This window comes from Vicugna pacos, chromosome 3 (assembly GCF_048564905.1).
Source record: "Vicugna pacos chromosome 3, VicPac4, whole genome shotgun sequence".
Taxonomy (NCBI): domain Eukaryota; kingdom Metazoa; phylum Chordata; class Mammalia; order Artiodactyla; family Camelidae; genus Vicugna; species Vicugna pacos.
In genome coordinates, this window is record NC_132989.1 from 88,912,364 (window position 1) to 88,984,452 (window position 72,089).

The 72,089-nt window shown below is 36.1% G+C and overlaps 1 long non-coding RNA gene across 1 annotated transcript; it reads right to left on the reverse strand.

Moving 5' to 3' along the window:
• Positions 1-16,667: 16,667 nt before the first annotated feature.
• On the reverse strand, positions 16,668-30,968 carry LOC140689771 (uncharacterized). The gene is made up of 3 exons (XR_012064862.1): positions 30,863-30,968; positions 21,932-22,071; positions 16,668-16,777 (listed from the first exon to the last, which is right to left on the reverse strand). It is a non-coding gene; the product is annotated as an uncharacterized lncRNA (long non-coding RNA).
• Positions 30,969-72,089: the final 41,121 nt, after the last annotated feature.

Sequence of the window (72,089 nt, forward strand, 5' to 3'; positions counted from 1 at the left end):
GAAAAAAATGTGACAATGAATATATATATATGTTCATGTATAACTGAAAAATTGTGCTCTACACTGGAATTTGACACAACATTGTAAAATGATTATAAATCAATAAAAAATGTTTAAAAAAAGTTACTTTGTTAATATCACAATGCATACTTGAATTATTGGAACAAGGTGATAGGTACTTCCAGCCTAACTTTGACCAATGTTTATGTAAATCCCAAACCACTTCTTCCATGGGAACGTTTTACTTTCTTCTCTCCTCAGACCAGAATATTATAAAGGGTAAGAGCAGAAACTGTGGGCCCAGACAGCTGGATTTAAATCCCACCTCCACTACTTATTTATTAAGAGGCCTCGGGCAAGTTAAACTCAGTTTGCCAATCTATAAAATAGGAATAATAAATTTATCTATTTCAGGAACGTTAAATAAGATATTTCAGCACTACAAATCATAACTGAGTGGACTTGTTTAATAAAGACATGCTCTGTAATTGTTGTTTCTCACAGTTTTTACTGCTAAACTACATAGGAAAATATAAACCACTTCTGACTCTACGTCCTCCTTACTCCTGTCCAATGCAAGTCCCTACCCTCCTCATCAGAATCAATACAGTATGTCAGGTAAAAATGGCACTTCTTCAGAGTAATGCAATCTGCAAATATATTTAATTACTCATAAGTCATGATTCATATCAAAGCTTAATGTGACACTTGCTAGCAGAGAAACTTAATCAATTTATCATTTGAAATGTGTTTATCTTTTGAAATGAAGGGCAGAGTTCATCTTATAAAATACTGAGAAAATTATATTAAGTAATGGGCTTAAGAGCATGTGAAGTCAACAATTGGAACAGGATTGAGTACTCCTGATTCATGGCCCCTTCAACTTTCAAATAATGTTTTGCCTTATGTCTTTAACTTTAACTTCATAAAGATTCTTTGTGGTTTTGTTTTCTGTATAGATATGTAGCCCCAAGTTTGATTATCTAATTAATCTGTAAATGAAACTATAAAGATAATTATATTAATTTAAAGAGGAAGAACCACTTTAATTTCACCAGGTGCTACAAAGCTTTCACAAGGATTGGAAACACCTGGCATTTGGCATCTATTAGGTCAGGATACTCTTCCACATATCCCTTCCTGTCAAAGAGCTTGTATTTTTACTAAATATGTACTTGGCCTTGGATGAATGCAGTTAACTGATCCTAAAATATAGTAATTCAGGTTCTTCAAGAGGTATTTGATGAACATAAAATAAGCATATTTGGAAGTTACCTCATTTTCAGAACTAATGAAATTAATATTGATATTGTTATGGTAACCCCTCTTGGTCAATTGTGCACAGTGTTCTGGGCACTGTATGTCTTAGGTTGGGTTCCTGGGAAGTAGCCTTGAGATGAGGATCCTTCTGCCAGTGATTTATAGAGAAAGGGCTCCTAGATGAATTCATTAAGGGAATGGGGTAAGCAGGGGGGAAAAGTGGAAGGAAGACAATGTGGATGCGATTTAGGCAAGCTCTATGGAGGCTAGGATCAGCCTGATCCTACAGGAGCAGCTTGGAGAGAAGGTTTATGCCTCAGGTGTATCCTGATTTTCTATTTTCTATGAGGGAGCTGGCACCAGTCAGTTGTTGATTAAAGATCTTTGTGAGGCAAATGTAAACTCCCAGGCTTTCCACACTTTTACTCTGCAAGGAAGCCCCAGCAGCCCGTGGGCAGTTCTCCACTGTCGGGGGAGGGGTGCATAAAGAGGATTATCTCTGTTCTTTGTGTGAGCTGAACATTAACATACAAAGCTTAGTTGAAGAAACTGAAGAAATTTGGCAAACTGTTAAAAGTGACACAATAATAAAAGTTAGAGGTTGAATTTGAATAATTTTTAATTCTTCACAATGATAATCTGTCTCAGATTCACAATGAATTTATTCAAGACACTAAAATAAATGTGGTTTTGAAATGCCTCAAACTTTTATAGAGTAGGGGAGAAAGTGGTAATATATGACTTAATACATATTATTCTTGACAAAGCATTTTCAGAGATGCTATATCCAGTTTTTAATACTTCTGAATAAAATAACATCAGATTACTATAGTTAATTGTGTGGAAATTGCCATGAGAAGAATTTCAGAAGAACTTTCTGAAGTTTCAGTATTGGTTTAAGTTAGCAATCACTTTTTTATATGATGTGAAATCATTTACTGAAATATAGTGGGGCCTGGACCTACTATTAGACATTAACTATCTGAGGTTAAAGGGCAAGTGTCCCATTTAAAATAAAAATCTGGGTGGGGTGCTCTTGCTTTAGAGTTTACAACGAATTTTCATGAGCAGTATCTTGCTTGTTTCCCATACTGTTCCTCGGCTGTAGTCATTTTTTTTTTATTATTATTGTTACCTTATACATGAGAAAGTTTAGGATCAAAAAGGTTAAGAAAAATTTTCATGTCACCTAGCTAATTAGATTCATGATCCGAGCCCAGTATTTTGACCCAAGAGCACCATAGGACACTTCTGCATTGTGGACCAATACTGTGAAATGCACTGTATATCTGCTATGTTCAGTATGCCACCTTCACATGCCTAGTATCAGAAATTAACAAATCATCCACATTAAACTGGATGTGTGTGTGTATAGGGGGCGGATTATGGGCCCAGTTAAGGATCTGATGAAAGCCAATGATTCTCTCTCACAAGAAAAATTCCTATATACATCAATTTTCATATATAATTTGAGTTGATTTTGTAACATCTGAATCCCCAGATTGATAACCTTGTTTTAGAAAAGTCTTCAAGTTTTAGTATCTAAGAGTAGGATGAATGTAAGACAAGGGCTTGAGGAGACTTAACCACATGGTCTACATGTGAGAAACCTGGAGTTCAGGACAGAGGGAAGGAGGTATAGAAAGTGGTAGTAAGTTACAAAGTTTCATTATCATGTTCATCTGTGTTCCCAGATGTCTCTGAATATTCTGTCACTCAATTTTGAGGATGAACTGGTCATGATCTACCTACTCCAGGTTAATATCTTGATTTCCCCAATAGGTAGAGTCTCTGTATTCTGATTACAGTCTCTGTAAACACTCCCCTTTACCTCCCCTACTCATCACTAGGACCATAGGTATCAGTTAATGTTCCAGTAAAAAAACAACAGCATGCTCACATGAAAATAACTTCAAGAATTATTTTATTAAAAAACTATTTACAAAGATTTGTGTAGGCTACAGAAGATGTACAGAGAATAATGCGGTAAGTACCCTAAGGCTGATAACAGTGGGACTATTACTGACATATCTTAGCAGAGGGTGGAGTTGTTACTAGAAAATGGAAGCAAAGAGTTGTGTAAAAATAATTGTCCCACTTCTTTTCCAATTTGGATTGCTTTTATTGCTGTGGCTAGGACTCCCAAAACTATGTTGAATAGAAGTGGCAAGTAAGGGGATCCTTATCCTGTTCCTGATCTTAGAGGAAATGCTTTCAGTTTTTCACCATTATGATGTTAGCTGTGGGTTTGTCATATAGGGCCTTTATTATATTGAGGTATTAATCCCTCTATGCAAAGAGGATTGTCCTAAAAATAGCTATGACTTTGGTCCAGGGACACTGTCAGCCTGAGATAATCACTCACAGGATCTAGAGGAATAAATACTTCCCTCTCCTAGACCCCTCTGATTGTTCATGGGCTCCCCATTGTCCAGCCAAACCCAGTATCAAGTGTTAGGGAATCCCCTGCTATGATTCAGTCAGGTCATTCTCCCAACAGAAAGCAACTTAAGCAAACAGAAAATATCCAGCAAAGAAAGCAAGAAAGCATGTACATACACACAGAGAGAAACACACACACCACTCCTCTTACCTCAGTCAAGTCCTGGGTATCATCTAATTGAGGCAGAATTCAAATTGCTCCTCTTTATGAAGTGTTTTCTAATGCTCTGACCCATACCAGATCTAAAGCGGGTCTTATTCTTTGAAAAGGCATGCTACTTTGAGCTAAATCACTACTCTGGCACTTTATCTGTTTTGCACCTTACTTAAGGAATTGTTTGTCTTCAGTTTTATCTTTTTTTAAATTAGTTTAGGAGTGTCTTAAATGGAGAGGCTATATCTGATACAGTTTTGACTCTTTCCCAGCACCTCAATAAATGTTTGAGTGATTAGACTGAAGGCTCTGAGAATTTAGTTTTGCCTATCTTAAAGTGGGGTATAATTACCAGTAATTTTTCTCTTAAAGCATACATCTCATCTTTTTTTTTGCTTTAAGCTTAACAGACTAAAAAGCATTTTATCTAGGTTGTTTGGATACTAATGTTTTCTTCTATGCTGTATGAAAAGACTCTGTAATGCCTTTCAGACAATTTATTCAACCTTTTAATTTTCTCAAGTATGGAAGACATAGCCAGATGCATTCTAATTTTGATTTACTTACTCTACCCAAATAAGATTAACATAATGCTTTTTCATATATTAATTTATTTTTCATTCATGTAATACGTACTTTGAGATGAGATACACATATAGAGTTATGATCAAAGATGGAAACCATTAATTGATTATATAGGGAACAGCGCATTAAGTGAGATCAGAAAGGGAACGTTAACTTCTTGAAGGAGGCATGCAGAAAGGTTTTCTTGATGATTGTGCTGAGGAGTGTGCTGACAGAAGCATTTTGAGGTGGCTTTGACTTAATGCAAGCATCAGGAGGAGTGAACGAGGTGATCTACATCTTTCTGCCTTTGCTGATACCAACTTTTTACTCTTATTATATGCTTATTTACTTTCTGCACCCCAGATCCATAGATTATTAGATTTAGAAGGGATCTGATCAGTGGTAAAAGTGATACCCAGGGAACAGAATTGGCTCAAGAATAAACAGCCAATTCTATTCTAGTTTTGTTTAGAGACCCGATCTTTTGCCTCCCAGACCAGAGTTCATGTTGCCCACACTCTTTTTTTTCTGGAAATATCTAGTTAACCTCAGAAAGCTGATGAGAAGGGTGCTAAAAGCATTTGAAGCTAGAGAGGAATAGAAGGAGTAAATATTTCAGAGCTGACATGAATAAATCTACAGTCCTGCCTGGTTTCTTAATACAAAGTATGATCTGTGCAGATTCCAAAAGCAGTGATTCTGATAGAACTATAAATCACAATAAAAGATTCATTTTTCTACCCTGGAAGTGTGTTTGAAACTTCTTGTAGGTTGAGAATCCGAAATCTAGAGACTATAAATGAAGAGTAAGACTTAGAGTTGAGTGGACAAGCCAAATATTTTTAAGAAGAAATGAAAAAGAACATATAGAGGAGGTGAGACAGAGAAGCATAAAATATGTGACTTAGCATTGCTCTTAGATGGGAAATGAAGTTCCATATATGACAGGGCTTTGCCAAGTGCTGAAACATTGTCTTACTTCCTGAAGTGACTAAAGATAAAAAGTAATGAAATTATTCATTCCATAAAGTCCATACTGTAACTAACTGGAATGATAGGTTAATGTTTATAAAAGTGGGAAAGGAAGCTATATATAATATAGGGATCTATACTTTTTAAAAATTTTCCTTCATTTATAACAGAAAGCAGAGCTCTCTTTTTCATTAAATCATTGGAATAGCTTTTACTGAAAATTGAAATGGCATTTAACAATATCCTAATGCTCTATAATACAGATTTGTAAGGTGAGGGGAATAGTTGATTCAGGAAGCTCTTGTCTTCCTTATAAAATTTTTGACAGTCCATACATTATTCAGATTTCTTAGTTTTTACCTAATGTCCTTTTTTTCTGTTCGAGGATCCACACCAGGATATCACATTACATTTAATCTTCGTATCACCTTGGGATCCTGTTCTTGCTTTTATTATTGCTTAGCATAAAATTCTTCTCTGTTGCTTAAATTATTCTCAAATGTTCTTAACTGGAGTAAGGAAGATAAACATAGATAAAAAGTGTGAAGATCAGGGTGAGAAGAATGAAACTACTTATATTTTATATTTGTATTACATCTGCCTCACTAATTCTGTGCCTTGGCTTTCGCTTCCTGGTATTTTTAATATGAATTGAATTTACAGATTGATTTCAGTTTAGGGATGCATTACCATCTTGAAACATAAGAAATCACATGTTAGGAGGCTGTACGTGTGAGCCAGGAAGTCCCAAATGAGAGCCTCTCGATCTGTGTCATGAAAATGCAACTTAACAACATTCATGCCTTTCACTGAATCTGCCAATTACATTTTAGCCTGTGGGCTCATTTAAAAGCATCACAGGAAAACAGACAGCTCTTGCCAACTTAGCTAACAAGACGGAATTAATAGCACTTTAAAAAAACGTAATTGTAACTCAATGTTCAAAGCAAGGATATGTTAAGGGAACCATAGAATTAAGTGAGGGGGATACTTTAATAGAATTCATTACTTTAGGCACATCTAGAACCAATCTAGTATTGCTTGGAATATGTACAGCTATATTATATGTGTATAATACATACACATAATATATCCATGTATATTTAATGTATACTGTATATGAATGATTTTCCAAGGCTCTGGTGAAGAAGTGAACACAAAGATGAATTAGACATGATCTCCATCTTTAAGGATCTCACAATGTACTAGGAGCACCATACATGTGTTCACAAATAGGACAAGCAACATTGTGAAAGGAAGTTCTGCGTGTGAACTGAGTATGAAAATGGGCATTCCCAATGCTCTGAATTAGGTACTCTGATGAGAAGTCTAGTCCTAAATTCTACCCCAGCCCAGCACTGAGATCAGAAGAATGAGGCAGGATGGAAGAACCAAAAGGCAGCCTGCAAGTAAGGGGTATTTTAAAGTCACAATATATTGCCTGTAAGGAATGAATCTTGCTTCTTTCATAGGTATCAGACCAATAGGTATCTACTAAACATTCTTGATGCCTACAGAGCCTGTTAGCTTCACAATGCAAATGGTAAAACAAACAAACAAACAAACAAACAAAAACCAGTGCTTATGTAGGAGAGCAAAGATATGTTTCTTGGTCTCTTGGTTAGACATATTCCTCATTTTTAGTTGTGGTTGACCTTGTAATAGAACCAATTAGCGAATGAGTGGCCCAGTTAGGAACAGCTCCCATTCCTTTCTGTCGAATGTCTGCTTAAATTTCCCTATTAGACCCTACTAGAGTTGACAACGAAAAGACTCTGAAGAGTAAGTCACAATGTTAGTCTCTTTGCAGTGATAGTGAAATACAGGATTTTAGTATCTTTGAACTCTGAGTTAATGTATATGTACATCTCCTGAAAACAACAAATTTTGGTGAACTCCAGACAGCATTGGACTATGTAAAAAATGCCATATGCCACAGCCTAGGGCAACAGTGGAGCCAGGAAGTGTGTAGAATTACATCAGAGAAGCCTTCTCTCACTGGAGAAAGCACTGATGCTCACCCCATTTGTTTACTTTCTTTACAGCTCATTGAATCTCTGCAGGAAGATGAAGTGAAGTAGGGGTGAAAGCTGAAGCATATTTGCATACAATCTGGGTTGATTTTCTTTATGTAAACATGGCTAACATTGTTGCAGCTTTATTTAAAATAGTTTCTTTTGTAAATGTAAAATAATAGGATTGAAGGCACCGGTCCACCATTGGTTTTTATTTTCATGTAGGAAGGAAAAGAAAACAACCAGAGGATATCTGTTTATTCTTAAGTTCTCACAAAACATAAATTCCACAGAATAAGTGCAGGACAATCAAAGTGCTCAGATATAAATATGAGGTCCATGGAGCTCATTCAGAAAAAACTTCAGCTTAGTATGAAACTGAATGTCAGGATAAGGTTTACCATTAGGAACATTCACTAAAGGATCCTTCCTTCACGTTAGGAACCTTACAGTAAATTCTTCCTACAGTTCATTTCATCTTCCTACAAAACACTTTAATACTATTTTATGAAGCTTGCGTGGCCCTTTAAGAGTACAGAATGGTGTTAATAACCACGACTACTAGTAAGAGAGATAAGATGTCACTGATACAAGGCAGGGGAAGAAGAGTAAGGAAGCAGGTGAGGAATGAATGAACAGGGGAGAAAACGATACTTAACAGTTAGCAGATCCATGATTCAGGTACCAGTCTATAGCACCAATGGCCCATGAAACAAATACTACTCATTTTGGTGCTTAAAACTAAACCCTCACAAGTAATAAGTACACATTAAAACTTCATAGAAAGGATTAATATACTTCTCCCTGGCAAATATTTGTAACAAATCCTTCTGATTTAAGAGTAGGGCTCTAGTGTGAGCTCATGCAAACAATAACAACAGGTAAAATTGGAAAATGACATGAACAGACATCTATAATGTTTTTACTTTTTAATGTAATTTTTCATTCTATTGACAAATATTTAATTGAATAAATAGAAATTTTCTGGGTATGTTGCTCAGCACTGTGAGTGTGGAGGTGACCATGATGGGTTTCTTATTCTTTTTTTTTTTAAGTCTTTTTCTTTTTCTTTTTTTATTGAAGTATAGTCCGTTTATAATGTTTGTTAATTTCTGGTATATAGCATACTGATTCCACTACATATATGGTATTCTCCTTCACATTCTCCCCCATTATGGGCTATTACAAGGCATTAAATATAGTTCCCTGTGTTATACAGTAGGACTTTGTCATTTATCCATTTAATATATAGTAATTACGATCTTTAAATCCCAAGCTCCCAGTCTATCCCGCCACTCCCCTTTCCCCCCTGTAACCACAGTTTTGTTTTCTATGTCTTTGAGTCTGTTTCTGTTTTGTAAATAAGTCTGTTTGTCTTATTTTTTAAAATTCCATATAAATGTGATATCTTATGACATTTTTTTTTCTCTTTCTGGCTTACTTCACTTAGTATTATTATCTCCGGGTCCATCTATGTTGCTGCAAATGGCATCATTTTATTCTTTTTTATGACTGAGTTATATATATATATATATATATATATATATATATATATATACACACACACACAAACACACACATATACATACGTACCGCATCTTCTTTATCCAGTCGTCTGTCAATGAATATTTAGGTTGCTTCCATGTCTTGACTATTATAAATAGTGCTGCTGTGAACATTGGGGTGCATATGTCTTCTTCAATTAGAATTTCCTCCAGATGTATGCCCAGGACTGGTATAGCTGGATCATATGATAAGTCTATTTTTATTTTTAAAGGAATCTCCATACTGTTTTCTGTAATGGCTGCACCAAACTACATAAAGTGAGGTTTCTTATTCTTAAAGAACATCCAGTCACTTTGTTAAAGATACAAATACAAACATGCAGCTTAAAATACAAAGATATTAACAAACCATTGAGAAAAGCCAGGGATGGGTCTTAGTGGAGAGAAGTCATTAAAAGATTTTTCAAGTAATGAAATGGTCAATAATAGGAAAGTGGGTGGATGAGAAGCATATTCCAGGGCAGAGGAGCAACCTAATGAAACACACTGGTTTCAGTGAATGTGGAATTAGTTAGCTGTATTTAATTTTTGCCTCCCTTTCACTCTCCCTTTCTGTCTCTGGATAGCTATAGATAAGAAGAGAAATCTAGCCATGAAAAGAAGACATATTATACATCTAAATATTCATTTCCATTTATAACAAAACCAAATGCTATAGATATTAGAAGGGTTGAATTTTAGAAAAGTGATATTTAAGACCGTTCAGAAATCAGTGTAGAAGCCATTTGGATCATAATTGTGCTATAAATTTCAAAACAGTAAAACTACTGCAGCCTGACAGTGCGTAATAAAATTGCTCACATTTAGTGATATTTTCCAAAACAAAATTTGGATCCTGGAGATTTTTTTGAAAAAAGTTATACAATTAAGGAATTATTTAATATAACTCATGTTTTTTAATTGTTGTTAAAGAGGCAGTGTAACCAATTTTAGAGCTTTGGAGTATGCATGGATATTCCTTCCTAAGAAGTGGTTTCCTGATTCAAAAAGGGGTATATGGAGAATATCTACAAAATTTTGCAAATAATAATATACCTATATATGCATAGGTTACATATTAATAATTTAAACATCATCTTTCTCTGGATACTTTGCTGGCTCACATGACTTAATGGCTTCTTGAAGCTGTGGATAATTACTTCATCCTCCTCCTTAGCTTTCAAATATAATTATCTTAAATAGCACTTATTTCTGGTTGTTGTATACTGTGTTGGAGGATAATGGAAATGCAAGTAGGCTGAAATTTCTGTATGAGATTTTAGGAGACAAAAGGAACTTTTAAAATGTGATTTTGTTATTTTTTGAGGTCAGAACTATTGTTTCCCCCACCCAGAGGTACACCTCTTCAATTTCGTTGTGAAAGCAATAAAAAATACTCTTCAATTCCATTTTCTTTACACTTCTCTTCTACTCCTTCAACTTTTGCAAAAAAGAAAACCACTTATTTTATGTCAATTTTGAATTATATGCTGCAATTCTTACGATGTATATCTCCTCCCATATTATGGGAGGTTTTTTTTTTTAACAATCTTGTGCAATAGGCACTGAAGTTAAACAATGTTCTGATACCTTAAATAATTATTTATTGGTTACCCAATAAAGAAATCTCCCACCACCCTTTTCCTTAGTGATAAAAGAAATTAACATATATCATTATTTTCATGTTTTGTACATCTTGCTGATAAATGTGAAGAACTCATTTCCTAATTATATTACCATCTCCTTTCTAATTTGAATCTGTTCTCTAAAGATGGACACAATTCTGGGTTTTTGAACCTCAACATGTTCAATTTTATTTAGATTTCTTGATGAAAATGTCATGTGTTCCTAGTATAGAAAATTAATCAGGTCTGCATGGGCTTAGAGCCCAAAATAGGAGTCCCTGTCCCCACCTTCCCATTCTGACTTTAACTATTCGTTGGAAAACACTTCCCACCTGCCTAGCTGTTTCTTTAAATTTATGCCTCTAAATTTCTAAATATCATACCTACAATGATATCTTGTTATTATTTTTCAGTTTTAGGTAGTATCTATTGACTTCCAGTATGAAAGATGGGGATATAGTTCTTCTATACTACCATCTCAAAAAATTTCTTTATTTTTTTCATTTTTCCAATGAGTTTTATATCATAGTTTTCGTTAGGTCACAATTCTAAGCTTACCTTACTAACGGTATGTAAATATTATTCACAACCAAACCAGTAGTGTATGATTATTTTGTTCTCTTTCCTAACTCCTTTGGTATTCCAGGAGTTAATAATTGCCTCATCTTTTATTTGCACAATTCTCAATTCACAGAGTCATTAATCACCAAACCCTGAAATAATGTATATCACCTCTTAGTATATGCTGACACATTTGGAAATTAATAAAATACATCCTTTTTTTCCTTAAAGTAATTCCTCCTGAAGCCCTCTGTCCTCTTGATTTGGTCTAGTATAGATGATCTTTGGGTTTGCTGCACAAATGTCATCCTTGAATTTCCTTCGTCTCTCTCATGGGTCAGAGCCCTTGTATCCTGAAGCCAGTGCCTTCTACTTCATTTGGTGTCTTCCGTATTTTGATGGAATGATTGTGATTTCTGACAAAGGCTTCAGGGGAAATAACTTTTTGAGAACTTGCATGTCTAATAGAATACTCATTCGATGCTTATCAGTAAATGGCAGTATGGTTATTTAATGACACTAGTTTGGGAATTCTTTTCCTTCAGAATTGTGAAGTCATTGTTTCATTCACTTCTTTTTTTACTGAAATATACTTATTTACAATATTTTGTTAGTTTCAGGTATACAGCAGAGTGATTCAGTTATACATATATATTTTTTTCAGCTTGGTTTCCAATATAGGTTATTACAAGATATTGAATATAGTTCCCTGTGCTATACAGTAAATCCTTGTTGCTTATCTATTCTATGTATAGTAGTTTGTGTCTGTTAATCCCATACTGACTTCCGATTTCTAATGTTGCAGCTAGAGAAATCCAATGCCACTCTGCTTCTTTATTATTTCTATGGGAATTGATTCTTTTTTCCTTCTGGAAGATTTCATGACCACTTAATTATCTCTAAAATTCTAAAATTTCACTACCTTATAATGAAAAGTGGATTTTTATACTACTAAAAATTATTTTAAAACTGTTTTATATTAACAGAAAAAAAAATTGAAGATAGTATAGGGAGTCCCCATAAACCTCATATCTAGTTTATTATTAATATTTTACATTAGCTTGGTCCATTTGTTTTCACTAATAAATCAATATTGTTACCATCATTATTAACTAAATTTCATGCTTTTTAAATATTTCTGTAGTTTTTAACCTAATGCCATTTTCTGTTCCAGAATCCCATCCAGGGTATTGTATTACCTTTAGTAGTCATATCTCCTTAGGCTCCCCTTGGCTGTCAAAGGTAGACGTTTTGCAGTCTGGTCTCTCAGGTGCAGGTCTTAAAATCTGGGGTGCACAATGTGGGATCCAGTCCCTTTCCTCCTCAGGAAGAAACTCGGGATTTTGAGTTCCTTCTCTATTATGGGTGGTCACACCAGGAGTAGGGGTTATGCTAGATTGTGTCTCAGTCTTTCCTACCCAGTACAATGCGGGTTTTTTTGTTTTGTTTTGTTTTGTTTTCTCATTTACCTAGTGTGTATGAGTTGTTCAGCTAGTTTGGGTTTTTTTCAGGGGAAATTGCTCCATGCGTAGCATAAATGGAGTGTGTCTATGGGGGGAAGTGAGTTCAGTATCTTCCTACATCAGCAGCTTTGTGAACCTAGAATCTGAATTTGAATTTTTTACAGGAAATTCTTTATAGGAGAATACATTTAGAGTTAGGCCCTCCATGGCCTTAAATGTTTTCATTAATTATATAGATTAAAATAGTTTATTTTGAAAACATTCTACATTTTCCTTAAATTATTTAACTTGGAGTTCCACAAATCTATTTTTGCTATTTTTTTTGGTCATTTTATACAATGCTAGAAACATGGCAATAGCTTTTTCATTTCTTTTCTCTTTTTCAGTTTTAGTAGGAAAGTAGGGAAAGGTATTTGATCATCTAATGCAGATAATCTAATCTGCCTCTCCTATAAAGCTGCTCTGCAGCAGCTACCTCTAGTATGTTTGACAGTGGCATCAGTGGCTCTACCTCCAAGACTGAAATTTCCTTTAGCTTCTTCAATTCCAAGAGCCCATTCCTCCCTCTCTCTCCAGTCTCCTTTGTGTCTTCTGTAATCTCATCTCCTCCCATTTTGGTAACCTTATTCTTCTGCTTTAAATCCAGCATTGCTAAGCAACTTTGAATGAAAAAGCATGGTGTCTTCCACTCCTGTGTCACAGAGCTGCTCCCAAATTCTCAAGTCACCTATGAGCAATAGCCTGAAAGTCATTCAAGAGACATGCAGAACGCAACTGATATAGTAAGGTCACTGTATATGTTCAATTTTCCATAGTCCACAGTTTGTAAAATGCACCTATGATTCTTATAAATATTCCATTTAGCTAAATCATATTTACTTCTCTCTAGATATAATAAAATAAAAATAGCTTTCTTTTTAAAGGCAACAAAAATTTAATAATAAAGGTAGTTTCCATGAGCAGAGTTTGAGTCTTTATCAAGATTTTAAGTTGCAAGTGTTAAGTAAATAAACATGCAACCCAAATAATCCCTTATATTATTTTAAATTTAGCTTTTAAGCGGCCAGTCAATACATGTCTTCTAAGTCTTTTTGCTTTCAAATCCTCCTAGTAAGATAGCAACATTACTTTTCTTTGTGGATATTAAAAATTTCAGAAATAGCTTCCCTGAGCCAGCAGTTCTGAGGTGGTTTATTGTAACATACAAGCAAAGACAGAGCCTGGCACAAGGGAAACTAAGAATTAGGATACCTACATTTATTATTTCATTTTACCATCATTTTCTAAGATGAATTAGGGCATAGAATTTTATTCCCTCACAATTCCAGTTTTCTATCAGTAAAATGGGAAAGCTATTAGTGTTTACCAGATGACATTTCTCTTAAATCAGATTTATGAACAGAGAATGAAAAGTATAGCATAAATTCACTATATTTAGACAGATTATTCTAATGTCAGCCTACTCCCAAAATATGCTATGCTCTTATGGAAACTTATTTCTGCCTTGCAGATCAATATATTTTTGTTGGGTAAGAAGTCACATAATTGCACAATTTGTTGGGCACTGTCCAAATGAATTTTATTCTGTAGTCTGTTAGGGTAGTTAAAATATTTTATTAAAAGGGATTCATATCTTTGGGGAACTGTAGCCACTACTTATGAATCTCCTTTATCAAAGGCGACAATATTACAAAGACAACAAACAAACAGAAAGGGAAAGGAACAAACAAAACTAGATTACTTGAGAAAGATGCCTTATCTCAGATCAGTTCCTTATCCAGAAACCTGGAATTGTTTCACAGTTGACAGTCTTATATATGGCACCAACCTGAATCCCAGCTTGCAAATGTGTTGACAGTAATGTAGCAGAACATTACTTTTAAAATATTTAATAAATAATTCTACCCCGCAACAGGAACATTACTGTGAAACGAAGCCCAAATATACCACAGCCTCCCAGGGTCCCTGTGCAAGGAAACTTCCCTACTCTTAACCCCCGATGAGCCTCTCTATAGCAGAGTTCTCTGTGCACCTCTTCTCTGGATCTGCTTCAGTATACCCATGGTGTCGGAGCCAGCCGACAACGAGCAGGTCCAGAAACCTGTGCTGCAGGACTGAGAAAAGAAAGACGATACTAAAAGGTGGGGTTGAGAGGGTCGCACTCTAAGTCTGCAAGACGCAAGACCAAGAATGGACGACGAGTTTATTTTCAGCAGTTAATTTATACAATTTCAACCAGCTAGAGTGTGCATTCCTTCACGTAGGCAAAGGCATTGTCTTCTAAACTTAAGACCACCTGATAGCGTGTAGTAAAATCATTAACTTGTGTATTGTTCCCATAAACCACCATAGGCTTAGATCAGTAACTTGTGTGCTGATTGTATCTTCTTGCCCAAAGGCCATTAGTGTCTTATTAGCATAGGACGTTCCTGAGGTTTTAAGATTCCTTGATGCAAACATCTCAAAGGGGTGGCGGGACAGAGATTGTCTTTGATAGATCAACCTCAAAGCCTGACGCTAGCACTCAAGATTTATTATCCTTTTTGTGCCGGCCGTCCTCAGGTCATGAGTGGCTCCCCACAACTCCCCCTTTATTGTTTAAAAACGCCAGTTCATCTCAAACCTAGTATATCCTGCTAATTTTGAGACCGCCAATGGATGCGATTAAAAGCAAGCATGCGCTGTGTTAAAAATTCCGACAGGCAAGAAAGTAAACAAGGAGCCATACAAATCAAGATCAAAATAATTATCACAATCACTAAAACATGTTTCCACCAATCACTTTTAAACCAATCAAACCACTGTGCTGAAACAAATGGCACAGGGGAATCCATATTTTTTATCTGCTCTTGCATATCTTCCATAGCTTGAGACACATTTCAAGATACATCTGGTATAAGTACACAACATTCTACTTTAATAATAGCACAGGTTCCTCCTTGTGCTGCAGTAAGTATGTCAAGAGCCATCCTATTTTGTAAGACTGCTTTTCTCATAAATTTTTGTTCTGCATTTAACTCTTCTACAGCTTGTTTTACATCAGCCAATGCTTTTTGTGTAAAGTTCGTCAATACATTTACCTTAGTCATAATATCAACAACATTTCCTAGAGATGGGATGAATATGGCAGCAAGGTAATCATACCATTTAAAAGCAGCTCTGCTCCAACGAGTGTGCAAATTAGGCATAGTGGCAGGGACACCTTGTACTGATTTTACAATCCTTCCTGGTGCTATAACAAAACCCAAAGTACATCGTCCCACCCAACCAAGAGGCAGCCATGGCCATACATTAGTTCCACATATCCATTTTGTCCCATTAGGCGCAGCCCATCGATATCCAGTATTTGTCCAATCTGATCTACGCCATTTAAGAGGTTTTCTGCATATAAATGTAACATCTATTGTCCATTTGCAAAGTCTCTGTGATATATACCCCAAATACTTCCAGTCTTTCTTTGTTAAATTTCTTTCATTATACCCGCAAGGTTGCTCTTTTTGTTCCCAGCAAACATCTGCAGGGTTAGTCAATTGTCCAGTCTCTGGGGTGATCCACATATATTCGTCCCATATTTGATAATACTGTCCAATAAGACGTCCAGAAACATCTGCATCTCATTGTTTAGCCTGTTGTGGGGCTTTATCATAAATGTCTATGGCTTCCTCTTCTGTAGCATTAAGATCAAAGAAAAATTCAGAATGCATAACTTTTATAGAGCACCAAACGAGTGCAAATACATTTTGCGGGTGCAGCCCTAAATACCTTTGCTTCTGTTGTAACAGCAACTCACATGTAGCATGAAATTCATGTTTAGTAACAGGCATAACCCACCAAGGCAAACTGCCGACAGACAACGGCATAGCACTGCAAACCCAACAATCAGATGTATTATGGAATTCAGCATAAGATTGAGCCCATGACAAAAATACATTTGCTTGGGCACCAGGAAAAGGCTTAAGAGCAATGGTACATGCCAAACTAACGACCAGAAACATTAATGACATTTGTGGATTTTCAGTTGTTCTCGCTATCTGATTCGCTTGTTGAATCAGTTTGCTGAATCGTCGGCAGGGGTGTTTTCTTTTGGATCTGCAGTTGTTGAAGGTGTTTTATCACCACTCTCCTCCGTCTGGCGTACCAGCCTTTCCGGGAGCCAGCGCGGCGTGTCGGCATCCTGTGGAAAAACACAAACATGGCCTCTGCCCCACATTAGAACTGGATCGGGGCCAGCCCATTGATTAGTAAGTGGATCCTTCCATCTCACCAAAGGGTGGTGAGAGGGTTTTTGGTTCCAAAAACGTTGAGCAGCTGAATTGCCTTTGATGTCATAAGTCAAAAAATTTAAAATAAAAAGGGCATGATGTAAATAGTTTTGTGGAGTAAGGGGATATAATTCCCCCTTCTTTAATTTATGAATCTGATGTTTAAAGGCTTGATGACAACGTTCCACAATTCCTTGCCCTTGAGGATTATAGGCATTTCCAGTTTTATGTTCAATTTTAAGTGTCTGACAAAAGCGTTGAAACATCCAGCTAGTATAGCCGGGACCATTATCAGTTTTAAGTACACGAGGTTTACCCATGACAGCAAAACACTTTAAAAGATGATTAATACAATGTTTGCTCGCTTCTCCAGTTTGTAAAGTAGCATGAATAAACCCTGAGCAAGTGTCAATGCTAAAATGGACAAAAGGAGTGTTACGAAATTCTTTGATATGAGTAACATCCATCTGCCAAAGATGATTGGGTAATAGCCCACGGGGATTTACCCCATAATGAGGCACAGAAAATGCCGTAGGGCAGGTAGGACAGGTTTTTACAATTTGACGAGCAGCCTCACGAGGAATTTTAAATTGCAGCCGCAAGCTATGACTATTTTGATGATGAAGCGCATGAGATTGTTTAGCTTCTTCAAGGGCAGGATAAAGCTGAGTGGCACGATCAACATTAGCATTACCTTCAGAAAGAGGGCCAGGTAAATTAGTATGTGCCCGGAGATGACCAAAATAGCAAGGATGACGGGGACTGCGAATAATAAGCTGCACGTCAAAAAATAAGCGGTTAACATAGGAATTAACAGTGACAATAAAAGGAACAGATTCTAAAATTCGTAAGGCTCGAACAATATATTGACTATCAGAAAAAAGATTACAGGGCACATGCTGAACTGCTATTAAAGCAGCTTGAATGGCTAACAACTCTACTATTTGGGCAGAAGTTTGAGAAGTTTGCCAAGATACAGTTTTGTCTTTTATAAAATAAGCAGCAATACCATTGGATGACCCATCGGTAAATACCGTAGTGGCTGAGGAAAGAGGGGAGAGAACAGTATTTTTTGGGAAAAGAAATGGATGTAACTTCGCAAATTGAATTAACTTATCAGCAGGATAATGGGTAGTAATGCGTCCTGTAAAATGGGCCAGGGCAAGGGCCCAAGAATCATTAAATTGTTGTAATTGAGCTTGTTGCTCTTTAGTATACGGAACTGTAAAATAATGTGGGTCTTTGCCTAAATATAAAGTGGAGGCAGTACGTCCTTCTGCAATTAAGGAACAAATTAAGTCGGGATAAGCAGCCAACGCTTTTGAAGGGGAAACATGCATATGTATCCAATACATAGGGCCATGTTGATAAAGCACTCCAGTTGGCATATGAGGAGTGGGTGAAATTAATAAACCCCATTCTTGAGTATAATCACAATAGGTACATTGCTGATTTTCAGTGGCATATTCTACTTCTCGTAAAGCTAAGGAAGCTTCAGTTGTTAATTTTCTAGGGGAGAGAGGATTGGTATCTCCCTTAAGGATATCAAATAAAGGTTTTAAAGTTCCTGTAGAAAGTTTCAAATAAGGGCGAATCCAATTGATATCGCCAAGAAATTTCTGAAAATCATTTAAAGTTAATAAAGAATCAGTACGTAACTGAATTTTTTGGGTTTGGAAAGTAAATTTATGTAGTCGAAACCCCAAATAAGCATATGGACAAAATTGTTGAATCTTTTCTTCTGCAATTTGAAGGCCAGAAGAATTTAAGGCTATTATCATTTGATCAAATACAGTTAATAAATAGCCCTCCTGAGAATATGCAATTAAAATATCATCCATATAGTGGATTAGATAAACATCTGGATATTTTAAACAAATGGGTTGTAAGGCTTTAGCAACGAATTTTTGACATAAGGTGGGGCTATTAGCCATACCTTGAGGCAAAACCAGCCAATGATATCGTTGCATAGGCTCTTTAAAATTTGTGGAAGGAACACTGAATGCAAATCTTTTGCAATCATCAGGATATAAGGGAATAGTATAAAAACAGTCTTTTAAATCAATAATAATTTTATATGTCCCATCAGGTATGGCCATAGGAGTAGACAGGCCAGGTTGTAGAGCACCCATCAACTCTAAAGTCTCATTTACTTTACGTAAATCTTGTAACAATCTCCATTTTCCAGACTTTTTCTTAATAATAAATATAGGTGAATTCCAAGGTGAATTAGAAGGAGCAATATGCCCGCTGTCCAACTGTTCCTGCACCAATTGCTTTGCAGCAGCAATTTTTTCTTGAGAAAGGGGCCATTGATCGACCCATACAGGTTGATCAGATTTCCATACAGTAGGGTCTGCATGAGTCGCAGGACAGTCAAGGGCCCCCATTAAAAATACCCTAAGCCTGTTCTATCTCTCTTTCCTTTAATTTGTAATGGCTGGGTAATTCCTTGATTATGTCTCCCTAGGCCTTCATTTGGATATAGTCCTTGTGATAATAACTGATGAGAAACAGTGGGGTTAGGGCTATACAGAAATACCCCCATATTAGACATAATGTCTCTTCCCCACAAGTTAACAGGTAAGCCAGGGAGGATATAAGGCTGAAAAACTCCGGAGTGTCCTTCCGTGTCTTTCCAAGAAAGAAAAGCAGAGCTTTGTTCTGGATTGTGCGATTGCCCAATGCCTTGCAGCATAGAAAGAGCAACCTGTTTGGGCCAGTTTTCAGGCCAATAAGTAGCGGCAATCACAGAGATATCTGCTCCAGTATCTAAAATTCCTTTAAATTTCTTCCCCTGAATTTCTAAGGTCAATTCGGGCCTCTGGCTGCCTATTTGCTGTATCCAATAAGCATCAGAAGAGCCAAAACCTGAAGTGCCTTTTTTACGTTCAATTTTGGTTTTTCCCATAGTAAGAGTGGGTAAAACAATTAATTGAGCAATACGTTGCCCTGCAGGAATGGCTGTTATGGTCTGTGGAGAGTGAGCCATTATTTTAATTTCTCCTTCGAAATCAGAATCAATTACTCCCGGAGCAATTAACAATCCTTTCATAGTCATGCTACTGCGTCCTAGCAATAGCCCCACACTGTTGGGAGGTAAGGGCCCATAAATTCCAGTAGGAAGGGCCTGCATTCCCATTTCTGGGGTTAATACTGTGTAGGTGGAGGCACAGAGGTCCAATCCTGCGCTTCCCGGGGTTGCTCTATAGAGGTCGGAAATACTTGTTTGGGAAGAAACGGATTGTGACTGATTTGAGAGGTTGCTTGAATTGCCCCATAACATTGTTTCGGGGCCTGGGGCTGGCCCCTCACCCAGTTTCCCTGGTTCAGAAGTTGTCCATTTATGTCAGTTTTAGACCGACAGTCTTTGGCCCAATGTTTTCCCTTTTTACATTTAGGGCATAAACCTGGGCTCGTAACTAATGTATCTTGGCCCTTTGGTTGTTGTCCCTTTTTAGGGCATTGATTTGCTCGATGCCCCAATTGGCCACAAGCATAACAACTACCAGGGGGTCCAGCAACTCTGGAAGTTCCCTGAAAACTGCGTTTGGGACGGTTTTGTTGAAACAAGACTTCCTTCACAGTTTTCCCTTGCAAGGCAGCAGCTGGGGCTATTCCTTGGACATAAGACGGCCCTATGTCAGCACAAATTCGTATAAAATCAGCTAAATGACTCTTTTTTCTGTAAGGTCTAAGAGCTGCCTGGCAAGCAGAATTAGCATTTTCATAAGCTAGTTGTTTTGCTAAGACCATTCCTGCCTGTTCATCCCCTATAACCTTACCAATAGTTTCCATAAGATGAGCAACAAAATCTTGGTATGGCTCGTCAGGACCCTGTCGAATTTTTGATAAATCTTCTGTTTTGCGTTCGGAATTTGGCAGCCTTTTCCATGCTTTTAATGCTGCTGCATTTATTTGAGGATAGGCCCCAGGTAAATATCCTAGTTGGGAATTAGTGTCATGATATTGTCCTTCTCCAGTCAACTGTTCCATAGTAATTTGAATACCTTGTCTCTGATTAATAGTAGCCATAGCTGCGCAATTTTCATAAAATTCTGATTTCCAGAGTAAAAAATTGCCTCCGGATAAGCAGGCACGAGCTACTTGCTTCCAATCATTTGGAGGCAGATATTGATTTCTTAAACTCTCAATAATGGCCTGAGTAAAAGGAGCAGTTGGTCCATACTGAGCGCAGGCCATTTTTAATTCCTTTAATTGTTTAAAAGGAATGGGTTCATAATATCTTTGTTGTTGAGCATCCTCAAGAACCGGATATACTAAAGAAAATCCAGGAATGTGCTCACCTTCTTTGGTAGCTTGTTGTAAAGCCTTTTGTAAAGGGCTTAAAATGGTAGGCTTATATGCTCCTTCCTCCCGTATAGGAAGTGAATATTCAGGAGGTGGAGAAGAAATAGGAGGCAGAGCCTTATGATTTTCTTTAGAAATATTTTGTCATACACATTCAGTGATGATATCTTTTAGTTTTGTCACATCAAAATTTTTAGTTTCTTCATTTAAAAATATACCCCATGGGTCCTTATCCTGATGATATTGAGCTGCTTGTTCCTCCAAATCTTCCTGGTCTACCGGATCTAATGTTGAGTCAAAAGGACTTTCACCAACATTTACTGCCAGTGGAAGAGAGGGAGGATGTTCATCAGATTCTAATAATGTCTTTTCACAAGCAGGATCAGGCGGAGCAGAAGGTTCAATATTTTCAATTTTAACCGTATCTAACTTTTCTCCCTCAGTTGCCAGATCGAGTCAGTCTCGAATTAATTGTCACAGAGGGAGAACGGTAGCCGGTAATTTATTTGGACCATGAGCCGTACGTATAATAGTCCCTAAGACGAACTCCAACAACCCTCCAAGTTTCCAAATTAACAGTGCCCTGTTCTGGAAACCAAGGGCAAATTTCCTCCACAAAAACAAGGAACTGTTCTAAACGTTGTTTTGTAACCTGAATTCCTCTTTCCTTTAACATAACTCTAAGCATCTGTACAAATAAACCCCTACTATTATTTTGCCCCATACTCTCAAATACACTCCCCGCGGAGACTTACTTTCACTTTAAAATCGAGCGCTCTCCGTTTTTTCCGCGGCGGTCACTGCAGCGAACTCCTCCAGATTTCAGGTCCCTGTTCGGGCGCCACTTGTCGGAGCCAGCCGACAACGAGCAGGTCCAGAAACCTGTGCTGCAGGACTGAGAAAAGAAAGACGACACTAAAAGGTGGGGTTGAGAGGGTCGCACTCTAAGTCTGCAAGACGCAAGACCAAGAATGGACGACGAGTTTATTTTCAGCAGTTAATTTATACAATTTCAACCAGCTAGAGTGTGCATTCCTTCACGTAGGCAAAGGCATTGTCTTCTAAACTTAAGACCACCTGATAGCGTGTAGTAAAATCATTAACTTGTGTATTGTTCCCATAAACCACCATAGGCTTAGATCAGTAACTTGTGTGCTGATTGTATCTTCTTGCCCAAAGGCCATTAGTGTCTTATTAGCATAGGACGTTCCTGAGGTTTTAAGATTCCTTGACGCAAACATCTCAAAGGGGTGGCTGGACAGAGATTGTCTTTGATAGATCAACCTCAAAGCCTGACGCTAGTACTCAAGATTTATTATCCTGTTTTGTGCCGGCCGTCCTCAGGTCATGAGTGGCTCCCCACACATGGGAATCGTCCAACGGTTGAACTATCCAGGGTCCTCTTTTCTGTTGATGTGAATACTTTGACAACTACCTTACTGCTCAGTATGGACTGTCCTCTGCTGGTCCTCTTTAGGCCGCCTTCTCATGTAACAAATGTACCATTGTGATGCCAAATGGCATTACTGGAGGAGGCTATGTATGTGTGGGGACAGGATGTAGGGGTTACGTATACAGGATATATCTCTGTACTTCCTGTTCAATTTTGCTGTGAACCTACAAGTGCTCTAAACATAGTTTATTAACTTAAAAAGGTATAACTCTGGAAGCAGTAGTTATTAATATAATTTTTAACATTTGACTGTTATTTCATGATTTTATTTGTCTGCAGAATACCCACATGAGAAGTCAAGGAAAAACATACACACACATATTACACCGTCATCCTTTGGTATCTGTGGGGAATTGGTTCTAGGATTCCCTGTAGATACTAAAATCTGTAGATGCTCAAGTGCCTTATGTAAATGATATAGTACCGTTGGCCCTTCATATCCCTGGACACAGAAACCGCAGCTATGGAGGGCCAACTGTACACCTTTTTAATATATATATAGAGGACTAAACTGTGTCCACCCAAAATGCATATAATGAAACCCTAACCCTCAATGTGACTGTACCCTGGAGATAAGGGTTTTAAGGAGGTTATTAAGCTTAAGTGAAGTTATAAAGCAGAACCCTAATCCAATAAGATGATTTTCCTTATAAGAGGAAGAAACACCAGAAGAGTGCATGTAAAGAGAAAAGGCCACGTTAGGATTTGGCAAGAAGGCATATGTCTGCCAGCTAGGAAGAGAGGTTTCATCAGAAACCAGTCCTGCCATCACCTTGATTTTAAAGTTCCAGGCTCCAGAATTGTGAGAAAATAAATGTCTGTTCTTTAAGCCATCCAGTCATGGTATTCTATTATGACAGCCCTAAATTAATGCTGTGTGTGTGTATATATATATATATATATCTTCAGCTAAAAGCTGTTTGTTAAAGCAATATAAAGAGATTATACAAAAGAAAGCTAAAGTGTGAGAACAAATTGGAGTCCAAAACCCTGGACAACAATAATGACTAAAGGGACATGATTAAAACCAACAAAGGAGTTGGAAAGCATAAACAAAGCCTCTAAAGAAAGTCATGAGGAAAAGAATTGTAAGTAGGAAGTATGCAAGAGCATGAAGTACTGCAGCCAGTCCTATTAGCACAGCAATGAGAAGTAAGTAAAAGGATCTGCAAGACTAGTAGAGGGGGAACATATACAGTGAGTTTCAGAGAGCGGATTGAGGGGGTGGAGAGTGTAAACACAAATTACTACTTGGAAAAGTTTAGTAGTGAAGAGAGGGAGGTAAGTCAACCTCTTGAAGGTAAGGGACTGTTTGGGTCAATGGGTTGAGACTTTTTGTGGGCTAGGGTAAAGGAAAGAAAGGGGAGAGAAAGTCCAAAGATGAGAAATAGAAGGTGAACAATTATCAGAGTGTGATCAACGAAGGACAAATCCAGGAAGCGAAGGAGTTAAACTTGGGAAGCAGAGAAAGCATCTCGGAGAAAGGCATAGTGGAGGAAGTGGGCAGTTGCTTAAATTAACTCTAAAAGTAGGAGAAAGGAAGGTTAAGAGTATAGTACATAATATTACTGTGATGAATGGTCTGAAATACCAGCGAATGAAAAGTTCAGTCGCTAGATTTTTGTAATTGTACCTTTGCAGCATACGTTTTCTCCATTCTCATTCTAAATTGGTGGCTTATTCTCCCGCAGGTGCAATAATGTAATGTGCTCACTTTATTATACAAGGTTCACTGACTTGTGTGTTGATACCTTTATCCTCAAGACCTCAAGCTTTCCCTCTTGTCATGATTCCACTCTCTCTAATTTTGCTAGCCCCCATCCCATTAATATGAACAACAAGTTGTGCAATCCTCAAAATAGTTGCCTGGCGACCTGGTAAGTTGTTGAATGTACTAAGATACTGTATAATTGCATGTATCTTATTTATTTAAAGCTTATGTATTCCATATGTATCAATATATTTTATAAAATAAATCTATAACATTCTTTATTTGCAAAATGCTGCATTAAATGGCAGCTAAACTACATCTTCTGCCTAGTTCATTCTCCAGTGCAGTATCGATTATATGGATAATTCTTTCAAATAGCATATTAACTTTTTACAAGAATCTCCTATTGTTACCAATGTAGAGATTTTTTAAGGTACTGAATAGAGTAGATACTTTGAAAAACTTCTACGTTATAAACAGCAGAAGTTTCTTATAAAAAGTTACTTACTGTATTATGCATAAAGCATATTGAAAAAGTACTCGAGTTCAAATTGATCAATTTTCCATTTGTTTTAGAAGAATATTTACTTGAACTAGTTCTTCTAAGTTATATGTCCATGAAAATAATTATTTTCATTAAATAATTTTGTATTTAAAAACTAGGAAGAGTATACAAAATTTACTTCTCAAAGATCAGGGTATTCCAGACTCCACCTTTTTAAATGGATAAAGAACTGTAATTAGCACATAAATTCAGAATTATTTAAATATATTAATGTGCCATTGATGTGTAGTTTATGAAAATATAATTTGGCTTTTAGGTTAAATATCTATTTAAATTTGGCATTGCAACACATAACTGGTAGGTTTTTCTTTGAAGGTAAATAATGCATAATAAATAAATTGGCACATGCATTTTTTAATAGCGGTATGCTCCATGGTTCTTCAAACCAATTAAACAGATAATAGATAATGAGCATGGATTATTTCATGTAAAGTTTCAGGATTACATGTCATCTATGAGGCAAAATCTTTTAGTCTAAAACAATCTCTATTTTTTTTCTTTTTATCAAAAGCCACATATTTGAGTTAAATGTAGAAAACTTTCCTTTTCCCTGTATTGTTAGTTTTACCTGTGTGAGACAGGCAGCAAGTAGTAGCAACAATTGTTAGCAACTATCTAAATTTTCATGGGAAGGTGAGCTTGCAGCTTATTTTTTAAAAAAGGACACAATTACAGTGTGAGTACATATGCATGTGTGTGTATGTGGGTATGAAGGGAAGAGGAATAGAAAAATTAGTGCATTTTCTAGGTAGGGATGACATATACAAAAATGATTTGCTCATTTAGTTTTAAATCATTCCTGTTGAAAAAGAAATTGTAACTGAGAATGAGATGTGCATGAATAAATTACATTGGGGATTTTAATTATACATAATGTAGAACATTGAGAAAGGTAATTGAGTTATGGGTGTAGTCAAAATGGTGTTGGGACCTGTGTAGAGTTGATAGAAGGCTTTGAAAGCCAGAAAGAGACACTTGAATTGGGGTGACAGGCTTCCATAAGGTGCAGGGAAGGATGGAAATGATAAAGATACAATGAGAAGAAAATGACTCAATTTAACTTTTTAAATTGATTCAACCAAATGTGAAAATATTAATTCTTATAGAAGAATGATGGCCTTGTAAATATAAATTAATTATAATCAATTATAGATAAATCCGTGTGTGTCAGTTTGGGTTAACTCAAGAAAACAGAGACTATGCGAGGTATTTTGACAGAAAGTATTTAACATAATGGTTTGGTTAAACAGGCATAATGGGAATGAAAAAAATGAGATGACACAGGGATAATAACTTCAGGAAACAGCTACCACTCCTACAGCTAGGAAAATAGAGGTTGGGAAGAAGCAGGATCTTTAAGTTTATAGGAAGGACCTCACGGAGCTAGCACATGGCATGATCTCTATGGGTATCTCTGAGAAGGTGCTGCTAGACTGTTCTGGGGGTGGGGGATGCCAAAGGAGCTGGAGGATGGAGCCAACTGACACTGACAAGGTAAAAGCGGCTGTGGTGATGCTGACAAGGATGGCATGCAGACTGGGAGAAGATTCTGTCTCTATCCTCCTGCCTTCCAGTCTAATGCCCCCTATTGACCAATTTATCTAATGTCTCCTATAGGCTGAATTTAAAAGGAAACCAGCTGGCAAAGGAGAAATATAGTTTACTGAGTCCCAAGACAGCATCACAAAGCAAAATGTAACAGTGGCTAAGGGGCTAGGAGACAGTAGCTTAACAATCACATTATATAACAATAAAATTAATTGAGAAATAACTTAGAATGGTAGCACAAGAGCTATAAATTAGATAGAATTTATTCTATCTAATGGTAGAATCTATTTATGGTAGAATGAATTTATAGTCATTAAGTTTTGCACATTGAAAGGAGTTATTGGAAAGACTGGCTTAGTAAGAAGGATATTAATACATTATCTTTCTCTGAGGATCTTTAAAAGCAGAAAATAATTTGAATCTGTTGCATGGTTTACAATTCTCCTGTTTAAAGATAGGGAAACATTATTTTCCAAATCTGTGATTCTAATATCCTTAACACAAACTTAATAATATAAAAGAAAGTCCTCTTTATTGGCAGAATAATCCTCTGATTTATTAGATATATACATTCCTGTTATAAGCAAGGGAATATGATAGATGCAAATATGTATCATATATTAACCTTAACTTCAAAATGTGAAGTCTGTTGAGTGAAACCATCCATGAGACTAAATAAATAAAATATGGGATATTATATTTTGTATGTGCCAGGTAGATTCTTTATTTTTTAGGTGATACAAGACCTGAGAAAATTGCTTATGAACAAAGTAAATAAATAAATAATTCAATTCACTGAAGAGTGCAAGCTCTACTGGTTTCAGGATTTCAAACCTGTCAGTAGACAGATTATTGTTTTATCCCTCAGCTCTGGTTTCTGCACTGTTAGTTTCATTCTCAGAGATTCTGGAATGGTCAGAAGGCAACCAGAAACTATGGTTCTATATTGGTATCTTAATAGATTCAGCAAAACTCATACTGAGTCTCATTGTTTTCCATTGTGTGTTTTCCATTTCATGTGGCCAGCCATGAACCAATCACTGTAGAAAGAAATTACACTTTAATTGGCCAAGCCTATTTCACACATTTCTGGAGTCAGAAATTAAATGAGATCCACTTGAGGTAAATGGGGTGAAGAGAGAAAACTGATTTCATGGAAAAAAATGGAGTTTTATTATTAGGGAAAATGCTAAAGGATACGTGTCAGCAAGAGAACAGATATCTGGTACGTGATGTAATTGTCACAGGGAAAGACAATCTGCAGGCATTCAAAGGTAGAAGAAAGTAGTTCCAAGGAAAGTCCTCAAGAAGATAATCTTTTGAGTCTAGCCAAGAGGAACTTTGAAACATAGTTATTTCCTTGCCCTTTTCACCTTCTAGAGGCTACCTGCATTCCTTAGCTTGTGTCCCCTTCTATCTTCAAAAATGACAGTAAACATCTTCAAATCTCTTTCTGACTCTCACACCCACTCCCTCATCTTCCTCGTTCATCTATAAGGACCCTTGATTACATTGGGCCCAACAGGATAATTCAGGATGTTTCCCATCTCAAGATCCTTAACTTAATTACATCTCTAAGGTCCCTTTTGTCAGGTGAGGTAACATATTCATAGGTTCTGGGGATTAGGATGTAGACATCATTGGGGGGATATATTATTCTGCCAACAACAGTATATAATATGATAAACACTCAGAGAAAAAAGCACATTGGCCCAACATTTCAATATCTTGCTAAATACTGTGTCATCTTTCTGGGTGTTCAGAACAATATCAAAATTGGTTTGGGACAGCCTAAAGCAATTACTGAATTGAGTTATCAGATACTTCTCTTTTAAATTACTAAAAGTATTACAAACCATGTACTTGATTTTTTTTTAGCATACTTTAGGAAATAGTGGTAAACTGGAAAAAATGGCCACCACATATTGAAGATTCTCACAAATAAATGCAGTTTCTATTTTTCCACTTGTTGCATCTAGGCTTGGATATGTGACTTGTATTGGCCAGTGGTCATTAACAAACATGACACAAGTTGAGGTTTGAAAAGAGCATGCACATTGAGACTTCCTCTCTCTTGCTTCTTTCTTTCATCATTGTCTGAACAAGCCTAGAGGATGAGAGATCACATGGAGAGAGGCATCAGCCACCCACATGTAGTAGCCATCCTTGTCATGCCAGCGAGGGGCTCAGACACATGAATGAGGTCCTCAAAGACTATCCAGCTCCAGGGAACTGTTCCAGGCCATAAGAACAATCCAGTCAAGCCACAGAAATGTGAAACATAAATGTTTATTGTTTTAAGCCACTAAGTTTTGGGTGATTTGCTATACTGCAAAAAATAACTGATACAGAGATTACTATTGTGGTATTCATCTGATATTAGAAGGCTGCTGCCTGTCATAGAAAGCAAGCATGTGATCACATTTTTTATGAAATGACATGAATTGACAAATAATGTTTATCTTTATTGTGATATAAAATAATACTTTGATTTAGTACTAAGCCATTTTTGACAGGTCATGTTAGGCACACAATTTTAGGAATTAGAAACCCCAGTCCCATTGAACACTTTAGCTGTCTGGTTTATTCCAGCATTTTCAATCAAGGGTAAGTGTTTGTGAGTGCTTAGTATGACTATCTGTCCAATTTCCCTACCGCATTTCACCGCAGCTTTCTTGAAGAGTACAGCTACTCATGTCAAGTAAGAGAGCACTGCTTCAAACACTCTGAACATTTGACAGATTCACAATCTAAAATCATGGTTTTATTTTTCTCCTTTTTTAAAAAGGGGGGTGCCATCTTGCTCCCCCAGAAACTCAAAAGATGAGTCTTTCCTCCCAAAAAAGAACATGGCAACTATTCTTAGGTGTTTCTCTTCCTGTGTTAACAGGACAAAACATTCAGTATGAACCAGATTGGGGCTACTTCTTATTGATGTTTACTGTTAGAAGGGAGAATAATTTCTGGGATATTTAGCCAGTATATATTTTATTTACTGTAAGTCTTATTTGCAGCCCCTTATCCATTTAATCAAAGACATTCCCAATTTAGGAGGACAGAGTCATCTTACAACAACTGGTTTGCTTGGGAAGTGGCTTCTTGTACAGAAAAAATAACTATGGAACAAAGTTCTGAACACTTTATATACTTTTATTGCTTATTTTAATCCTACTTTATATATCTCAAGTCTAAATTTTAAGAGAGGTATGTACTACCTCCACATTCCTAAAACAATAGCATAAAAAAGTAAATATTTCAAGCTAGCTGATCCATACATATATTAAGTGAAAAATGTGGATATTTTACCAAGAATCAGAATCTTACATTTATGGCATCCAGTTTAATTCTGAAGATAGTATTTTGGATTCTCATTGAGAAAGCATGCTGAGGAAATATTAATAACACAATAGAGAATAATTAATTATTCTCCATGTTATTGAAGCACATTTAATTCTAAGTATAATAGAGTTCATGTTTTTTTAAATGAAAAGAAAGAATAGTCTACCAAACTTGGAATAAGCAACAACTCCATGTGAGCTCCCATGTTATGTTTTTAATGTATAAAGTGGAAAGAAAGCAATGTAACAAGAATTTCATAAATAAAAACTTCTGAAATGTAAAATTCAATAATATTTTTCCATTTAAATAATCACATTGGAAATCAATCTCTTTCAGACTTATAAATAAATTAAATGTCCTTTCCAGAGTGGTTCTCTGTGAATTAGGGTTTTTTTGTCGCCCTTATGGGGATAATCTCAGTGCTGTCAGTTTCCAGCTTGGGGAAAGTAATTGTCGAGCACTCTTCCCAGGGCAATGGACACTATTATATTTGTAATAACTATTTTTATGAGCATTTTCAATTTTTCCCTTTTTTCATTCAAATATTTTTCCTCTAGCTCTTCCTGCTTCTCTCTGTACATGCTTATTTTATATAAAACTTTCATAAATGTGGTTGACCATGGTCATAACTTTGTAATAATAGCATTGTTCTAACTTATTTTTGTGAGATTTTTATTCAAAGTACTAAAAATTACTCATATATCATATTCATTCATCATATGTCATTTCAGTGAGTGAGACAAATACCGGCTTTTTTTTTTTTTCACAGATAATGTATTTGAATTCTTTAATATTTAGAACCAAGGAATATCCCTAGGAGTGAGGATGCCTAAATGTATTATATAATGTGTGTTTGCGTTTAATAATAACGCTGAACGCATACATACGTATTTACATTTATATGCCTATGTACAAACATTTGCTTGAAGTAATATTTTAAATGGCTTTAACAGGTTAAGGCATAGCATGACACATATGTGGCAGAAGTCAGAAACAAAGAATACACTATAAAGGTGTGCAGACGTGGCAAGTAATTTTATCCACGTTGTTACATCAGCCCCTTAACTTACATCTTTTCTTCCAATCTCTAACTTTGAAGTTTATTCTCTATATTTCTTCTAGAATAACCTCTCTTATTTGCAGATATGATCATTTTACTTCCATACTCAAACCACTTCAATGAGATTTTACTTTTCTACTCACTTCCAGAATGTTAAAAGTTACCAGGGAGACACTTTATGCCTCCAACAGAATGGTTCCTGCCAAACTCCCTAGTCTTATCCCCCACCATTCCACACAAACTCTACACTCTGGACGTATCAAACTAATTATTACCCCAATTCACTCTGTTTCAGGAATCTGTGTATCTTTTTAATATATTATCTCCTCACTATTAAATTATTTACCTTTCTGATTAGTTTGTGACTATTTCAAAATTCATATTAAGCAGTTTTTTCTCTGGGAAACCATTTCCAGTCTGCCCTTGCAGGGCTAATCAATACTTATTTTTTGCCACTAGTGTGCTAATTATTCATTTAATAAGATGTAATGTGGAGTATTAATAAGCATACTTTTAATTAAATTATTTGCCTCTCCTAATAGATCATGGGTACCATGGCAGTAGAGATTTTATTCATCTTTGTATTTAAAGAAACTAACAGCCACTGAAAAATAAAAGCCCTCACTAAATATTGATTAAATAAAAATATATATAATAACAAAATTATGTATATGTTATATATATGTAATATGCAAATATGTTCTTAAAATGTTAAACTGGAGAAATTTATTGCAAAACTATGATTTTATATTCTTGAAAAAAATTGTATTTTTATAAGTTATTTTAATGATAGCAGTTAAAATTATATTTTAAACTTTTCTTATCAAGTTAATTAATTTTTAGTTAAATCTCAGTAACATTTGAATCTTGATCAACATGAATCCCATTAATCATTCTTATTATAATGCTCACTACTTGGCACTGCTCCCCACAAAGACCTTATGAATTTTAACATTTAAAAAATGATCCACAAATAAGGATTCAGATAAAATAAACAAAGAAAATCCTGCTTTACTTTTGGAAAATAATTTTTTTCTTTGGCCAGTGTAGAAATAAAGTTCTTTCTCATCCATGTTTTTTCTCCAAATATATATATTTTTAAATTCTAAACACACAGAAAAGAAGCTGTCCCTTGTTTTCCTTTTCCTTCAAGAAACATCAAATGCTTTTTCCTTTAGTTTTAAGTCATATTATATCAGCAACTACAATATGTATCTCTTGTACCTTAATTTGATACACAAAAAAGGGAGAACTTTTTATTGTGTTGTATTTTATTTTAGAAGAAAGAAAGCATGTTTTCATTACATTTCAGTAGAATATTTGACTCAAGGGAGTATTTGAAAACAGTTACAGAGATTCTTTCTAAAATTTAAAAAACAACAAAATTTTAACCACAGAGGTTTGTATGCAATTACTTGTCTTTCACTTGTAAGTACTTTGTTCATGAAAGAAAGGCACCAGTGGCGGTGGCTGTCCTTCACTCTTGCATCTCACCCAGAGTGATAGACGTGTTCCATTACAGTGCTGATTTTAAGTTACTAGGTATGTAAAGGCCTATTGAAACTTTGCTTCCTTCACATGCTGTTTTCAGTACCACCACCACCACCCCAGCACCACCAATTTATTTGCAATTGTTTGCCTATCCCAATGCAAGAAATTCAAGAGAGCGTTAATTTTGAGTATACTATTTATACAGAGATTACTCAAATTTGACATGGCCCAGACTAATTAGGATGATCATGTTTAGTATCCTCCAAAAGAGTCTCTTTTCCCATCTATGAATTATACCATCGTTCAATCACTTGAACCAAAAACTTAAAAATTATTTGCAACTTCTTTGTGCTTCACCTCATATCAAATAAACCTCATAACAATTCTGATTTAAGTCCCCATTTCTCACTCCATTTCTACTGTCTTAAGGCAGATCAGATACAGATATCCAGATTGGATAGGATAAAAAACTTCAGGAGACCCTGAAGAATGAGATAATATCTCCTCTGGGATAAAGACTAGACTTGCTTAAAAGAGGTGGATTACCTGAACTTCAGTGCTCCCCTTCTGTAACTCAACCCACTGCACATGTGGTCATTCTTCTAGGTCCTCCAGAGCTTTCCCATGGGAGCTGGGGGCCACGGAGAAGTGATGCAAATGTGCTGATGCTGCTTGCTGTGGTATGATTAATAAAGTCCTTTGTATCTGTTCCAGGAGTCCTGTGTCTTCTACCAAAATGTGTGAAACAGTTACAAGCTGATTTATCATGTGGTAAATAGGATAAAATTCATCTTAGATCTGATATCAGTTTTTTTTAATGTTAAACGTACACTTACACAGCAATCCCATTCCTAGGTATTTATCCACGTATGTCCACATAAAGATCATATACAAACATTTTGAGCAGAATTTGTGCATAATTACCCCAAACTAGAAACAAGTTAAATGCTCATTAACTTTGACTAGATAAAGAAACTGTGGTATATCCATAGAATACTATTCAGCAATTAAAAGGCACAAACTAATAACACATACAACATGATCAATCTCAAAATCATTATGTTAAGTGAAGGAAGCCATATACAAAGGCTCCATATTGTATGATTCCATTTATATGAGATTCTAAAAAAGGTAAAATTATAGGGGCAGAAATCATATCAGTGATTGCAAGGGACAGGGGAGGGTAATATGTCAGAACTGACTGCAAAGGGATATAGGGGAACATTTAGGGGAGACGATCTATTCTGTAACTTGATTGTGATGGTGATTACACAACTGCATATATTTGTCAAAGCTAGTGGAATTTTATACTTAAAGGGGTGAACTTTATTTTATTTATATTTCTATGAAAAAATATTAGTTGGAAGTTCAGTCAAGTGTTTGTTTTGTTTTTATTTAAATCAATATGCTTATCAGAAATAGTTGACAGGTATAGAGAAATGAGAAATGTAAAGGTTCCTACCATTATGAGAGTCAGTGTTTGGTGGGGGAAAGCATATATTTCCAGAAGTAGTGATATCTTGTTCAGGTATCAGCTCTTCTACTAATCATGGGCCATATCTGAGATTCCTAGGACCTGAGGTTACTTCAGAACTAAAATAAGAAAGTGGACTATGGAGGATTTCTGAGGTGTTGCCATATTTAATCATTCCTGTTAGAGCCTTAAGAACCGCCCATACAAACTTCCTCTGCTCAGTAGTTATTGCCCAGAAAATCTGATAATACTCACTTCAGATGCGGCAAACTACTAACATATGGTAGAGTTTATAGGACCAATTGGGAGACTTAGGTGATTGTTTTAAATAAATTAAATTAAGTAGCCTGGACACCATAGTTTTTTAAAAGTAATTAATGATCAAAATCTAAGATAGTTTCAGACAATTCTTTGGACTTTACCATTGGATGTCCTGATATTTTTCCTTCTTGATCGTAATTGCAGAGTTTGGCTCCGTGCCTGGATAAAGTCTGTTCAGTTTCTCAACAGGGAAGCTGAACTCATCTCTCAGCTGTGGTAGGGAGACAAGGCCAGTGAATGGCACATCTCTCTATTTTCCTGTATAAAAGGAGACTTCATCAGGTTCGCAGTTGCCAACTGACTCATCTTGGCAGAAGATGTGAAGGGGCTCAAAACGTATTTGCAGCTGAAATTAAAATCAGCTGCTTATTCTGAAGAGCAAAGAGAGTTTTACCCTTAGGCTTCTGTGGTGGTGGAGATGATGTTTGCTGATGAAAGGAGGCTACCTGGTGTCTTCTCATTCAGAGCTTCCACCCAGTTCAATTCCATGCTGTATAATTTCAGCATATCCTAAGTGTTAATAGTTTTAAAAAAGCATTAAAATCTGTCATGATAGTTTAAATTTCATTTATCATAACTTCCACCAGAAATCCCCCCTTTTACCAAATAGTGTATCTTATAAGAGCATGGATTTCAAACTTTGTTTCTATTAACATCACTAGGAGGGCTTATTTAAACAAAATACTTGAATCTCATCCTAGGAGAGTCTAAGTAAGTATTTCTGAGAGGGGATCTGAGAATCCTTTTTAAGCAAGCGCATGGGTGACAGTGATGCCAACTGCCATTTTACTATATTGAGAGTCTACTTCTCAGTTTATATTATAGCAAGATCTCTAATATTTCCCTACATTGCTGCATCTCCTTTGACCCCAGCATCCAATCATCTGGCAAGTTCCATGGATGCCAGCTCTTCAGTGGTACTCATTCCCATTGCTCTTTCCATTTCTTCTGGCACAATGGCAGAACAAACATTCTGAGCGCCTCGCCATGACCATTACAACAGCATCCTGAATCCTCTTGACTTTAGTCATGTCCTTTCAAAATATTTCGTATGTGATCTACCTCCTATAACTTGTTTCCTGACACTTCTCATTCAAAGATATTTTAAGTCCTTCTAATTTTGACTTACTGAAGTTCAAGACTGTCATTCAAGTCCCTTTCTCACCCAAACTTACCCTGAATATTCAGTGTTATGTTATAAGCTTCTCTTTGCCTGAAAATGTCATCACGTGCAATCTCTTCCTGACAAAGTCCTACTCAATCCTCTAATCTGTAATTCAAATATCTATCTCCTCCATGCAGCCAATTCCAATTCCCTTAAGCTTAAATAAATATTTCCACAGCATTTATGCATATGCCTATCATGTATATTGTGTATAATAGATGCTCAATAAACATTTAATAAATGAAAAAAGTTGCTTGATTAATTGCTATGGATCACTTTTTCCTCACACCAAATTAATCATTCAGCCATTTTGATTTTTTAAATGTAATACTTACTGAAGTAAAGCACACATACGGAAAAGTGTAATAAACATAAGTATGCGACAAGATGATTTTTTACAAAGTAACCACACTCGTGTGATCAAAACTCAGATGGGGAAACAGCACATAACCAGTAGCCCAGAAACAACCTCATGGCACCTTCCCATTCCTATTTCCCGCAAAAAGTAACTAGTCACTTGGCTTCTAGTACCATAGATTAAATTGCCTGTTTGTGAAACGAACATAAATGGAATCCTACAGTATGTACTATTTTGTGCCTGACTTCTTTTTCTGAGTACTGTGTTTGTGACATTTCCCTACATTGCTGCATTTTAGCAATAGTTTCTTCATTCTAATTGCTATATAGTAATTCATTGTATAAAAGTACTACAATTTATCTACTCTATTGGTATGGGCATTTGAATTATTTCATTTTTTTATTTCTACTGATAATGCTACTATAAACATTTTATACTTGTCTTTTGATAATTGTATGGAAGTATTTCTGTTGAGTGTATACCTAGGAGTGGAACTTCTGGGTCAAAAACTATGGATCTTTTCTCTTAATATTTTACCAATACATAGTCTTCACTCTTACTTCCACTGAATTCATTAATTCAGGCTCAGATAATTTCTAATTGGGACTAGTAAAGTGGTTTCAGAACTGGTCTTCCTGCCTTTTTCTATCACTACCATCAATTTTCCAGAATTTTGATGGAGAAATCTGTATGAAATACAATTATCATCATGTCTTCAATTACCTAAAAAAAATTTTTTTCCTACAGATTCCCTGCTACTTACAGGGAAAAAAAAGAAGTTTTATATCTGGCATTAGGTTTACTTCATGATCTTACCAGTACCAATCTTTTAGTGTTATAACCTCCAATTCTTAGTATTAAAGTTTGTATCTCATTTCAGTGTTCTAAAATTTCATTGTAGCAACTTCCCTTATTCATTTAGTCAACAAGAAACTTGAGTGTAGAGATCTTTTCTTTTTGTTTGTTTTAGGGATGTTCGTCTTGGCCTAGAAGGTCACTCCCATCGTGTTCTGGCCTCATGTAGGCATTAGCTGACCATTGGCTCATAAAAGACTTTGGCATTCCTTTGGTTATTTAACAAATATTGTTGGAGGCCCTGTGCCTTCAGTTTGAATCACGGAAGGTTCAGATGCTGTGTTCATCCTTTACAGATGGAACAGTGTTGACTGAGGGCTTTAGATAGGCTGTGTCCCAGGTGGGGTTTAGTGGTACAAGTTATGGAGCTACATAAGGTTTCATGAAAGAAGCCTGTCAAGTAATTGTTGGAAATATCATTTAAGAGGGCAATTATTTGGGTAGAGGCAATGCAAGCTTCCTTTGAATTTCCAAATCTCGTTCTCTATCTGAAGAGCATTTTTCTCAGGAAGCAGGGAATGGAAGGCAAAGTCATGATTATTCATGATGGATTGTTTGATGGTAAACCAGAATGTTGGCAGCAATCAAATTGGGAAAGTTGATATGAGCCAAGACTTGGAATTCATCTATACAGTGGAGAAATAACAATTTTTGTAGATTATGTGGACTACTCCAGTGAGGGCTATTAAGCTAGAGAAGAATAAGATATGTTCTGTCAGACAACTAATCAAGTTTAGAGTGCTGGAAAAAGAGAAAGGGGGAGGGACCAAGTTAAAAATAAGCGAACAAAGAGCTATGAAGCCCATCTAAAAAAAAATAGTTGTACAGTAGGAATTCAGACTGTAATCAGTTTGAATAAGTAAATAGAATTTCATACAGAGCTAGTGGCTGTTTGAACAAGAAAATTCTCAAGATATTCTTCTGCCAGGGAATATCTAAGCTTCTCAAAAAAAAAAAAAAAAAAAAGAAAAAAGAGAGAGAGAGAAAGGTTCTGAATCTGCCGATGAAGCCAGCATTAAGAGCTGACTACTTGATAGGTTATGTGATAGATGTCAGAAACACTGAGGCACATCTATAGGATAACTGCTGGTGTTCAAAGGCACTCTTATTTCCTAGAATTCAATACAAATTTCACCCTTTATAGTGTTGGTCTCAGGTTTTTTGTTTGTTTGTTTGCTAATTTTGTTTGTGTGTGGGGTTGGAGAGTAACTTTAATATTGCATTAATGTAGAAACTGTTATTGGATTATTAAGCTGCTAGAATATAGTAAGATCCAGATAGGTCATTGATGGTAAATATTTATCCAATTCTGATGAAAGAACTATGTTAAGTACTTATTAAAATCACAACTTTTGGGCTTCTTCTCAGACTTATTTGGCTTGGAAATTTCCAGAGGGAGGGGTGGTAGCCATCCAGAAACTACGTTATAAGATAAGCAGCACCCATGATTCTTCTCTATAAGAAAATTCGAGAAACTGTTTATACAGGGGTCAAAATATGATAGCAATAGGTCAGAGCAAGCAACTAGTTTAAGAGTTAGTAGAGGGCAGATTTGAAAGTTTCAACTAAACCCTTAGGAGAGATAGAGAAATTGCTATCCTGTGGGTCAGGACAGATGACTGGTAAACAGATAGTTCAAATCAGAAGAGTAAATTTAGAGTCAAACAAAAATAGGATGACATGGAGAAATCTGTTCCAATGTAACAGAGAGGGTTTTAGGCAGATGTAAAATTCTTTTCTAAACGAGTTACTCGACTTGGGAATTTGGCCTGAAGACTTCTCTTAATAATCTTGGGCATATTTTCAATTTGGAACTCAGTTTGGTAAAGCATTCTCACTCTTTTGTGATGTTTGCCCCATGGGGCTGGAGAACCCTAATTCCCTCAAGAGATCATGGTACTCTTTCTTGGGAGGCCATGTCTGCAGTCTGGGCTGGGACTTGAGAATCTCTGTATTCCCAAGGGGGACTGCTTTGTTGTGGGCTTAGTCTTTTGCTTCATAGTCTGGTTAATGGTGTGTGTGTGTGTGTGTGTGTGTGTATTTCTAGTCACCCTCTTCCTTGTCCATAGTTACGAATCTTGTCTGGGTTATAGACTCTGATAATAATTTTATGTATTAATGTTTATTCATAGAAGCTAATATCTTTATAATGCTGAAAAAAGAAGCCTTTTTTTCTAAGAATTCATTGTATTATATATAAAGGCAGATAAAAGTCTTGAAGAAGGGAGAACATATATATATATATATTTCTTCCAATAAATCATCAGGGGAATTTCCAGTATCTTCTACTTTCTTTACTCCCTTTAAGTCCCTCAACTTGTCTGATTTATCTTTTCTTTTCCTTCTTTTTTTTCCTGGCAAAATCCACTTTATAGTATTCTCTATTATATAAAAAAATGTATTTGTGCATTGGAAAATGATTTAATCAGTTAATGATTAATAAAATCTTAATGCTATATTAAAGCTAAAAGTATTTATTACAATGTATTTAAATTACTCTGTATCGAAGGATATAAGTCAGTTTAATTCAATAAATATTTCTGGTCCCACTATCTCAACCCCCTCCCCAAACTTTATTATATCAACTGCAATTTGTCATAGTAGTTTCTAAAATGTTCACCTTTGAATAGCTATTTTCAGGAGTACAAAATAAGACTTACTGGCTTCAACCTCTATTTTGCAATTAATAGAGTAGTTCCTATCAGTAACCACTGGGAGGTAGCACATGTATTGTGTTTCCATTATTTTCTTGTGTAAAGTTATAAACGGAATTCGTATTACCTGAAGTTAATGATAGCATTTTTTATTATTTGTCCTAAGTTGGTGTTAAAATAGATAATTAAGAACTATGGTTAAGTTGGTGAACAGCAAAAACTGAACAGTAAAAAGCAAACATGCCATCCATGCTGTATTTGGAGGTCAGTGTTTTCCATTGTGGGAAATATGTACAATGCTGAACACTTGACTATTTTGCCAGCTCTATCACTTTCTGAAAAACTAAGTAACAGGATGTCTTATTTATGTTCAACCTGAGAATAATTTAGACATAAAAATAATTATAGTTACGTGCCCGAGTTAGAAAACAACATCTGCTATAGGAAGCTGATTTACAGGCCTGAACATATAATGTCTCAGTGGAAACATATCTCTGCTCTGAATAGATTTACTTTTATTCATTAAATTGTTACTGATACTAAAGTATATTATTGGAAATTTGGACAGAATAGATCTAGTGGAAACTCACCACAGTTAAATCAATTTCTTGTTCATACCATGCTATTTCAAACTTTATTAGTGTGAAATTAATCTCAAAGCATTTTTTTTTTTACTGTGGAGGCTAATATCTTTTAAAAGTGTCAAATATTTTGAATTTTTGCCAATTTTAGGTATGTCAAATAAAAAAGTTTTTGCTCTAAGAATTTTGGGTTAGGTTTTGACTAATGTTCAATTCTGATTCACCTCCTTCTCAGTACTTAGCTATAATTCAGTAATAATGTTTATAGTAGAGAAAATGTTTATAAATAATATAGTAGAGAAATATTTAAATAATAATTGATAAATTATATCAGAAAAATTACAAATTTATCAGGTATAAGTAATTTATTATTTGCCTCATACAGTCTTTAATTGAAATAAAATCTTAAAATAGATCCTTATTAATTTAATTATTGAAAATTTTTGTACTCCTACCAGGACAAACCACCTTCAAGAAAATAAAAGAAAAGAAAAAATTCGTGTGATTGCTTGATTAGCAGAAAGAGAAAATATCTTACACCAGCCATGGTTAGGAAATAAGGAAATATTGGAGTGCCTAAAGTGACATTTAAAGACTATGTTTCCTTGATATTGATTTGACCTTTTAGAAAATCTAAAGAGTAACACTTATTAATTATAAGTTTACAAAATTAAATATAATAGCTACTTTATTTCTATTGTAAATACTTATTTTGCACTTGTTATTTTCCAAATATATAAACCCCATGGCTATTATAATGAATCAGTGTTTCAGGAAAAAAAAAAAAAACTCTGGGATACTAGTTTTTGCTATATAATTTATAGTGGTTTTGGAGCCTCCTAGACAGAATAACAAAGAATGTTACCATTTTGCATTTTAATCTGATAATTTCTCCTCTCATTACACAAATCTGCCTATATAATTACCAGAGCATGTCCTTTTAGCTCTGCAGGTCAACCCTGGCCATGAATTCAAATAATTAAAGCCCAAATATGTTATAACCAGAAATAGAGTAGAAGCTCTCTTAACCAACCATCACATTCATCTTGTCTCTCCTTTCCCTTTGAAAACAAAACTGACTGATGTTTCTGACACACTGAACAAGGAGTTTCCCCGCCAGTAAACCTGCAGCCTTCTACCCTTCACTGTTTGCTCATGTGCTTATCTAGTGTGTCAGTCAGAGTTGTTAGTTTCCTATAATAGAGCATCCTTGAGGTACGTTAAGCAAAAAAAATGCTTACCTGAAATAGGAAATAACCAAAAGAAATTCCAGAAAGGCCAGAATCATGGCATTAGGAGCACGATTGCCCCAACATTTGAGGAGCTGGAGAATGAGGAGTAGAACTCTGGCCATGACCTCCATTCTCTAATGGACTTGATTCCTTCTCATCCAGGAGGGACTTCATGAACATTTGTGTGGGCACCCCAGTCTACAGGAAGCCTCTTGTGGCCTAGAGATACACAGGTATACTACAGTTAGCCTTCAGGAGGACTGACCCAGCAGGAAACGTGAAAAATGCCAACAAAAAGGCCCTTAGGCCAGGAAATGCTGGGGTCTTGAGTTGCCACAATATATTCTAGAAGCACGTTCTTTAGCTGGTTACTTCCTTTTTGTGCTACGGATTACTTGTTTTGTGAGGGGAATGACTGAAACAGTGCACCAGTTCCTAGAGTCTAGAAGGGGAACTGCTTGGAGGCAATGCAGTCTGGCACAGTGGAGCTGTTGACAGTCAATGTTTGCAACTGGCAACCTCATATCAGAATCTCTGTTACTGCCGTTGGAAATCTTCACCACCAATCCCATTAGAAAATCAATCCTTGTAGCCACTGTTTCTCCACAGAAAGAGAATATAAATAATTTACCTCCTTTCTAAGGTGCCCACATCTTAACTGTAAAGGAACTCGACCAAGAAAAATTCTAGCTTCTGCTTCAGGGAAGCCTAACTCAGAATGTGGAAAATTCTCCAAATCCAGGAATAATGTTTAATATTTCTGCATGACCCCAAAGACATATTCAATATTCACTAGCCTTAGGGATAACTAGGTTTTGTTTGTTTTGACAAAAGCAATTTTTGTTGGTTGTACTTACGCAATTATATAATTTAAAGAAAGATTATATAAACCCATAAAAAGTAAATACATAAAAACTATTTCTTTGAAAGCTTTGTTGAATCGTTTGGAAAAACTTGGTGAAGATGTGTTGCTTTGAAAACACTATTAAGTTAGGTGTGGGTGGAAAAACCATTAAACTCTAAAAAAGCGTCTGCAGTTAGATTGCTTTTTGGTGGTTTTAGGCTAGGTCTTCATTTCACTTTAAAGAGAGCAAAACTTGAAATCAATTGTAGATAGTCCTTTATAGGTAGATATAATGAGGGAAAGGCAATAGATTACTTCAGCCAGCAGGTCCCTGTTTAAAGAAAAGATGTTGGCCCTACCTCAAAAGGTTATTAGCACAACATTTATTAACTGGTTTGAAAATTGGAAATTTTAACCCAAAAAAACATGGTACTGAACCTTAGAGGAGGGGTATCCATTTATCAACCTACTACTCAAAATCTTAAAGAAGCACTTAAGTTACTTACTGATTGAAAAATAACTCCACAATACAGCAGATTTTGTTTTATGAGTCTTAAATTGTCTTTTTAAAAATGAACAACTGATGAACTTTGACCCCATTGGATAAGATAGTTTCTCCAATATATCCAGATAATTACAGTTACAGCTGTAACTTGAATAGCTGTGATAGGTTACTTTATCTTTAACCTAGATTAATTTCCTATGGATTCAGTTATACCATATTTAAGAGAATGGACAAAACGTCAGCCTCAATTTATTTTTGCTAAATTTGCACAGATTAAGCTAAAGTGAAGAATGGAAATTATTACATTTAATTAATAAATTTATTAGATTCTACTTTAAAGAAAAGGGATTGGCAACTTTTATGAGTCTGCATTGATTTAAGTTACTATTCCTATATAAAAGGCAATGTTTATAAAGGATTGTGGAAAAAAACCTATTGTACAAATTGTAAAAAACAACTAGGTAATTCATTTTTTTTTCTTTTTTCATGCTCTATACTATCAGGATCTGTGTTATGCAATTTGTTTGCTTTTATATCTACATATACTATCTCATTTAGCTGTTATTCAAACTTAATAAAGATTCTGGATGTGTTCTGCTTTAAAAATAATACTTTCCTGGTTTGGTTATCTTATGTTGTTTCCCTTGATAGAAGTATCTCCAGTCTTAATTGTTATTTCCAGTTCCTAACTTATCTAGACTCAGTCTTCTGACAGTTGCTTCGTACCAGATCTTTTCCAAATCTTGCACTCTGTTCATGTCCTTAATTTGGGTTAACCATCTTAAGAATGGTTGATGCTCTTAAGGTCACCAGGATTCTTATACAGCATTCCTACTTTTCCCTGATGACCAGTTTCTGGGGTCTACCTGAGTGCAGTTCCCATTCTCTGCCATCCCTACTCTTCTATATCTTGCCTGGTTATAACTTTTTTCAGTTCTAGCTCTTTGCCTCCCATTCATCACTTGCTGAACCCAAATACCTAGAATTTTCAGGGGACTGAACTATTTCAAAATATAACTATTAATCCTCTTTGGTCCCTGGTATCATTTATCTTTCCTTTGTGCTGCTCTGCTGTATTTATTTTTCCAATTTGTTTTTGTTTATCAGCCCATATTTCTGAAACAAATTGATTCTATCTTGTCATTTCTAAGCAGAGCTCCATCCATTATACCTTAACATTTTATCAGTCAGGATTACATCCAGCTGCATAGAACAGAAAAACCACCTAACAGTTGCATAAATACTTAGTCATCCTCATTTATTTTTCCTCCACTACAAAAATGTGTTGTTAAGATCAGCTGAATACTATCAACAAGGATCCAGATTCCTATCTTCCAACATAACTTAGCCTGTTACTTTTGTCTTTTTAATGGCGTGACGGTCTCTTTTGTTTTTGCCTATTTTCAGCTTCTTCATCCTTTCATAAAATATGTACTTTTGAACTTTAAAAAATTTCATTGAGGTATAATTTACATGCAATAAGCTGCACCTATTTAAAATAAACAAATGGGTGATTTTGAACTTTGTATATACACGTGGAATTTTCACCACAATCGAGATAACATACCCATTTCCCTCAAAGATCCCTATGTCCCTTTGTGTTCAGTTGTATAGTGGAGATAACACAAATCATTTTGAGGTTTTAATACAAAGTCCAACACTCATTAGCAGAATGAACTTAGATAACTAGTATAATCACTTTTGATTTTCTAATCTGTAAAATAGAGATAATAAAACCTATTTATAGGGTTGTTGTACATTTATTATTAATATATGTAGAATATCTTATGTGTAGTAAGCATGATTAAATGGGGCTAAATGTAAGAATACATAATGATAGAAATAGTGTGAGAAAAATCCCGATGACTTCCTTTACTTATTTCTATAAAACAAAATAAACATTGGGCCCTCTATTTCCTTTCATTTCAGAGAAGATACATATTTATATAAATTGCTTTTATATCTCCTTATCCCACCCATTCCCCCAAGCATTAGTGCCTCTGTTGCCATTTTTTAATAATGAGAATAAAATTAAAAAACATGGTACAGTGAATGGATCCAAGCTCCACTGACTTACTGTGGTTGAGTTTTAATAAAATAACCTCTTTTCCCTTGGCTTTAGGGCCAGAAACCTTAGGCAAAAGTGTGAATTTATGGAACCAACAAATTTAGTGTGTATTTTCAAGCTTAAAAAATCCTGGTCAATAATTTGTGGATTTACAAAATGGATTTAACTTAGATATGAAGGCATTTTCAGTCACTGAAGCTGTCATTGTGCCATTGCTCTGGTGGCAAGTTTATTTCAAAATTTAAATCTAGGACGCTAAGTGTCATTGGAGGTTTTTCTTGTAATAAAAACATTTATGGGAAAAACAAAACTCTGGTGACCTTCAACATAAATAAAATAAGTGAGCTGTCAAGAAAAATGTCATTTTATGATTCCTGACACATTGTTGGAATCAGAGCATTTAGTGTTAATCCTCAGTCAATTAATTAAAACTTATTCCTTGATTGTGAGAAAGTATGAATGATATGGTGACTGGGAGATAGAGAAAAAGTTTGCAGTGCCTCTAGTTTAATACTTTAGTTATTATTACAGCTCATCTTGACGCAGGAAAAACAGATGTGGAGAGTGAGGAGGGCTGTGTCCCAGGCTTCAGTTGAGCCCCTGGGATGTGCCCTGCCAAGTAGGGTCCTTGAATAAGGGCAGGAAAGAATTCAAGAGCGAGCCACAGTTGAGTAAAGGTAGATTTATTTAGAGAGATACACCGAAAGGCAAGAGAAAGGCCATGAGGTGTAGGGGTTTGGTGCTCAGAATAGAGTAAAATTAGGTACACACTCCATAGACAGAGTGCTGACCATCTCTGAACAGAGAGAGAGAGAGAGAGGCTGTGAGGGGTAGTGTTGCCCATTGTAATATGCAAATAAGTGGAAGGACCTTCTAACTAACCTGGGGAAGGGGCTGGGATTCCCAGGAAGTTGGCTATTTCCCACTCTTTGACCTTTTGTGGCTAGCCTGGGGACTGTCATGGCACCTGCAAGCAAGTTATTCACCATGCTAATGTATTACAGTAGGCATATAACGAAGCTCATGTTCTACTAGAAGTTAAATCTCCCATCATCTTGAGCCTCAAGGCCTCCTGGCGTTGAATCTTTCACCATTTTGATGTTAATTGCTGCAGCATTCTTTGAATGGCTGTGCCCCGCCCCCTTCCTGTCTCAATCTCAGTGGGACCAGGCATTTCAGTTATACATATGCTCTGTCTATTTTACAGAGTCAAAATGTTCTGTATTAGGATTTCTATATCTTATTCTCTAAATGTTGTTATTCTCCTCATAAATGTACCTGACACAGTTAAAAGCTAGTGACTAATGTGTCAAAAAATTTAAGATGTGCAGTATGGGAAAGGTAAGGGTTGGAGAGTAAGACTTAATTCAAAACTCAGCTCCAAGATGGATCTCCTTACCCAGACATCAGGGTTAGCATCTGGGTCAGAATCAGGATGAAGTAATTAACCTTCTATGTTTCAGTTTCCTTCTTTGTAAAATGTGAATAATAACATTTTTCCAACAGAGAAGTGGTGAGTAGTAATGAAATACCTGACACAGGTCATCCTCAAAAAATTGAAGCTTTTATACATGGTATGACTTTGTACTATATTGTGGTATCACCTAGCAAGGGTGGGTATAAATAGTGTGAAATAACATCTTTTCTCTTCCAATTTACATATCTGGCTGATAGGAAATTGTGCTTGATATTATTGACAGCCACTCTGTCACAATTTAAGAGATTTCTGTTATGGGAACAGTGGGTAGAGACAATGTTCAGCCAATTCAAGGTTGTAAAGGAATTTCTTCCCAATAAATTGAGGGGTTTGCATGGTGGAGCAGAAAACATGAGTCAGATAAGGATGCACAGAACACTGAGAAGATAAGTTCAAGAGAGAAAATAGAAGTATATGCTCTAAGTCATGTTTTTTTGCTCATCCACCCTGCCATACTGCAAATATCATTTCATTAGGAGGACACCGAATAAATCAGTGTGTATGTGATGTGTGTGTATAAGTGTGTAGATGGATGTATTTGTACAAGTGTGTATGTGTGTCTATATTCACACATTTTGAAAAGGAAAAAGAGATATCCATTTGTTTTTTTAATCCCTTAGCTATTTTTTACCGTCTCTCACTTCTTTTTCTCTTTCATCTGTCCTAACACCTGGTACAGAAAAAAATGTGTCCATTTATGTAGTGACGGACATAAAGATTCAGTCTGAGTTTAAAATAACAACCACCACCACAACAACATCTTGGGAACATTTTAAATTCAAGAGAGTTATTAGTTCTGATTGGAACTACTCTGACCATTTGCTGCCTAAATGAAGCTCTATTGTGTTATCCTCAACTTAAATTTCCAGGGAATGTGCAAAATACTGCTTTGGAACTCCAGGAAGAAAACATCTTGGACATAATAGCTTATATGCATTTAGAGGCAGGAAATTACTAATTCAGCTATAAAATTGTTTCATGTGAGTAAGATGCAATTTTTAAACTTGCTCTTTCTTTCAAAAGTAGAAAACATGGATATACATATTACAGAGCTATAAATCATATTTAATTTAAACATAACTGACTTTATTAATCTCGTCCTTTTCTTAAAGCTTTTTTGTAATGTAAAGAAATGCAAACATCAGAGCATGAAACTCAGATACAGTTCAGTGCGTTCACATATTTTGCCAAAATTCTTGTTGCCAGTATATACAACTGGTGTTCCAGGTTCTTGTCCCATCCCAGAAAGAATTTAGAGACAAGACGTAGTGGTTAAAAAAAGTAAAGTGAGGATTTATTAAAGGATGGATAGTACACTCTCAACGGGAGAGCGGGCAGGCTCAGGTGAGCGGCTGCCCTGAGTTTCTTTGGCAAGTTAGTTATGTGGGGTGTAAAAATGAATGGGCGGAATACTCACTGGGGAGGGAAAGGCTTGGAGTCGTATTCCCTGATTATAATCTCAACTCCACCTTCCCAAAGGGAGGAGGGGTTTTTGTCCTTATTTAGTCTGGATCAGAAATGTCATGGCGTCGGTGCATGATGGGTACTTCTGATCTGCAAGGCTAATTTTAAAGAAATGAAGGCATAATGAGCAAAAGGTTACATTTGGATCCTGGAAATTCCTGCCTTTTCTCACCTTTCTTTGCTGGTCTCCAGGCCAAAAGGTGTGGTGGCCCCTTATCAGCCCAAAGGTTCCTGCTTTTCTTTCTCTGCCCAGGCACCCCTGGTGCTTACATAATGTATGTTTTCCTGCATTTGGCTTGTGCCCCTCCTTTCTGCCTAATTCCTGCCATTTGGTCTGTGTCCCCCTTTTCTGCCCATATGTAGCTGTCTGCCTGCTCTAACATTCTGATTTAGCAATTGCACCAAGTAGAAGAGCTTGAGGCCATAACATTCATAAGCATTCTATGAATATTTTGATAGCTTTTATGTCAGGAACAAATTTGAGAACTTTTTTCCTCCCTTTGAATCCAGGCAATTCAAATGCTATATTTGCCAGTGAATATAATTTTAGAAATCATTAGAATTAATGAAGTCATATTTTCAAACAAAAGAAATAGTCACTGCAATGGAACTATTTTTGGATATATGGAAATACATTATATTATTATCATATGTTCTGAAATTCTCAACCTTTTAGTTTTGGGCCAGAGATTGTAAACAATTTTACTAGGTATCCGGGGTTCATGGCTTCCCCATCGCAAGGCCAACTTCCTCCTCTTTTTTTTCTGAATTGACTAAAGCACCAAGAAAAACTCTAGCTCTTTTTTTGAAATGCTGTGTATATGTTTACTAAGTTCATATAACTTTTTGAGATCAATACCTTCAGTAAAACTTTAGAAAGCTGAGTTGCATATGGGACGTGCTGTTACCTTTATATTGTTATGGAAACGACAGGCCAGTCAAGAAACAAGCACCACTCGGAGGGTTGGAGTACTCAGATGTATTACGCTGGCAGGCTCAGAGGGGCTTCTGCTCCGAAGCTCTGAGCACCTTCAAGATATGCACATGAGGTTTTATAGGGTAAAGTACAAGCTTGGGGTATTCGGCCAATAGGCATGGAACAGCTTTAGCAGCATCATCATCACAAAAGTGGAGGCGGGGAGGCAGCAAACCAACATTCCAAAGCCAGATATGTATCTTTGAAAATCCAGCTGGCTAGCAAAAAACATAAACAGTAAGCCAACACTAATTAACCTTGATTTACAAGTTAGTCCAGCAGAACTCAGATCAGTATTCCAATACTTAGATTTGTGAGTTATCTTGTTAGCCCAGCCCAGCCTCTCCTTCACATTCCTAGACTTATGAGTTATCTTGTCAGACCAGCCTGGTTTTTCCTTCACAATATGAAATGAGCTCACATCTGCTTTTGTATTTCTGATTTTAATAAGCAAAACTAGGGTGAATAATCAATAAAAGTAAAAAAAAAAACTAAGTTTTTTTTGTATTTTTCCCACTTCTGTGGTTAATTCCTAATACTAAACTCAGATGTCAGTAGTCTGAGTTACTCATCATTAAGGTTTCAGAATATTCAGTGGCTAACAGCCTCATCTTTAAACCCAGAACTCCTTTAGTGATGGAAAATAGGAGAAAGTTTAGGACTTATAATAGACCTTACTGTTTTATTCTTTTAATGTCTCTCTTAAAGACTCATTAGAGGTGAAAAGTGAAGGCAACCACCTTCTAATCAAAACTACAAACTATTATAACCAATATTTTCATATCAAAGGGAGACAAGCAGGTAACATCCCCCCCACCCCTAGGACAGAAGGAAATTTGCTTAGACAGAAGTGTGGGTTCTAGCCGGCAGAAGTTCCACCGAGACGGAATGAATTCCTCGAGACTCGGTGGAAAAAAGTCAAGAGAGCGAGAGGGAGTTGGGAGCCAACTCCAGGAGCCTCTCAAATGCTCCCACATTTATTGTGTACAATCAAAGGAAAAATCACTAACAATTGTTTGATGGAATGTAGGAATTTAGGGAAAGACAGGGTGGGATTGAGATTGTAGAAATCACAGTGAGTACAAAGGCTTTGTTTATCTTTAGAGAAGTCATGGGAAGAGGGGAACAAGATACATTCTTATAGATATGCTAAAGGAGACCACCAGACCAGCCAGGTCCTTGCTTTGGGGATAGAAGACTATCTAACAGCAGGCACGCCCAGCGTTTATAGCCGAGGGCCTGGGTCGGTTGCTTTGCAATGAGCAGAGTGCTGTCTAAAACCTCAACTATGCAAGCAAGGCATTGTCTCTGCTTTTTACAGCAAGGAGACAAGAGTGCAGGTGCACAGGCGCCTGCTTGCAAGGCAGTTACTAAGCACGTTTGTTCTTCTTTAAGGAGACAAGCGGCTGGGGTCTGTTACAATTGGTTAACCCAATCATGTGCTCCCACACAGGGGAATATTGTACAGGCCAAGAGATGTTACAATCTTTTTCATTTCTTAGGGTCACCTACTTCAGTGTCTTAGGGGAGGCTAGGCTAGAATATCCTGTTGAAAAACATTCATTTGTTTCTTTTATTCTGTTATTCTGTTGTGAATGAAAATACTGCAACCATATCAGTAAACAAAGAATGCTGACGCTAAGTCATCAGTGGCTGCTGCCACCCCCCAGTGAGGACAGGCCTGCAGCCCAGCCTCTGCAGCCACTCACAATGGTGCGCACTGAGTGGACTCAGAATAAGAAAGGACAGGATGCTGGCCCTAGATAGCCAGGTGCTTGTCAAAGGAATGAATTTGGTGAGCCCAAATGTTTGCTTCCTCCCATACATAGAAAAGCACTAAATTCTTTAACTTGAGATGCCTGGTTTTCTTTAGATAACAAGCAATCTTTTATTGTTCCAGCTACCTGGTCTTTGTTGTAAAGCTCCTATATATCCTAGCTCCTCCCCTACCTCTTCGGAGCAGTCCCTCAGAGCCATCTGAGAGGCTGTCATCCCGGCTCGAGGCCTCCCACCAAATAAAACATAACTCTTTTAACTTTTAGCATTTATTTCAGTTGACACTATATTTGTATATATGTTATATATGTTATAAATGTAACCTTTTTAAAGTTGTGATTTATGCTGTTTATCAGTATTATTCTAGGCCACTGTGGCTGAGGGAAGTTTAATAGTGTTGCCTGCCATGGTTTTATGCAATTAAAGATCTGGTTTTTGTTTGATTTCTAAGCAGAAAGAGATTCTTTCTACCATCATCATCCCAGCAATCAGAGAATACAGAAGTCTCAGGTTCAAATTTCAGAACTATAGCCCTATGTAAACATTTGTGGTTAATAAGAAAAAACTACAAACTGCATAAAGTGACGTTACATAATTACTTTCTTGTTTGTTAGTAGCCTCTTCCATGAGACTGTAAGCCCTTTGAAGCCCTCTGGATCACTTCTGTTATCTGCTGTACTTAGAGCAAGTTCAGGCTTAGTATAGAGAGGTTTAATAAATGTTTGTTGGATGAATTAATCAATAATAAGAGTCCTGTAGCAAGAAGTGACTATTCTGGCAAGATAACTCTGGTGGGAGAAGAATGATACAGGGCACTTAATAAGAGACAAACAGAACATCAAGCCAAGGACAGAGGCAGTTCTCTAAGCCATGGATACATATGGAGGATCAAAATGTGATATCAGAGTGCACACCATATATTTCACTTCATATTTTATTGCATAGAAATACACACACACACACACACACACACACACACACACACACACACACACACACGTTATATATAGCCCACTCCAAGAAAATTCTTCTATGAGAAAAAATCAATTAAAACATAGGTATTATTGACTCACAGATAGAGAGGTGGGGTATTAATTAAAGGAAATTTTTTAAAAAATCTTTTCTAAAATGGATTCAATTCAGATGGAGATACTTTGCACTTAAGAATAGGACTGATTTAAAAAAAAAAAAAGAATAGGACTGATTTATAACAAGCTTTTTGTGAAGACTTCTGAAGACATTAGGATCCCCAGCATAAGACTGACCTTGAATAAAAAGGCTAGGGAACTTCCTTATTGGAAAAGAGAGAAAAGGGTAAAAAGGATGTAGATGCCAAGAAGTGGAAAAACTGGACACTGGAAGAAAAGTGAAAATTTTGCAAAAATTGGATAAAGGAAAATGAGGTAATTAATGGGAAAAGTGGATGGCATGAAGATAAATATTGAGATTGCTGTTCAACATCAACCGTCCAATTAAACGTGTGAAATCATGATTTTATACTGGAACCAATATGCTCTTTTTTCTGTACCTTCCCCACAGTCTTTGCTTCAGTGGATTATGTATGGAGAAAATGAACATGCCTGAATCAGGGTTTACCTTTGGAATTGTATGTTACTCATAAAATCTTCCTCAAAATGGCTTTCCCCTGAGATATTTTAATTCCAATAGGTGCCTAAATCAAATGGTATTTATGGAAATTTCTTTGAAGAGAGCTAACATGAGGTCATTCAAAACTAACTGGCATTTATTCCATTGATGAGAAAGCCATGATAATTTTGTGTGTCAACAATTACTTTCAGGCCATGGTGCAGCACTATTTCTACATGTGGAAATATTAGCTTTTAATGGAGAAATGGCCACTGTTTAATAAGGTACTGTTAGAAGTCTTAATGCAAGTATAGCAAACAAAGTGAATTTCACTTGATTACAAAGTTAACAATTTCTACGTTAGGTAAAGAATGACCGGTCTAGTTTTGTTCTTTGAATTTAGGATGTTACAAGCAATATATGTCCCCTTAAATGTGGAAAGGAGACAGCCCTCTAATTACTTCTGCCTGGTTTCACTGAAGTCATTCTATCCACATCCATTTCTCTTTGGAAGACCAGTGGACAGTTGCTGAGGTTTCTTTATATATCTCCTGCTAGGAAAGAGAGAGAATAAGAAAGATTAAATAATCTGAGTACAGCTTGAGTTGGACATTGAGGTGTTTTGTAACCACACATTTGAATGTGGGTTTCTTTGCTCTTTTGATAATTCAAAAGAACAAATAATGAAATGGTGCTGCCATACTTTGAAACTACAGATTTAAGGGCATAAGACCATTAACTTTTACCTTCAACCTGCCACACTATTCATAATTCTCTCTTTACTTTCTATGCATGCTGGCTGCTGGCAGGGTATGGTATCTCTTCTCAGACGGATTCTAAACCACAGTCTACAATGAAGTGCTCTTATAAAAATTATGACAACTCTGGGTCATGTGACCTTAGGCTGATATGGTAATTAACTCTTTTTGCCCAAATGACTCAACTGCATGCTCTAAGACTGAATATGAACAGAATCAACAAAAGGATTGTCATCTACTTTGATAATTAATTCACCACTGGAAAATAAATCATCTTCCTGTGCATAATTTTTAAAGATTATAAAATAAGCTCTAGCTTGTCTTGGGAGATACAAAATTCTGTAGTGAAAGAGTTTGATTCTGCGTAGTTCCTGGCTCTACAGTCCTCTTCCTCATTTTGGACTCAGCAGAAAAATTAGCATCTCAGCTCCGAAAATGAGTTGGCAAATTAGCCTTGCCTTGAGATATCTGCTGCAGTCTGGGAAAGTTCTTGTTCCTTTCTGTGCATAAAGTGGCGCATAACCATGTGGTTTTGTGCTAGTGCTTATTTCAAAAGCATTTATTGAAATCTTCTATGCATGATGTGATATCAGAATGGAATATAATTTTCAAAAATGTGAAGAGGCTGAGTTCTTCGACTCAATGTAAGGCAGCCTATGAATGAATACCAAAATTTTAGAGACAATAGGTACTAGAGAATGGAGAGAAACTCTGAGTGGCTCCAGTGTAGGATATATTTCTTCTTAGTCTTCAAGACCTGAATAACTAGGATCTAGCATTAACTTACTTATCCAAATTTTCAAGATTTAGGTTCAAATAATTAAATAGGTGCTTTAAAGACACCCTCTAACCTAAAGCCTGTTTACTTTACAGGATTTTATTTGCTTTCCACATAGATTATGCAGAAATCAATGAACGTGCCTGTGATCCGAACAGTGCTGAATGATTTATTTGGCTTCAACTGATAAAAAGAGGTGTTGGCTTGTTTGGTTGGTGTGTTTTATACAGGGTCATAGTGAGCTATTGGAGTCGTCATTTAGAAAAGTGTCTGTGTGAGGTTACAAACTATGGTTCTTTTGGTACTTTGCATCATCCTGGCTGCTTAGACACTGAGGAAACTAAAACATAATCAGATTTGGGAGAATCTGCATTAATCCAGAGAGGCACCTGTATGCTGAGGAAGGTAATCTCCAAATTCTGGTGCCCTGTGGATCAAATCAGGCAGACATTCTGCCACCAGAGTCAGGTGTAACTTTAAAAAAGGGAATAACTTTTTAGGAAAAAATACACTGAGGAAATCAATTCTCAAAATGGAAGGAAAAAAAGGAGGAGGAAAAATATATTTATGATACATACCTAGGTATTATATCTATACATCTACATATACATAAAATACAGTTTTTAAAGCTGTTTCCTGAGTGCATGAGAAAATCAGATATCATTATTGTACCAAATATATCCCCTAGCATCCATGAGTATGCCTTGAACTGAATAAAAGTCAATCTTTTTCTAGTTGTATTGGCACTCAGAAGTTATGGAATGGGTGTCCATAATTAATCCTTTAATTAATTTGTCAAAGCAAACCTTTTCACAGTTGAATTGTGTAGCAACTTCCTGGCAAACTGAGGGAAAAGAGTAGAAGCAGATCTAACAGTCATTTCAGGTGGGAAAAAAAGGCTTTCCAATAGAACGTAGAATTTCTATTACATAAAATCAATGAAGAGATGATGTTTTAAAATTTTGTTTGTTTTAAAACATCATATAAAGCAATGTATAAAATGCTAAGGCTCTTTTCTAGCTAAAATTATGCTGTAGATTCATAGTTTCTAGACATAGTTTACAGAGCACTATTTCAGATTATGTAAATAGATACAGAAAAAGTTGTAATTTGTGAAGTGAATTTATATCTCAGTCTAGAAACTTCTGTTCATAGCACCTTGTAAATGATACTGAAAATTCTGTAGAAAAGAAAAGCATAATATTTCCTAATTGTTAGCCATAAAACACTTTTTTCCTCAGCACATTTGTAGAGGAATACCAAAACACTATAGACTTACCATAAATTTGAAGAAAAATTTTGTATACCTGGGGTCTGGAAATGCAAAGATACATAAGTCACAGTGACTATTTTTGAGAAGGGGACAGGCAGATTCATCATAATGAACCACAACAATTATAGATATACATTTGTTGATGATGGTGATGATGATGATGATGATGATGATAATAATAATAATAATAATAATAATAATAATAATAATAATAATAATAAATTCATGTCTCCAAAGTAGTAAAGAGATAGGACTGATCACCTTGCCAAAGAGTTATGGCCTCACAGAGTAAGTGAAAGTAAGATTTGGGAGAAAAATGAGTTTGAAACTGTTGGGAAAAGCATTTCAGTCAGAGGAAACAGAGCTATAAATCCCTGAAATTTTTTAAGCAAGGAAGATGCAAATCAAATTTAATTTTTAGATAAATAAACCTGACAGAAAATTAAGGCTGAATAGGAGAGAATGGTGACACAGTTCAGAGGATGTAGTCATTTTGTGACTAAGGAAATTACTAGTGCCCTCCCTCCTCACTTGACTGGTGCAGTCCTCCCACCTTTGGGGCTGAGAGGGATTTGATGTACAAAATAACACTAAATTCATCACTTAAGCTTGTAACTAAAGCTCCTTTTATTTCCAATTCATCTAGATGGTGAGTTAAGTTGGGTTTTTATGGGTGGGTATAGAAAGATGACACCTGTGTCTATGGCATCTAAGATTCATAACATTGAGGAACAAATGTTTTCATAGGCCAGCGACTGCCTGTATCATTGTATGTTTTTAGGAGCTAGGATCTGACTTATTCTGTCTCTAGGCAGCAGGATGTGTGAGAACTGCTGAAAAATAAGTAAGCCCTCATGCACTCTGGAACTGGCAAAGACAGAACGGTGCCATCAAGCTGCATTCCAAATTGAAGGGCAGCTGAGAGACAACAAAGTCGAAACTTCCGGGTGATAGTGAAGCATGGATTTCCCACTCACATCACAGCTGGCTTCTCCAGTTGTCTCATCAATGTCACCTCCAAAGCATTCTTTCCCTGAGATAATTTGGCAGAATCTCCAACCCTGGAATATTGGAATGCGGTCATTCTATCAGCATAGAAGTTAGCTCCCAGTAAGCCCATGTGGCTATTGGATATAGGAGTGACTGCGGGAGGGTGATTCTGAGCAGTTTGGAGAGTAAAACCTCTTTATGGGCATAATAATTTGTTACTCAGGATTTTGAAAGCAGTTTATGCTATTTTTCCGGCAGTAAAAAGCTCCTCGAGCCCTCTGATTTTGTTAGCCTATTTTATTTTGTTTTGCTTTTCTTTTCATTTCATTGAAATAAAACTATTTAAAGCAATGGAACACCTATCAGGAAAAGAATCTGGCAGACCATAAAGCAGTGTGTACCAAAAGGCTGAATTTGAGAATAGAATTGTTCTATTCACAAATCAGAGCACTCTGCCATCTTGTCTCAACAGTGGGCCTATTGGGCAGAATTCATGATATTTAATTTAGGATAATCTGTGGGAACAGCTAGTCAGTTCCAGTAACTTCTACAAAGCTACCCTTATGATTACATAACAAGTGGCTATCATGGTATGGAGTTTATTTGCTGCCAGTTTAAAAAGAGAGAGCTGCTTCTAAAAAATTCTAATAGGATACTTAGAAAGTATAATAATAGACTTAGGAGGTTCCAGTTGTGGGCCCAGACACAGTGGAATAAAGGTGGGCTAGTTGTGGCACTAGGGACGAGGGTAAGGGCTGATCCTCATCCTGCGACCTAAGATGAAGTTGACCATTGAAACTGTCTACCCATATTTACAGAACAACCATTCAAAGACAGACATGTTGGGGTGGGGGAAGATTCCCAGTTACCCATATCAGTCGACCATGTCTTTTGTTCATAAATATAAATTGACAACCAAGGATCACTAGACACATGGAGAAAATCAACAGCATAAGAGAGAAATGCCTAGATGAACAAACATAACAACTAATAATAAAAAGAAAAAAAGTCACTTTGGAATGAGAGTAAACAATAAAACTGTAATTTCTATATTCAGATTGGCTTGAATAAAGAGTACATCTATTAAACAAGAATAGTTTGCTTTAAAACAGAATTATGACAGCACAAGAAAAGGTTGTTTCCAAAAAGACAGTAATTTCACCGCTCCCCCCTACCTCAAATTAATAGCAGTACTAAAAGACGTAGGGGAGGAAATTTCAAATGCAGAGCAAAGCAACATAAAGACAGAAATCAGGGGGAAATGTAAGATGTGTAGGCAATCAAGCCTGGAAGCCCAGCATTTATCTAACAGTAGATTTAAAGGCAAGAGAGAGCAAAGAAATGGTGAGGAGAAAAACAGTAACAAAAACGTTTTAGTGAAATAGAAGAGAAGGATGTGTAAGAGTGTTTTAACAGCACATTTTCTTTCCCGAAATAAACAAACCAAAAAAACGAAAAATAAAAAAGCAAGTTACAGAATATTTATAATGTGCATTGCCATTATAAAAAATTCTTTAATATGCAATATTACAATATTGCAATGTTATAGGAAATAACACTCTTGTAAAACCTTAGTATATGTTCTTTACTGATGTATGGGGATTGAGAAAAATCATAGAAATTTGCAAGAAAAAATGATAAGCATAAAACATAGTGGTGGTTAACGCTGGGGAGGGAGGGAGGACAATGGTTTAGAGGAGTTATATATACTGGGGTCTCAAATGTATCAGTAAATGATTAACTCTGTAAACCAAATATAAGCAAATATGCCATCATTTTATGATTGATACAGCTCAGTGGTGGGTTCAGGGATATTATATTTTTTCTATATTTTAATGATTTGATAGAATTCATAATTTTTTAAATAAAGTGGAATTCTAACTATGCAACCATTGCCATGAACTTCCTGAGAAAATGCCTTTCAAGAACATACCTTTATATGTACTGTTTCTTCCTCCTTGTCTATCACCTACTGCTGTGATAAATTTAAAACTAGGGAGATCATCTTGGGGAAGAAATTGAAAACAAAATGAAATTGAAGGGATAGCTGCTGTCACATTTATGAGAAGTAGCAAACACTGAAAAGCCTTATGAGAAGCCTAGCAAATTTACTGGGTTCATATGAGATTTTACCTATTTCCTTAGGGTGGGAAGACTTTTGAGAGCAAAATCAATCTGTCTGTGTGTTGATGAAGCTTATTGACTCAAGAGTAAACTGCTTAATGAATTGGGAATAAAGAGACTATGATGATTTCCTCAAAAGAATTTTATCATTTCTACCTGATTCACCCAGAATCTTAAGGGTATTCAGAATTGTATTTAGTTTGTGCATGTAATAATGAAAAATTTCAATCATTTTGCCTCTTGAGGTCATTGTGAAATGCTGTATTTTTTTCATGTACATTTGGGGGACTTTTTAAATTAAATATTCATTACTGGTCCTTATTCATTTTCAAATCAGTAGCAGAAAATAAAGGCAGAAGAGATGGCAATACAAGTAAATGGTTTGAACTGAGCAGGTAAATATTCTTTCTCCCCATTCGCAGGAAGCTGTATGTAGAGCATGCTGCATAAATCTTGATACATCTATATGCTAAGAGAAGTACTCTGATAAAGATTCTGCAAATATAAAGAGGTAGCTAGATGACAGTCAGGTAGATTATAGATAGGCAGACATTTCACGTATGTCTACAGATAGTGATGTGAGATGGATACAGATGTAAACAGAAACTATATAAAGATTCACGGAGACAGAGTTAGCTAGGGAAAATGCACTTGATCAATGCCCTCTACATCAAGGAAGGTATAGAGTTAAAGTATAATTCAGGTGGAATGCGATGTCATGATTAGCTAGTTAGAAACATAGAACATGGGAGGTGGAGCTGAATATTTCTGTAGTTTTCAAGTGACTTTTCAGTTCACACAGAGCTCCCTTGGATGAGCTTCTGAATCCTTTCTCTTCTGTCTTCATTCCTCTTCTTAAACAATCTCATCTGCTCAGTCTTTTTCATACCCTTGTCCTACTCATCTCTGTTCTAGAGATGGCCTCAGAATCTCAAAAATCATGCACAGAATTTGTGCTTCCAGGAAGAGTCACAGTAGGTCCTTGCAATTTCCATGGCAGGGACTATTAACTTTCACATAATTTAGAATTAAGCCTCTACAACTTTGGTGGAGTGTCCGAAGCGGAGCACATACTCTCCAGGGCTGCACCACATGATCTGTCCGAGTTCAGGATACAATTTTAACAATTCTATTTATATTCAGTTTTTATAAATCCTTTGTAATATATATTTTTATAATGCTCTATATTGTAATAATATACACACATGTAGTAGTACATAAAATATAAGTATAAATGGATAAATGTACATATATTGCAGGTTCAGTTTGTTTAACTGAGAGAAGTGGAAACTTAGAAGCCTATCAAAGACAACTCTGGAGAATAAAAAACTATCTCTGATATTGTTTAACTTAATGTTTTAATTTTGCTGCATTTTATAGAATAACAATAGCATCAGGAAAATGCTGTTTTTTTATACATCTTGACAAATTTGCTTTTCCAACTAAGAATAAAGAGAAAGAAAGAAGGGGCAACCCTCCCCCCACTACCTCATCCTGTCCTAGAAAGGAAATATTAAAGAGAGAAAACAAATTTAAAGATAGCAAAGAGCTGTGATTTTCAAAGAACAGCTGCTCTCACAGGCAAAGTAAAGTGTCCAGAAAGAACATTGGGTGATCAGATTGCCTTTAATGTGCTGGGTTCTGATTGGTCTCTCTGCTTCCCTCCTGCCTCCTCCAGACTCTGCCACATATCAGCCACCAGGATCCTTTGTCTTCATAAATCAGAGCATGTCATTCTCCTGGTCTCAGTCTTCCCTTTCTGCCCATCTCACTCAGTATAAAAGCTAAAATCCTTACCATGTGCACAGAGTCTTGCTTATCATCTGTCCCTGGTTACCCCTCTGATACCATTTCTTCCTCACTTTAACCTTTGCTCAGTATCTCAATCCAACAAACGCCTTCCCTCCTGCCTCAGGGATTTGCATTTCCTATTCTCTGTGTTCAGTAGTCTTCTGCATACTTGTGTGGTTCCCTTCCTCTCCTTTATTCATACTTCCTATTAAGTGGCCCCACCTTTCCGAATGACCATTGTAACTGAACTAAGATCCCCGTGTCATTTTGTATCCTCTTATTTTTCACTTACTACTTGGCACACTGTACAGGTATAGGATTAAAAAAATGAACAGGGGAAATTCATTCAGTCCTTTGACTTCAAATTTCTTATCTAAAAATACGGAAGAGTTAAACAGAATTAATTTCTAGGACCTTGTAAAGACCCATGGAAGTTTGTAACGAATGTACATTTGTCAGATTTAGTTTGATTTAGTGGCATCGTTCGCTTACTCAGCAATCACATTTAGAGGAAGCTTTTTGGTGGATTTATACTTTTCCTCCAACTAATGTTTAGTTTTAGATGAATGAAACTTTTGAAGCAGGTTTCCTTTCAGATAAAGAGGAGGGGAGTAAATGAGATGATGTGGAAAGCCAAAGGCCCCTTCCCAATATTTTTAAGTATATAGAAGTTATAAATCAAACTATTCTCATATCCCAAACTAGTTTCTTTCAGTTCCTCCACCCGCATCCAAAACAGTTCCTGGGGTATACACCTTGGGATCTGGAGTCTGAAAGGGCAGCAGTTTTCCCCAGCCATCCCTGCTGTCTAGAAGCCCAAGTGGTGGTAGGGACCCGGTGTGACAAGGCACGGTGGAGGTAGGGCTTTGGTGGCCACAGAGCCTGCCTGAAACTCTGATGGAGGCTGACCAAGCCAAACTCCCCAAAGAGCCGGAAAGAGGAGCTACTCCAACTTATCACTTTTCTGAATCAAAATTTCTGGGCAGTTCTAAGAGCTATGGCAACCATCTTCAAAGATTTGGGACAGGGAAACGAAGGAAAGTAGTCACTTTTTCTGTTTTCTCCAGACAAAGGCTATGATTTTCTCATCTCACCTTCCTCCAAACACACACACACACACACACACACACACACACACACACACACCCCTACCTGTTCTAGCCTGAGTGGCCCAGTTTGCTTGGGTGTTCATCTCCTGAAGTTTTCATCATAGTCCGAATTGTTACGAAACTTCCCAAAACGTTTCTTAGGTTTATTTGTGTGTCCATACTTGCAATATGTAGGATCCTCTCAGGATTGGGGTCCAGAGCAAAGGTCCCTGTTGCCCACGTCTGAGGGCAGAACCAGTAAACCATATCATGCTGATTATTTGGAGAATTGCCCAGTTCTCAGGGGTTCACTGACTCACTCTGGCTTTTGGACATAACACTTAACATCTCAATAATGTTATTTCTTTCCTGGTCGTTTTAAAAAATAAAAACAGTCTCTACAACTATTATGAGGGTATACATATTATATACGTTAGTTTTAATGCTTAGAAATCACTTCAAGGAAATCTGAAATAATTCAGAAAGGTTGATGTCATAAGAAACCTGCCCCCAAGATGTTTTACAGAAACTCCTAACATTTGAGTCTAAAATTTTTATTAAATAATGTATAATTTGCATCCTACTATATCAAAAAACTCCTTTCTTAAGTGAATCTAAGTTTAATTCTAAGTTGATGTAATTAGTTGCTTGGTAAAATACATTAAACCTTAAAATAGTAGTTATCAAATGATTCTCATTTAGTATAATTGGACTTTCTTTAAGATCATAGACTGGACCATTGTATGTGCGGGTGGAGCTGGGTAAGACAGCCACCTTAAGACATAATAATAGTTGTAATAATGAGAATAGTAATATTTCAAAAGCTCTAAACATTTCTTATAAGTTAAATGTTAGATATATTAAGTTTTCATTTAAAGATGGCATATTAACACATATGCTAACCTTAGCTTTATTGAAAGGTTGATTCTAAACAATAAAAATGTCAACATACTTACTGAGTTCCTATTTAGGTTAAGGCATAGTGCTGAGTGTTATGGGGAGATACAAAGACGGGGAAAACAGCTCCTGATCCTAAGAAAAATATACTGTGACAAATACATAAATTAGTATCGCATAACCCTAAGTCCAATTAACATGTTTATAAAATCTCAAAAAGCTTTTTTGTATGTATTGTCATCCTGAAAAATACGTAACCATTCCTTATAATTAATCATTTTACAGATAAGGTTATGACTTGATTGCTGGTACAAGTTAGCAAAAGAGAGGCCTGACGTTGGAGCCTTAAGTCTTGGATTCCAAACTGAGTGCTTTTCAATCATGTGATGCTTTCTCTTTCAGATGAGACACAGTGAATCTTACAGGGCAAGATATTTTGGTTCTGGCGAAACCTCTGTTTGGCTGATGACAGTGGATGTTAGAGAAATCAAATTAATTTAAGTCTAAGCAATGTATTATTAAATAATATTGTCATCAATTATGAACCTTATAAATGAGACAGGTTATCTGATCTGCTTTCTAAATGGGAGCTGACTAGTCTTAAGGAATTTCTCAGGCATGAGTTGAGGGTGGGTGAAGGTTCATTTGTTCTGTAGGGCTATGTTTCGTGAAACAATTAATACAGGGTCTGCAGTTTGTAAGTGCTCAATATATAATAGCTATTATTATTTTTTAGCTCCTTTTGAGTTCCCAAGAGAGCCAAGTAAAGCTTCGACTCAAACAGAAATACCAGACAGTAGACACCAAGCTCCCTGCCCAGCAAGGCAAGGGACAGGTATCTCACAAAGTGCCTCTTGCCCAGGGCCAGGGACGTTTGCCAGGGAGCTTGCTGGTGAGAGACTTGTTGCAGTAATTGTCCTTAGAGGTTCTAATTCATCATGAATTCTTAACTGCCAGAAGGGAGAAAGACAAAAGATAGGAGGAAGAACATTTAACATACTGTGCTAATGATTGCCTGATTCTGTCTGGAGTTGCCTTCCACCTGGTAGGGGAGGGAAGTTTCAAAGCTGGCACCAAGTTCACACAACCTGTACCGGGAACTGCAGGGATCACCCACCTTTATCCAGTAAAGAAACAAATCAACCTCAGGGAATCTCAGTTCTGTTATTTTACAAATAATTTTTTTTCGTGGCTGCAATTGTATTTTCTCTTTTTCTGTTGATTTCTGCAAGGCACGCTCTGCTTTGCTCACAATCAGTAAACTTCCTCATGTTTGATTTTGTCAGTGTCCACCCTAGACCGTGAACTTCCAATGTAGAGGCCAGTGTATTCTTTTCATTTCAGTCATCCTCCGGCCCTATGATGATGCCATGCATATAGCACTTAACCAATGAATGATTATAACAGTACTAAGTTACATACACAAGGAGTCCAACTGATAATCTCATGAAACTATTTAGACATTTAAAAAAATAATTGAGTGAGCATGGTTCTGTTATATAATCCAACTATAAATACTGTAACAAACACTGGAAGCAATCCACTGAAAATTGAAAAGAAGCCCTGGCATTATAAGCATAGTTTTCAATTTGTAGATTCTACAAAGATCCGAAGATTATAAGAATAGATAGAACAATTAAGCTTTGTCCTGATAAATCGGCCTCAAAACTTAGAATCAGACATTTTCTAGTGGCTGGAGTACTCTCTGTAGGATGTAATTTTGCTTGTTTTGAAACGACTAAATTCTTCATGTGACATGTGGGAGTTGATTTTTGGACCATTATGTTCTAGCTGGTAAAAGAACATAATACATTAAACCGCATGTGAAGTTTTCTATAAATAGTTCCTTATGTCATATTTGTAGGACAGAGGCCTGCAAATGGAAGTTTGATTTCATAATTACGTTGTGTATATGGTTTATACTGGATCTGTGCAACATAAAAGTTTATCTTCAGTTCACGCTGGACTGTCAGTCAGTATTTTCCTCTCGCAGAGAACAATTTAGTCTGTTGCATGTTAACCAGTTGGCTACGTCTTCTTAACTGCTAATTGGTGTTAGATAAAACAATGATTTCAGTTAAACAAATGACTTATTTGAGGCATGTTAAAACAGTTCAACTTGTTTTTACATTAGAAAGCATTTATTTCAACCTTATTTTCAGTATTTTTTTTCACTCTTAATCACAGTTCAAGATTATTAGAATACCTCACAGATTATAAAGGTAGAACATCAGGTAAATGATACTTCTTCCCCACTCCTTTTCCATTTTTATGCACTCTCTCTTTACTACCTTTGACTTTTAGAACACAACAGTGTTTGGTACATAGAAAATATTTACTAAATTTTCATCAATTGAATTAATCAACAAATGGATCCTAACAAAGAACATCTATCTGCCCACAGGTTTTTCTTTGGAAGATGAAATGTAATGATATTTAAGTTGGTAATTTGATGTCACTCTGTCCTTTATTTTTGAGGATGCTTTATTCTGTCCTCTTGAAAGAGACTGGAACCACACCAAGGCTTCCTTAGGCTACTGCAGATATTTCAACTGAAGTCCAGATGCAAATTAGGTAGGGTACTGGTTTTCATCCAGGTTCTGATCCAGTGCAGCAGAGTCTTACGTGAGCTATGCTCAGATTGTTGGATCAAGGCATCCTGGAAAAGGATCAAAACTTTTGGGAGAATAGCTCGGTGTAGTAGTGTATGCCAGGAAACGTATACAAGTGGTTCTAATTTTCCAATATTCATTTTCAATGTTCCCATGGTTACAAGGTAAATTGAGAAGCAAAATAATTACAAGGCAACATAATTCATTAATGAACCGACCACTTATAAAATTAGTCTGAATTCAAATTTCCTTTCTCCATTGTGTTTATATGGTCAGTGTTTTGTGAAGTATTGGCTGCTTGCAACAGTATATAATGCAGTGTGGAGCAAACTGATGACAAAGTAAAATTGGCAACATCAAGATTTTATGAAACCAATAATATGATGCTGGACAACTGCTGAAATCCAATGCCAAACTATTACCCAGTAAAGATATAATGGATTTAGAATAGACACATGAGTGAAAAAAACCCACTAATTCTAAGAGTAAACAAACAAAATGAATGAAGTGTGTATGTGTATGTCTGTGTGTGTGTGTGTTTGGATCAGGTAAATTTTGGGACAAAGTTGTATGAGAGAACAGTAGGTGTCTCAAAAGAGAACATTGTGACTATCAAGGAATTAAAATACCAGACAAAATGCTGATCAATCTTTTTGTGCACAAAAATATGATTTTCAAGGGGTAATTTAGCCTTGAAAGTCAAATGTGATGTAAAGGCTGTCAATTTGTGGTACCATAAAACTTTGTCAGAAAAATTATTCCCCAATAAATGAAGACAAATACGTATTTGATTCATTCATTGTTCAAATATTAAGCTCATTTTGGTAATTACTCATTTTGTTAAATACAAAATAGTTTGAAAATTTTAGCTTCATTTTAAAATAGAAAATCCAAATTAAAACATTAAAAATATTGAGTGCCCAATTTAAGTGGTCATTTTCCAGTATTGTTTATCCTTAAATAGCAAAAGATCTTATCTTTCTAAGCAGGATGCTGACAGTATCCAAAGATATGGACAACAATATGAATATTCTCCTACAGTTATCAATTGCATAAATTTCACATTGATTGAATACTTTTATCTAAACTACCATAAGTATTCCGGTTTTGTTGATTGACACAAAATGTTCATTATAGAGTTGTTTTTCCTCCTGTATAAAATCCAGTCAAAAATCAGCTTTTGCGTTTAGTTTTGGTGGGTTGGACTTCTTAATCTGAAACATTTTCATACTCTTTCTTTTTCATATCAGCATTTTTGAAAAACTCTCTCTCTCTTTCTCTCATTTTTAGCCTTGCTCTTCATTTTGGGATTTGGGTGATATATCTCATAATTAGATTCAGATTATGAGTTCTTGACTAGAGAGATACCAAAGGGATACTGTATCTTGCTCTGGGATTCACATTTGAAGGCACATGATGATGATTATCTGTCCGTTAGTGATGACAATGTTGATCAATAGGTCAAGGTTTCTCTACTCTATGGTTACTGCACTTTCTTTACAACTAGTAAGTACTCTGAAGGGTAGTCCTTACTAGTTCATACTAGTAAACCATTATTTTGATATTTTCCTGGAAACAAAAGGTCTTCCTCCCTACTTCCTGCTTATTCATCTGTTTATCTTTTTTAAATTTATAATTTATTATTCTTCATTATTTTGATGCTCAGAGTGACCCAGATTTTGCCGGTGAGAGACCATTCAAGCTGGTTCCCATATCCTTGTGACAGGCTTACATAATTTTTTGATCACTTCCTTACTTTCTGATACAGCAAGATGTTCTAGACCCATCTTCCAACCCAATTGCTTCAGCCCTGCAGTCATTTTTACAAGGAACCCAGGATTATTTTAAGTGGGGAATAATAATAAAGAGATAATCTCTGGTCATTGTATGCTAATTTTTATTGTGATGTCTTTACTTCTATGCTCCTTCAGTAGCCAGAACTAGGAAAATACACACACACACACACAAACTTACATATATATACATTCTCATATGTACATATACTGACATGCATACATATCCATGCACACATACATACTGTACAAATCGGGAGTTTGCACAGGAACATACAATTCCAATCAACTCACAGAGGTTTTTTTCTTTGTCTTCTCCATTCAGGAGAAGACAAAATGTGTGGTGGATCTTTTCTTCTACAGTGAGAGCTCTGGCTCCCAACCGCATTAAAACATTTGCTCAATCCTATAATAGATCTAAAATCGTTTCAGAATCGCTTCATCCATAATTATTAATCATGTAACTCTGACCATACTAGCTTTTTTTTTTCTAATTCTGATCCAGCAGAAGTATGCTTTATTACTTTTATTTGAAAATGAACTGCTTTTTCATCTTGTGGAGAGGATATATACTGGCACCCATCTGTTATTGTTGGTTTTAGGTTAATTTTGTATTGACAGGGAAATTACCTCCTTCCTCATGTATCAGAATTTATATCAAGTATTTTTTAAGTAACTCTGAGGTATCTGTAGAAAAGAGTGTTAGACATAATTAAATTATAATACAGATTAGAGACCACAGCAGGACTTACCCAAGTAGCCTTCCTCTGTTTATTACCATATTCTCAAACCACCACTTCACTGAATGTTCCTTCATCACTTGCACTATCTTTTCAAAGTTACCTGTGAAGAACTAGAGAAAACCACAGTATTAAGTGTAAAGACCATCCAATCAGACAAGTCTAGTTTTGAGGCCCTAACTTACCACTTACTAGATGAGTGACTTCGCTAAGCAACCATATATACAAACCTAGTTGAAAGACTTGTTCTGTGGATTAAATGAATAATTAATGTAACAGTGCTTAGCATAAGGTCTGGCAGAAGTGAAGAGTTTAATGATCACCAGTATTATTCTTATCTAAAAGGGTATAATATCTGCAGATATAGTTTAATCCACCAGGAATCTCAGCACCTTACTATAAATTGTGACTCTGTAGTTTCCCATTTTAACTGTATTTCAGAGTTGAAATTTACCAAGTATATTGATTGCTGTATTTTTTCATTCACACAGCCTTTCATTAACAGATGTGACACGGTCAGTTTTTAATTTCTTTTGTCTATTAGTTTATCATAAAATAACTATCATTTGCAATTGCTCAAAACTGTAAGATTGCCTAATTCTTAACTAGCATATAGATTCATTGTTCTTCAAATACATTCCAATAAAGAGATGATCTTAAAAATAAAAAGGTTGTAAAGTCTAAAAAAAGAAAAGCTTTTGAAAGGTAGAGGTGAGAGGAAGTCAGTCCATAAAATGCTGACCTTTCATCAAGTACTGATTTTTCTGCTTTCCTGTGGGAGCATTAAAGAGGGAGTGATCTCATAGATTTCAAATAATGTCATGACCTGTAGCTTCCTCCCCATATTTCTGCCAATTATGGAGACTTCCCTATCATCCTCAGGATGTGCTTACCTGTTTTCCTATGCTAGGTTGACAGCTTGTTCTGTTCCCTTGGCCTTGACCTTGGCTTTGACATCCACAGGAGGTAGGCAGGCTGTCAATACTGACATCAGAATAGTGCAGAGACCTTCTGGCAGCTAGAATCTGGGACAACTTTGGCAGCTTCTGCAGATTTGTATTTTCCATGTGATTATTCATCTGGCTCCCCCCATCCTAAAATGTTAGAAGGCATCCCAATGCAAGAGGGCTAATACATGTAATTAGAGAGGCGTGGTTTTTGCTATTCCCATCCCATCTGCAACAGCTTGAGTACCACGGCATTACTCATTTGGAGTCATAAGTCCTGACCTACTGGATACCCAAAGGGCTCAAAGGCTAGGGGTGGACAGCTTGGAAGGGAGCCAACATTGCTTCTGACCTTGGGTGGTCAAATCAGCCCAAACAATATTTATATTCTGCATCTCCCATTTAAAAAAAAAAGAGGATTTTAAAAGTCTCCACTTTTATGTGTTTCCATGTGACCCACTATTTTTAGCTATGTTTACTTTTATTTTTTTTACATTTTTTAATTTAGGGAGCAGTATAAGTGTAACAATATAGCATAGCAAATTAACAGTTCCCAAAAAAGACTCAAAAAGTCAAAAATATGAAAATGTATATTGGAAAAATGCTCTTTAGTTATTTCCATGCTAATAATAGAATACATTAATGTTCATTGTTAATAATTATGAGTAAGACAAGTGAAAAAAGTTCAGAAGAAATGAATTTGCAACCTTTTTGTTTCTTTCTGGAAAATTGCTCCCCCCTAATTGGCTTTATAATTTGGGCAAGTTGGTATTCTGAACAAATCAGGTGGTACCTAAAAACAGGTGTAGAAAAGATCATTGTCTTCGAAATTCTATTTAACAAAAACAAGAAAATTGACTGAGTTACAAAAACCAAATGATGAATAAAGCTTCCCGACAATGCCTCTATTCATGTTCTTGATACTGAGGGAAACTTCCCAGAATATTTTCCCAGTGGTGACATCACACCTGAATGCTCTTCTGACCCTCTGTCCTCCACAATCATAACCACCGTGGTGTCTGGAAATGGAGAAAAGTTGTAAGGAGGGAGAGAAGAAAGAGGGAGGAAGAGAAAGAAGGAAGGAAGGAAAAAAGGAAGGAGGGGCAAGAGGGAAGGAGGGAGAGATAGAAAGAGGGAGACAGAGAGAAAAAGACAAGAAGACTGATGAAGAAGACAGAATAAAGGCATAAAAATGGAACAGAGGAAAGAGTACAATGAAGTAGTTTTATTTTGTTCTCACCAAGAATTTTTTTCTAAAGAAATGTAAAGCAATGTCATGAATAATTAGCAACAAAATTACCTGTACTCTGCCCTCTTAACTCCTCTCTCCCCTACAACTTCCGTTCTTAGGATTTCTTATCTCAGTAATAACAACCTCATTCTTCTAGTCATACTGTTGGGAGGGAGACCTTGGGGTCATCCCTGCCTCCTCTCTTTCTCTCACATCCCACATCTGCAAATCCTGCTGGCTCTACACTCAGAACAAATAACTAGTAGCTTATGATTTCTCTTTGCCTCCACTGATACCACTTTGCTAAAAAGTACTATCATTTTTTGCCTGGATTTTTGCTTTAGCTTTTAACTGGTTTCATGTTTCCATCCTTGCCAACCATCAGTCAAAATCTCAATGAAGCAGCAGGAGACATTCTTTTAAAAACATCATGTCACTCTTTTGCTTAAAAAAAAAAATAAATTTCCCATGTCAGAGTGAAAATCAAAGACTATACTACAGTTTGTGAGGTGCTATCTGTTCAACTTCTGTACCTCCAGCCCCTGCAACCACATCACAATTAATTACCTTTCTGAACTCAACTGCTACCATGCTTCCCTTTCCTCTTGCTCACTCTGTTAGCAGTTCCTCCAACATACCAAATATGTTCTTGCGTCAGAAACTTTGCACATAATATGGCCTATGCGCACTCTGAAACTCATCCTCTAGTTTGTTCAGTTAACTTTGTATCACTGAAGTCTCTCCTGATCATCCATTCATCAATATATAAGATACATGTTTTACTTATGTATTTGTTTGTTATCTGTCTTCCTCCACTAGAAAAATATGAGTGTATAACTTTGCCAGTTTTATTCCTCAATTCCCAGGACCTAGAAGTGGTTGGATTTAAGACAGGTAGCATATAGCAAATAGTTATTCACTGAATAAACTAATGAATGATAAGGCTGAAGAAGTTAGATTTTAATAGGAAATGCTGGACGTAGGAAAACTGGAAAGGAAGATTAGTTCAGTTTGCTCTCCCTCAGTCTGTTTTCCACTTTCTTACTCCTCTCCTGGGAGGCTGGTAGCTGGGTGATGAAAAGAACATGGAGTTTAGAATCAGAAAGACTTGGGAGTGATTCCTTAGAGACATCGGACAGGTTGTTCCTCATTCTGAGACTTTGTTGTTCAAACATTAATTGGTGCTAAGAATATAAATTGTCTAGTGCAGTTTTTGGCAGAGATCCTCTCCATTTCCTTTAGATACTGGGGACCACTTCCTCGCATGCCTGCCCAGGTTCTGTGTGCTTCCTTAGGGCTACTAAAGCTGCTGCGTGTGTGATGTTAGAGGCAGAAGTACCTAGGAGTTTATATCCACCCACCCTCACCTCAAGGTCCTTAGATGTTGACTGACGTGTGTGGGGATATAGAAGTTCCGTTTCCTTGCCTCTGGTTTGGATAAACTCTGAGATCCCCTCCAGAATAAGACTGAAGCTTCCCTTCATTCAGAATTTTACGTGAATTTGCAAATGTCCCTCGGTTCTTTCCCTTCCCTATCTTGCTTCCAGCACTTCCTTATGTTTTTCCTGGAAGTGCTTCCTCAATAAGTGACTTACACACAAATCTTGATCTCAGGGCTGCTTTGGGGGAACCAAATCTAAGAATTTTCCAATAATAAATGTCAGGAGGAATCATTGATAAGTTAGAACCCAGTGGTTACTTCATGCTTGTTTTCAATCTAAAGAAAACGTTCCTAATCCTAAAGCATTAAGTAATTTAGATTCTCAACAATTTTGTATAAGAAAAGAGTGTCACGCCCATCAAGGGGACTTGAATTTTCAACTTTGGAATCACTTTTCCTCATTCTCCGTCGTGTTGATAAGATCAAGGCAGATAGGTTTGTATTGTGTGTTTATTTGCTTGTTCTGTTTGCTGTAACACTGTGATTTTAAGAGTCAGTCTTCTAATACTCAGTTGATTACTTAATTTCTTAGTGTTGCTCTTCTTCCCCGTTCCAAGAAGGCCATCTTCACCTGTGCCCAGCCCACTCACTCCTCAATCTCCAGGCCATTCCCTCCTCTTTAAAACGCAGATAATACAGCTGACACACTCCTTTCTCTAGTTCTTTCTGTACTAATATTCCTTGTAATAGAATTTAGCATACTTTCCAACACGGTTTCTTTCTCTTACTTTTTCAAGTTTTGTTTCTCTCCTATGTCTCACTAGATGACAGCTAAAATGTGAAAAGAGACTTTTTTGTTTCTGTTTTTTTAAATTTCAACTTTTATTTTGAGATAATTATAGATTTACATATATGAAATGATACAGAGATCTCATATCCCCTTTACCATTTCCCTTCATGGTAATATCTCGTAAGACTCTAGTTCAATATCACAGTCTGGATATTGGCATTGACAGAGCCGACAATAGAACATTTCCATTACCACAAAGATCTGTCATGTTGTCCTTTCATAACCATCCCCATTTCCCTCCCACTCCTACTTCCTTCTTAACTCCTGGTAATCAGTAATCTATTCTTCATTTCTGTAATTTAGTAATTTCAATTATAATACATAAGTGGAAGTGCACAGTATTTAACCTTTTGGGTTTAGCTTTTTTACTCAGTATAATTCTGTGGAAATTCATTCAGTTTTCTTTCTTTCTTTTTGATTGGTATTCACTTTGCCTTTTTGGCTCCTTTTTTCTTTTTCCTCTTTTTTTTTTTTTTTTTTTTTTTTTTTTTGCCTTTGCACTGGCTGGAACTTCCAGCAGTATGTTGAATAAGAGAGAGAAGAGCAAACATGCTTGACTTCCCAATCTGACAGGGAAACATTATTCAGTCTTTTATCATTAAGTACAATGTTAGCTGTATTTTGTTAATATTTTCTTTTTGTAAATTGAGGAAACTTTTCTCTATTTCTATTTTTCTGAGAGATTTTATTATGAGTGGGTACTGAATTTTGTCAAATGCTTATTTTGAATTGGTATGATCATATGGTTTTTCTTTTTATCCTGTTAATATAAGAAATTACAGTGATAGGTTTTTGAAATAATCAACAATCATTCATGGAATAAACCCCACCTGGTCATGCTGTATAATTCTTTCTATAAATTGAATCATTAAATTTGCTGAGAACTTTTGTTTCCATATTCATGAGACATGTTGATCTGTAGTTTTATTTTCTGTACTGTCTTTGTCTGATTTTGGTATCAGGGTAATATTAACTTTATAAATGAATTGAAAAGTATTTCCTTCTCCCTCTGTTTTCTGGAAGAAATTGTATGGAATTGATGTTAATTCTTTGAATATTCAGGAGAATTCTCCAGTGTAACCATCTGGGCCTGGAGATCTTTCTTTTGGGAATGTTTATAATCATAAATTTAATTTCTTTAATTGTTACAGAGCTA